Consider the following 60,948-nt stretch of genomic DNA (forward strand, 5'->3'; position numbering starts at 1 on the left):
AAAAACAAGTTTTCTCCCCACCGCACCATAAAGAGACAACATGCATCAACACTTCTCTCTCTCAATCACACACACACACACACACACACACACACACACACACACACCCCATTCACACTCACACATCAGGGCTTTCCAAACTTAATCTACATGATGGCAAACGTACGGACTCCATTTCCCATCATCCCCTGCCAGCATGGCCAACAATCAGGGATGATGGGAGGTGTAGTCCAAAATCGTTGAGCAGGCCACAGGTTCCCCTTGCTAAGATGTATAAGACTGAATCAGATAAGTGCTGGAGATGCAATGAGACTGAGGGTACATTCTATCATATGCTGCGGACCTGTAAAAGGGTAAAAGAGAATTGGGAAATAATTCACAATGAATTGAAAAAAGTACTTTCCCCCAAAAAACCAGAGAGGCATTTTTGTTGGGGATAATTCAGACAGAAATTCCCAGGTGTCAAAAACAGTTCCAGTGGTACCTCGGGTTAAGTACTTAATTCGTTCCGGAGGTCCGTTCTGAACCTGTAACTGTTCTTAACCTGAGGTACCACTTTAGCTAATGGGGCCTCCTGCTGCCGCCGCACTGCCGCTGCACAATTTCTGTTCTCATCCTGAAGCAAAGTTCTTAACCTGAGGAACTACTTCTGGGTTAGTGGAGTCTGTAACTTGAAGTGTTTGTAACCTGAAGCATCTGTAACCCGAGGTACCACTTGTGGGAATGTTCTGGGGTGCAGGAGAGGATATATTGACTAATTATATCCTTATCCAACTTGTGCTAACAAGTTCCCAAAATATCAGCAGAGTTTATAGACATTCCCCTTTAAGTTCGCAACGGTAACGCTTGCACAGGTTCGCTAGAACCTCTATAATAATTACTCTGGTAATTTCCCCTTTGTTCCCTCTTAAAATACAAGACACGACACAGTCTTTATAAAAGTATAAAAGAGTTTACTCACGTTCTGTTCACAATATGATCCCAGAAGGTAGGCAGGCTTAAAAAGGTTACATGCAGTTAGAATCTATCTTGTAGCAAGATAGTACTGTCCTCTCTTGGCTGGGAGCCAAGAGGGCATGTTGCTCCTTCAGAAGATGAAGATGGCAAGAGGCAAGAGGCAAGAGAGAGAGTGGCTGCCTGCCCTGTGCTTTTATCATTACCTGCACAGGTGAGGCCACACCCACCTCTGGTCACATGCGGAGGAAGTCCGTCCCCAGGAAGTTTACCTGCTTGCTGGACAGACATCCCTCCCCATGTTCTAACATGTACACTCTAGGAATGTTGTCATTGACTGCTCCTGTGTTTACATCCCACATACCCCTTCTCAGGCAATACAACATACACAAAACATAAACAACTTTATTCAACCACCGAGAGTCCCAGCTTGACACGTAGATTCTGGAAACTCTCTCTTGGTAGGGGTTTCGTCAGGATGTCAGCAGTCATCTCTTGGGTGCTGCAGTAGGATAGTTCCACAAGTCCATCCTGGATCATCTGGCGTATGTAGTGGTATTTAACCCCAATGTGTTTTGTTCTGGCCAGGAACTTCTCACTCTGCGTCAGCTTCAGGCAACTTTGATTGTCCTCTAGCAAGCTGACAGGCCCTTTTCTCACCAACCCAAAGTCCTTTATGAGTTGATCAAGCCAGGCGATCTCTCTGCAGGCTTCTGTTGCTGCAACGTATTCTGATTCTGTGGAAGATAATGCTACACAGCTCTGTTTATAACTGCCCCATGAAACAGGTCCATCACCAAACATGAAAACATGACCACTTGTTGATTTATAATCAGCATTATCCCCAGCCCAATCCGCATCAGTATACCCAACCAACTTAGGGTCTCTGACGGCTGGTAACCTTAATTTACAATTCATGGTACCCTTCAAATATCGCACCACCCTCTTTACACCTGCCCAATCATGCTCAGTGGGAGAATTCACTTTTCTGCTAAGAATCCCCACAGCATTAGCTAAGTCAGGTCTACATGTGGTAACTAAATACAAAAGTTTACCAATCGCCGACCTGTAGTCATTGTTGTCTGGCAACTGCTTCGAATCCTGCTGATTCTTCAGGAAGTCAGTAGCCATCGGTGTAGCAACTGGATGTGCGTCTTGCATCTGCATGTGCTCAATTAGCTCGTGGATCTTCTGTCTTTGGCTGAGAAGAAATGAGCCGTCCTCTTCTCTTTCCACCTGGATCCCGAGGTAGTACTGGACATCTCCTAGCTCCTTGACCTCCACCTCTTTGCTAAGGTGTTTTACTATCTGTGTATAGTCTTTCTCACTTGCTGTGGCAATAATCAGGTCATCGACAAAAGCTAAGATATATGAGAATTGTCCATTATTTGACTTACTGTACAAGCACTTGTCAGCGTCGCCTTGCTTGTACCCAAGTTGCGTCAGCATTTTATGCAACTTCTGGTTCCAGGCTCTAGCAGCCTGTTTAAGTCCATAAAGTCCTTTCTGCAGTTTGCACACTAAATGTGCCTCATGTGGTTTCACAAAACCTTTGGGCTGTTTCATATAGATTTCTTCAGAAATCTGCCCGTGTAGAAAAGCGGTAGCAATGTCTATGTGTTTCACTCTCATTTTCTTGGAGGCTGCAATGCTTAAAAGCATTCTTACGCTGCTGTACCTCACGGTTGGTGCAAAAACTTCATCATAATCTTCACCAAAATGCTGTGAAAATCCCTGTGCTACAAGTCTAGCTTTGTAGCGCTGCACTTCTCCTTCTGACCCCTTCTTAACCTTGAAAACCCATTTACTGCCAATGGCCTTCTTACCGGGAGGCAGCTCAGTGAGTGTCCAGGTCTTGTTCTGATGCAGTGCATCCATCTCCTCCTGCGCGGACTTCCTCCAGAGACTGGCTTCTGCAGCTGGCATCTCCTGTATCTCTTCCCAAGTGGAAGGTTCCTGTGGAAACGCCGACCCTGCAAAGTAGGACAACCGTAATGGTGGGACACCTTTGTTGGTTCTGGACGAGCGCCTGACCTCTGGTTCTGCGACCGCATCAGCTTCCTCATCCTCCTCCAACGTAGGCATGTCCCCATCTGAGTCCTCATCTTCGTCTCTGGTGCCGCCAGGGTTCTGGTCCTCTGCGTCTTCTGGTGCGTCGCCTGTAGGGGGCGCTGTAACACTTGAAGGCAGATTATTACTTTGTGGGGTCTCAAAAGGGAAATATACAAATTCTTGAGTCCTTTCTGACTCATCTGAAGAATCCACAACAGTGTTCCTAGTGTCTACTTTTCCATATTCATCAAAATAAACCGCATGGTATGCATTTGTCTTACCAGTTTGTAAGTCCATAATTCTGTATCCTTTGCCTCCAGAGGCGTATCCCACAAGGATACCTGCTTTTGCCCTGGAGTCAAGCTTGTGTCTGTGTTCCTTGGGCACGTGGAAGTAACATGGACTTCCAAACACACGTATGTGCGACAGATTGGGAGCTTTCCCATGCCAAAGTTCAAATGGTGTGCGCTCTGCACCTTTAGTTGGCAGTCTATTCTGCAAATAGACCGACGTGTACACTCCTTCGGCCCACAGCTTCTGTGGCAAACATGCATCCTTTAGCATGCACCTTGTCATGTCCATAATGGACCTAAACTTTCTCTCAGCTATGGCATTCTGCTGTGGTGTGTAAGGAATTGTGGTTACATGTGCAATTCCTTCCTTGGCCAGGAGAGCCTGCATTTCATTTGAGCAGTACTCACCTCCATTGTCGCTCATTAGCACAGCTGGAGCTCTTTGGAATTTATTCTTGACCATGGCAATGTATTCCTGGAGCTTGTCCACTGTCTCACTCTTCTCTTTGAGGAAATACACAACACAAAATCTTGAAAAGTCATCCAGAAATATTAAAATATATCTATTCTTTCCCAGTGAGGGAACATTCATGGGTCCACATATGTCAGTGTGCACTATGTCAAGCACTTTGTTGCTTCTTTGTTCTGCACAACGTGGAAATGAAGGTTTTACAGCCTTCTCAGTAATACAGCTTATGCACTTTGCTGGAGCTTTGTTGCTCTGCTTTACCTGCAAACCTCTTACAAGATCTCTTTTCTGTAGATCCAGAATGACGTTGGTGTCTCTATGTCCAAGCCTTCTGTGCCATAGGTCCAGATCTGCTTCATCCTTCTGGCTGGAATGTGCCACTTTTGCAGACTGATTCTCTGAAAGATCAAGCTCATATACACCATTGATTAGCTCTGCTTGAGCAAACACTTTGCCATTTCTAGTCACCTTGCATTCTCCATTTCCAAATGTGATCTGGAAACCTTTCTTGTCCAGTGTGGACACGCTGATTAAATTGCAGCTCAGCTCTGGTACATACAAAACTCTAGAGATTGTGTTCTCAATGCATTCATTGTTTATATTGCATTTCAGACTCATGGAACCTGCACCTTTTGCTTTAACAATGTTCCCATCTGCAATTTCAATTTCAGATCCTTCTTCATCATTTATCTCATTAAAATAGTCCCTTTTATATGAAAAATGTGAGCTGGCACCTGAATCAATTATCCATTTATTACGTCTATTCTCACGATTCTGGACAGTTAAATTCCTTTCTTGCAGTAGCCATGTGCATTCACATTTCCCCTTCTTTTCTCCTTTTGGCTGAAAGGGGTGGGGTTTCTTGGCTTTAGGAGCCCTGCAATTCTTTGCAATGTGTCCTTCTTTGTTACAGTTGAAACAAATCACTTTCTTAGGCATCTCTTTGGACTTTGTACATTGCCTAGATGCATAACTGCTGTCCTTGCTTCTAGCATTTCTCACTGGAGATTCAGCTCTATCTCTGCATTCTTCTTTTAAATAACCAATCAAGTCTTTAAAAGTCAGATCTTGTCTATGATCCATCAAACTTACAAATGCGCTAAAGCGTGGTCCAAGTGATGATAACAAAAATGCTATCTTTGTATCTTCATCAAAAGCTTTGGGAGTCAGATCAATTCTTTGAATAATCTCAGTAAACTTGTTGATGTGCTCTGTGAATTCCTCTTTTGAATTCATCCTCACTCTGGTTAATTTACACACCAGGTTTCTGAAGCAGTTTATGCTAGATTCTCCATACACGCGCTCAATATCTCTTAAGATTTGAGATGCATCATCTGTACTATTTATTAATGATAGCTGCTCATCACGAAGTCCACTCAAAATTATGTGTCTAGCTTCGCTGTTCATGCGTTTCCAAGCATTTATCTTGGCTAAATCCTCCTCAGACGATCCTGTAGGCTGAGGGTTTAAAGCTTCCAAAATGTGCTTATAATCTAAACATGCTATCAAGCGCTGCTTCCAGTGTATGAAATTGTGTTCATTCAGCACAGGCATTCCTAGCTTTGCATCACTATCAAAAGCTGCTCTAGCCATCTTAAAATCCAAAAATTTCAAAATTCTTCAAAATTTCAAAATCAAAATCTCAAAAATCTCAAAATTCAAAACAAATCTTCACTGCCTTGGGTCACTGTGAACTCTGAGGGAAGGGGGGGGGGTTGCTCAATCCCCACTGCACAATGGAACAAAGGACCATGTGCTTACCAGGAAGTTAACTCAGAAAAATACTACTCAATTCAAAATCACAATCCAATGCAATCCTTCAAAAATACGCAGAAATATGCAATACTGGGGCCAATAACCCTTTGTGGGAATGTTCTGGGGTGCAGGAGAGGATATATTGACTAATTATATCCTTATCCAACTTGTGCTAACAAGTTCCCAAAATATCAGCAGAGTTTATAGACATTCCCCTTTAAGTTCGCAACGGTAACGCTTGCACAGGTTCGCTAGAACCTCTATAATAATTACTCTGGTAATTTCCCCTTTGTTCCCTCTTAAAATACAAGACACGACACAGTCTTTATAAAAGTATAAAAGAGTTTACTCACGTTCTGTTCACAATATGATCCCAGAAGGTAGGCAGGCTTAAAAAGGTTACATGCAGTTAGAATCTATCTTGTAGCAAGATAGTACTGTCCTCTCTTGGCTGGGAGCCAAGAGGGCATGTTGCTCCTTCAGAAGATGAAGATGGCAAGAGGCAAGAGGCAAGAGAGAGAGTGGCTGCCTGCCCTGTGCTTTTATCATTACCTGCACAGGTGAGGCCACACCCACCTCTGGTCACATGCGGAGGAAGTCCGTCCCCAGGAAGTTTACCTGCTTGCTGGACAGACATCCCTCCCCATGTTCTAACATGTACACTCTAGGAATGTTGTCATTGACTGCTCCTGTGTTTACATCCCACACCACTGTATTTATGTATGCCACTACTGCAGCCCGTGTTTCGTTAGCCCAAAATGGAAAACAAGCGAGGTCCCAACCAAAGAAGAGTGGCAGTTTAAGTTGACAGAATATGCACAGTTTACAGATTTAGCATATAGAATAAGAGAACAAGAAGAACATACATTTAAAGAAGATTGAAAAATGTTTATTGAATATATGGGAGGAAATTGTGTGCACTTGAAAACGTGGGCAGCATAAAGATAAATTCAACAGTGTAAATAAGTTTTGATGGATGTAATAATGGAATACTGAATGGTTTGGTTTATATAAAATATGCATATGTTATGCAAAATGAACCATGGAAAGAGAAGAAGGGAAGTCAATGATATTTTAAGGTTGTTTAAATGAATATTCTAAAATGTAAAGCAGAAAATTAAATAAAAGTTATGGAGGAAGAAGGGGGGCACAGGTTCCCCACCCCCATCCACTTTTCCCCTGGGGAAAATAGCTACAAAAATGGAACTGGAGAACTGGGCCCAAACTAACAAATTGAATAGGGACAAATGTAAGGTTCTGCACTTAGGCCCGAAGAACCAGCTTCACAAATATAAGACGGTGGGGCACCTGGCTTACTAGTAGTACATGTGGAAAGGATCTAGGGGTCTGTGTGGATCACAAACTTAATGAGTTAACTGTGTGATACAGCAGCAAAAACAAAAAAGAGGAAATGCCAGTCTAGGCAGTGCAAGAATGCCATTTTGCGCAAGCGCACAGAGGGGAGAGGGAAGACAAGCCAGTGGTGTCCTGCTGTGTGCATGCCTACTCAATTTATTTATTTGCAGTTTAGAATGCACCAGCAGCCATGGGCATAGCCAAGGGGGACCAGCAGTGGCGTAGCTAGCCAGGGGGCAGGGCAAGCTGTCCATGGGGCACGGCGAACCAGGCAGGGCACGCTGAGCGGAGCCAAAGCCTGCTTGGCATCTGCTCTTCCTGCATCAGCTGCTGGGCGGCTGAGGGGGAGGCGGTGGGTGGACGCAAGCCCCAGGCCTCCTTTTCGGGTGGTGCAGTCCCTGCAGGCACCTGAGCCACTGTGTGACTCCGAAGAAAGATCCATGGCTCGGGAGCACTACAGGCCCCCCAGGGTAAGTGCCACTCATATTGTCAGTGGCCTCCCAGTGCCCCCCCCTGCAGCCCCCTAGCTATGCTAGTGAGGGGCAGGGGATGGCTACTTCCCAAATCAATAAAAATCAATACAGAGGTACCTCAGGTTAAGAACTTAATTCATTCTGGAGGTCCATTCTTCCCCGCCCCCCCCCCCCCGGGTTTAAATGAGTTTTTATTTTTATTTTAGACAGCCTACATGACAAGTTTTTAAAAACCAATGCCTCCACTCCAATTAATTCAGGGTCAAAATAAATCAAATTATGCTCAAGATGGCATCAGTCCAGTTTTCAAACAATGCTGAGTCATGATGTTTTGTTGATGAATAAAGAACAGCAGCCAATTATGATGACAGATGATCCAGAAGGGTTGGTCTCTTGTTAACATTTCTCCATTTCTAATCCATCCTTAAAGAAAATCATATAAGGAGTGATACCATCCTCACGGAAATCCAGCAACGCCACCATTCCATCTGGATTCATGTTCTCGCCTACAGAAAACTGGTAATTTGTTAAGTTTGCAAGGATATGTTTGACTTGTTCAGCTGCTCCAGTCATAAACGGCTTTACTCTCTCTGGCTTTGTTTCCTCAAGTCTTGCTTCGATTGCTTTCATGTAGTCCTTGATGTACTTCTTGTAGGACTCTTTAGTGAAGCTTGTTTCCTGAAGGTGGTGGTTCATTACAATGTCAACACCGATGACAACAGTAGCCTCTGCCACTTCACCATCTGGACCTTCAGCCAATGCATTTCCACCAATTAAAGCATCTACTTCACCTTCTTTCCTGCTCACCATCTTCCCTTCCACTTCCAGGCAGAGTCCGCTGGCCACTTCTTTGACCTTGTAGATGTCTGAGAACATCTCGTCTTGGCTCATGCAGTCCCGGTAGATGATCATGGCTGAGGCATCATTGGGTGGTGGTGGGTCTAGCGGGCGGGCAGGCAGGAGGCCTCGGGGAGTGGAGCGGCTGGGCAGCGACACCTGGTGAGAGCAAGGAGCGAGGCGGAGAAAAAGCTGGAGGCCCATTCTTAACCTGAAACTGTTCTTAACCTGAGGTACCACTTTAGCTAATGGGGCCTCCTGCTGCTGCCGCACCGCCGCCACACGATTTCTGTTCTCATCCTGAAGCAAAGTTCTTAACCCGAGGTACTATTTCTGGGTTAGCGGAGTCTGTAAGCTGAAGCATCTGTAACCCGAGGTACCACTGTACAAATCTGAGGTTCTGCCCCCTCTGACAAAAGCCTGCCCTCCTTAACAAAAATCCTGGCTACTCCCAAGTCAGCAGCTGCATTCACCCACCCATGGGGCCAGAGCTTGCTCTTCCATGAGGCAATGGGAGCCAGAGAGATAAGGTGTGCTGTTTGGTGAGACATTTTGTGGCAGCAGATTGCCTTTCCAGCAAGGGAAGTAAGCTAGGACCCTGATCTAGATCTGCTGGCCCTCTCATTCTGCCACTGATGCACCCTCCTCCTCTTGGCTCATTATAGCGCTGGCCCTGTTGACTTGGTAGCTCCAGGAAGTAATTAATGCCCCATTAAGAAAGGGAGAGGTTCCAATTACCTTCTGAAGCTAGTAGTGGTGCAGTTGCTCCTTAAAATGGCTGCCATGGACCCACACCATCTCAGATATACTCAGACATACTTAAGTGAGTGGTGGCTGCCCAATTCTGGACTCACTTGGTTGAGACAGATGATGTAAAAACAAATCATTGTGGTTATGGCAGAGATACAACCTCATGGGTGACCTACATTGGAGGAGGGCAGGGGAGTGTGACCTGGTCAATTCCCATTGGCTGTGGTATCTTTCTGGGCTCACTCTGTCAGCTGGGAGAACAGTCATATTGTGGTTTCCCTCACAGGGCTCTTTTCAGAAGGTGGTGCTAGGGGGCTTCTATTTGGCACCTTGCTGAGGTACTGAAAAGTTCCATCTTGTCCCTTACATGCAAACACATCCTGTCAAGCGCCACCTCCTTGTGTGGATGGGAAACACTGAGACAGGGTTCAGCTGAAAGCACTTGTGTGAATGCACATGGAAAAATGAGATCTGCACAACTCATGTACACATTAGCGTGTGCACAGCTGTTTGAATGTGCACCTCCCATGTTCCTATTTAAAGGGGAACATTCCCGCCAAATTACAATGTCTTCACAATGGGTGGGTGTGGTTTTATTGAGTGAATGTAATTTTGATTTAGATAAGCTACCTTGAATGATACAAAAGCATAAAAGGTAGGGTGATTCCACCCGCCCTGAAAATAAATAAGGGTGGAGAAATTGTTTGTGTCCAATTGTGCGAGACTTCAGCTTGAGCAATAATTTAAAATGCCTTTGGGTATGTGTAGAACAGGGGTCAGCAACCTTTTTTCAGCCGTGGGCCAGTCCACCGTCCCTCAGACCATGTGATGGGCCGGACTATATCTTTTTTTTGGGGGGGGAAATGAATGAATTCCTATGCCCCACAAATAACCCAGAGATGCATTTTAAATATAAGCACACATTCTACTCATGTAAAAACACCAGGCAGGCCCCACAAATAACCCAGAGGTGTATTTTAAATAAAAGGACACATTCTACTCATGTAAAAACACGCTGATTCCTGGACCGTCCATGGGCCGGATTGAGAAGGCGATTGGGCCGCATCCAGCCCCCAAGCCTTAGGTTGCCTACCCCTGGTGTAGAACGTCCATCTGAATAGCCACACAGTGGACCGCCATTTCAAAATGAGGATTGAAAAAGCTTATCTTCTTCCACCCTCCACTTTATGGAAATTAAGGCCCATTATGGTAGCTATAAGGATAAATCCCAAGTCCTACATTATCACAGGATGCGGCTAGGTGATAATAGGGAGAAATGGTTGTCCTCCTTTAGGTGGAAATGTGTATTACTTTGCTTACTTCAAAAGGTGGTTGTTCTTCAAAAGTCTTGCTGCATCTGGGGGGCACCTCTTCATCATTCTGTTAGCAGTGGAGGGTGAATGTAGCTCTGCAACACATACTTAAACTCAGTCCAAGGGATTGAGGGGGCACCTTCCTCCTGCTTAGTTTCCGTGTTGCCCTTGTAGACCTCAGCAAAGGAGAGGATGACTCCACTTACTGTTGGTCTCCCAATGGGCACCAGCCAACACTGCTGTTGTGTAGGACCTTGGACTCTACCCCCAAGTCCTGCCCTGATAGCACCAGTGGGTTTCATAACCTATTCAGTCCAGAGGGCTGAATGCAGAGGGCAAGTCTAATTTATAAAATGAGTGACACACACTGCTGAAAAGGCTGTGAAGCAGTTGGGATTTACTTTCTCTTATAGTGGGAGTGCCATATTTAATAAATGTAAAAAAACCAACTATTCGGAAGAACCCAAAAACAGCACTGTTATCAATTTCTGAAGGAGATAATGAAGACCTTGCACAAAGAAGATGCTGATTTACTTGTTGGTAGTAATTAAAGAAAGATTTTCATTCCATTCCACTTTTTTGTATCTCAAATTGTGGAGACTAGTATGAAATATAGGCATTCCTGAGAACCTGGTATTGAAAATTTCAAGAGGCTAAATGACAATAAAATGCAGTAGAGTTTGAAGGAAATTTATTGTTTTGTGAACAGGACAGGAAAAGGAACAACTGGACACATCTGGATTTATATGGATCGCTATGGCAAAATGCAAGACTATATGCAGGTGGTATATTGCTTACTAGCTGAAAAGAAAAAAGAAAGACCCAATTAATTTATATCACATTTGTTTGGGCTTTGTGCATGTTATTTGGATGTACTGTATGTTGTAGTTAAACTATAGAACATTGGCTTGAAAATTAATAAAGTATATTTTAAAACAAATCTATAAGAAAAAGCTAGATTTCCATATGTGTAGAATAATTTTATTTGCTGCCTCTGGAAAGAAGGTGTTCATTGGTGAACCGAAATGGCTTAGATTAAAAGACTGCAGGTATGTTTGTATTTCCAAACATTAACAGACAATTAAGAAAGCCCATGAAAAAATAATAGATGGGAATGTTTTGACAGTTTTGAAACTAGCTGTCTTTTGTTATTTTCTCTTGATCAAAATTTGCCACAATCATTAATGGAAAAGATGTTAGGATATTATAACTTATCATAGTGATTTGACAGGCAAATTCATTGGGGGAATGCATAGTTCTGGGCTTTTCCAGCTGACAGGAGCTATGTATGCTAAAATGAACATACATTTTTCTTTTCTTTTTTTAAGAAAAGGCATGCAGTACATTGACATGTGCTACATAAATACAGTTTCCTTTGAACTATTTAGGCAGCCTTTGTTACTTAGAGGCAAATATTTTTTGTTATATGCAGGAAAAGCAGGACATCTGGGGGCACCTAGCAGCTGCTGAGGTGAAAGAAAGATGCCCCCACAGTCCTATTCCATGCACAGAATCCAACCACGCTGGTGATGGGATAGCTTTCTCCAATGCACTTGGGGGCAGCAGTCTAGTTTGGCAAGGAAAGGGAAGGTTGTATACTATACACAATGTTATTGTCCAATACCAGTGCCGGTAGAAAAATAGGTGCCAGTATTTACCATGAAGTTGTTACAGTAAGTGTCTCTGTTTTTAACAAAAAAGGTGTGCTGGTACTGTGTACCCCTGAGTACCCCCTGAAAAAAGCACCTTGCTGCCTCTCCTTACCCCCAGTCATTTACCACCTGAAGTAGCTGCCTGTTTACCTCAACTTTGACCATCCAAACGTTGCCAAGCTAAAAATCCCATCACCCACTGACCACGCTTGCTAGTGTCGATCAGATGAGTTCAGCAACATCTGGAGGGCCAAAGGTTCCCCACACCTGCTCTCCCTAATGGTAGGGCTGGCCTTGCAAGTGAGGTAGAAAATCAGTGCAGAGAAAGGAAAGGGAACGCACACATTCCTCCCCAGTCTTGATCTACATTTGGGGGAGTGTGTGTGGGCTCCTGCAGCTGCTTTTGCTTAATAAACAACAACAGTGGCCAGCTGTAAGCAGGCACATCAAAGCATGCACTTAACATAATATGTAGTAAATGAATTATAATTATAATCATTTCAGGCAAACCTCACTGTCAGGGAAACCAGTTCCCTCAGCCTCACTTGTATAAACACAAGTTTAGGTATCTGTGCTTCTTTAATTTTCCGCTGCCACCAGTTTACTCAGAATCCTTTCAAAACCTCCTTATAGCTGGTACAGTAGGCTATGGTGTGAGATGGACACCAGGAAGAATTTACCGCATATTTCGCCCCATAGGGCGCACCGGCCCATAGGACACACCTAGTTTTTTTTGGGGGGGGGGAAATAAAGGGGAAAAAATTTATTTCCCTCCCAGGCACGGGGCTGGGGCGGGGGATGCCCGAGCTTCCTCCGACCCCAGCCCACAGAACAGGCTGCTATCCGCAAGCCTAGGGAGCCTGGTAGGAAGTCGCACCGGTCTCCCCAGGCTTGCGGCTATCTGTCCCCCGAGCTTGTGGGGCTCCAAACCAGCCTCCAAACCAGGTCGGGGAACAGCAGGAAGGCGGAGTGTAAATAAGGTAAATAAGATTGTTGGTTTATTAAAGGGATACTATTTATACAAGGAAATGCTGCTCTGTATATTGGGGTCTTAAAGGTGCTACAATTCCCATGTTAGAGATGGAATTTTATTTTTTATTTTTAAAAGATTTTTAAATTGAATTTTACAATTTAATCAGCATAATCCATTAACATAAGTCACGTAGGAAAATAAGCATACATCCCTTTCCCCCACCCCTCCCCCCACCCATAGACTTCCCTCAATGTTAGAGATGGAATTTTAGACAGGCACCCTATACAGGTGTTCTCTATTTAACCAACTGTAAATGCCTACTATTTAAGGAGTGATGATCACAAACAAAGAAGGCAAGATTACAGTTGTCTTATATTAGGAGGAAAGTATAAAACAAATGACCACACACATTCCTTGTTTTAATGAAGGATTGAGAGAAAGAGAAGTCTATGAAATGCTCAAAAGCATGCAAGAGTTTTTCTTGGCAGAGCAGAATGCGGAACACAAGAAGTTCCTTAAGTCCGGCATGTTACAAATTCTTTCTGGATTAAGGGATTCTACCCTCAATAATGAGTTGTATCATGTGGTCCTTCAGAGTAGCATCCAGCTGCACCCATCCATGGTTTTAGCAGTCATTAAGCTAGAAGGCCTGATTCTTTATAATGCTTTTATAATTATGGTTTGAAGAAGGGGCTATTTATCCCTTGCTTTCTCACTCTGTCCCTCCCCAATTCATTGTAAATAATGCATTTCCTATTGGTGTTAATCATATGATACTTGCAGACAAAAGGCCATAGAGGAAAAACTGATCATGAAATCCAAGCCACTGAAATGAAAAGGATAACATCATTATCAAACATCACTGAAGAACTGGCCCCTTCCACCTGAGAGAGGGCAGTTAGGCTGTGGATATTGTGTGACCATTGGTAACATCACAGATATGGTTTGATGCAGTAGCCAAAGGCATTGGTGGGAAAGATACCCATGGCATACTTTCGACAGTCAAACGGCTAAGGAAAGCACAGGCATGTCTTTGATTGGGAGTGAAAACACCACTTTATGTTTTCATTCTGCTTCTACATATGTTCACTCAAAAGTAAGTTCTACTGCATTCAGCTGGTCTTACTCCCAGGAAGTAAGCACCCACCTTGGCAGTCCCATTTTTACTCTGTAGTATGCTGTTGTGTGACTTGCTCTCCAACGAGTGTGCATAGCATTGTAGCTATGCAACCTGATTCTATGCACGTTTGCTTAGAAGTGAGCCCCAGTGTCAAATGTGGTTTTCTCTCCACCAAGTATGGTTTAGATAGCAGCCTTAAATGCCGTTTGACATTTGGTCCCATCCAGCTCAATGTTACTTGCTTCTGCACAAACCTGGTTAGGGAACTGGGATTACAGTGTATGGTTGCAAACCTAAACTAGCTAGCTACTCGGAAGTAAATCTTATCGACAGCAACTACATCTATAGCCATACTACCCTTAACATGCCCGATCTTAAGTTGACTATTTTTCTGTATAGTGGTACCTCGAGTTACATATGCTTCAGGTTACATACGCTTCAGGTTACAGATTCTGCTAACCCAGAAATATTACCTTGGGTTAAGAACTTTGCTTCAGGATGAGAAAAGAAATTGTGCAGCGGCGGCGCAGCGGCAGCAGGAGGCCCCATTAGCTAAAGTGGTGCTTCAGGTTAAGAACAGACCTCCGGAACGAATTAAGTACTTAATCCAAGGTACCACTGTATAAGATGAGCCCATGTATAAGACAACCCCTATTTTTGGGAACTAAGAATTAAGATATCAGTATTTCTAGAATTGTTGAGCTTTTTTCTGGGGGGTGGGGGTGGGGAGGGTTAGCCAAAGTTGTTGAGCTTTTTTCTCTCTTTCTCTGTATGCCAAGTCAGGGATCCTCTCCAAATGTATGTGTACAATAGGGCACGTGGAAGGTCATGTATTTAAGCTCTGGGTGACCAAGCACAGAGAATTCTACAAATTCATGTGTACATGTGCACACGTGTGACAAATTCCAGAGGGGCCGTCCTGTTAGGCTGCAACAGATTGTCATTGATTGCTCTGAAGTCACTTCAACAAGAGATTTTTTGGGGGGGAATCGCCGCCCCCCCAACCTCTTATTTTGCCTAAACAAAAGCAGCTACCCTAGAGACCCACCACATGAATGGGCTTCCAGCTGCAAAGCTAAGACTTTAACTTGCCAGCCAGCTCAGGGATATGTTTTATTTGTTGACCAATGAGAAGTTCCAACGAGTCCCCTGGGCCTCCTTTCCCCCTAGCACCCAAGGCTTCGCAGCCGAGGCCGACCACACAAAGAAGCCGACCGATCCGGCTTCAGGCGACGCCTCTGCCCCTCCCAAGATGGCACCCGGGAGGCCGACTTCCTCCCTCCAGCCAGCAGCTACCAGCCGCGCGGCCGCCGTTGGCCGCACCTCTATTCAAACAGCAGCGCGAGCGCGGCGCGTGCGCTTCGGGGGCCTCCGCGGCGGCCTCGCTGTCTCAGGCCGGCGTGCGTGCGTGCGCTCGCTCCCTCGCTCTCGCGCGTGCGTGCTCCTGCGAGAGCGCCGCGCGGCGAGGAAAGGGGCGGGGCTTGGCGCCCTCGGCTTCCCAGTCAGTGGCTGCCGCGGCGCCGGAGAGCGGATGTTGTTATTGTTGTTGTTCCTGTCCGTCTCTCTCTTCCCCCTCCCTGGGACCATGACGGGCGCTTCCTCCCGGCGGCCCTGAGAGGGAAAAGCTTCGGTGGCCGCTTCGCTCGGAGCTTCGGAGGAGGAGGCGGCGGCGGCGGCTGCTGCTGCTCTTGGCTCTCTCTCTCTCCCTCCTTCTCTCATTCCCGGCCTCTTCTTCTTCTTCTTCTTCTGCTTCTTCCTCTTCCTCGCGGCCCGGCCTGGCCCGGCCATGGCGGACTTCGACGAGATCTACGAAGAAGAGGAGGACGAGGAGCGGGCCTTGGAGGAGCAGCTGCTCAAGCACTCGCCGGACCCGGTGGTGGTGCGCGGCTCCGGCCATGTCACTGTGTAAGGAAGGGAGGGAGCAGGGAGACGTGGGAGCGAGGTGGGCCAAGAGGGATGGAGGGCGGCGGGAAGAGGAAACGAGGAGCTGCTTCGGCAGGGCCCAACTGGCACCTTCCTGTCGAGACACCTCTGACCTTCCGCGGGGGATTGCTGCAGTCCAGTTTCGTTGCAACCCTTCCGCCTTCAAAGCCTGCTGAAAGCACACATCCCGCTTAGGGTTGCAGCAACTCTGTGTGTGTGTGTGTGTGTGTGTGTGTGTGTATAATATAATATATAAAATCTGCTATGCCGTCTCTGCAAGCTTTTGTTGCAGCCCTGTAAGATAGGCCTGTTTTCTCCGTGTTGCAAATGGGGTGGGGTCTGAAGCTGGTTGTTTTTTTTAGGGCCCTTAGATAAGCCGAGGTAAGATTCGAATTCAGGCCTGTCTGTCTCACATTTCCTTAGCTGCTGTGCTACCACAGTGTAGTGGTGTGCATATATATATATTACTTCTTTTGCTCTTGCTTTAGCTTTGTGAGGTAGGTCATCATGAAGGAAGGAAGGATGAACTGAGAGGTAAAGGAATTGTGCTTCTGCAGTCCACTCAGTGGATCCAGATGTGAAGCAGGACTGATTTTGCTCCTCATTAGAATAGTTTTGGTGTATTGTCGAAGGTCGTGATAAAGTAATATAAAGTGTTATAGTACTTCTGAACAATATCCTTAGAATAAGGGTTTTCAGCTGTCTTGCTCTTTCCTCTACTCACCTTTCAGAGGTTTGTGTTTATTATCCAGGCTCTTTTCTCTTCACGTTGTTTAACAGTTAAAAACCCAAATAGTTCAGTTGGTTAGAGTGTGGTGCTGATAATGCCAAGGTTGCAGGGGGTTGGATCCTCAGGGTCCCTTCCAACTGCATGATTCTATGATCCAGTGTGCTCCATCTAGGATTTGCTAGGAGCTCCAGCTCTTCCTGCGCCCCTCCCCCATGTATTTAGATGCATAGAGTAGATAAATGAAATTGATTCAACCCATCATTTAAAATTTGGTCCATATTCTTATAGTCATTTGTTTATATACTTTCAGCCCTGTTCATCAAGCTGTGTGAATGTCAGGCAGCTTTAAGCTTTCCAAACTATTCATGCTTTTTGCTCTTCTGTCTCTCTGGACCTACAAGTACAGCTGGCAGGTCAGGTGCTCTGTTGTGGAATAGTCTGTTATGAAGAATTATGTATGTCTAGGGAAGTTTAATGTCATTTTGTGCTTGTCACAAGTTTGGACATAGACTTCCCTATTTTGGGAAATCCCAAAATGTCTGCATACTCACAGATGTAATTGTATCCCCTAGTGCTAAGGGATGTGATCTCAGGTCCATTATTGCTATGCTCGTATGTAGAGCATACTCCACTTTTTACTAGCATTCCATACAAACACAATTCGTCATTGGGTCAATAGGGAAACTAAGCTAATGAGATTCATTATGACTAATAGCAGAATGTAAAGTACTAAACCAAATAATTATGACATGTCAGGAAGTAGAACACTTGGGATTTGGATAAGTGTGTGTTTTTATACATGACCAGCTGTGCTATAGATGAATGTAAGTTGTTAATGCTTCTATTAGTCATAGTCTCAACCTACACGTATAATAACATGTTTCAGCTTTCCGCCAAGTAGTTATGATGTGAAAAACTCCCCTTAAAATACAGCAGTTAACAAAAATGACAGGCATGTCTAGAGCACTATGAGTGCATTTATAGTACAGTATATGATCTGGGTCACTTACTTTGCTGTTTTCTAAACTAGATCTCATTTCATATTATAAGGGTTGCAAATTCTATAGCTATCTGTGAATGAGCCCCATTGAGCTCAGTGAAGTTTACTTCTGATGAAACAAGTTTAGGATTACACTGAGTATGCAGTCCTGTGTTCCTGACATGGAGTATTTCCAGGATGTTGAGGGATATAGCCAGTAGTACAAACAAGTAATGCTATTTGAAATGGATTGATTTAAATCACCTTGAGAATGATTAATTTAAATTAATTATTTAAGTGAAGTTTCCTATGCTGTCATTCCTGAATGTGTGTGTATACTAGTTGGTTGCTTAATGATGATCAAAATACTTTGATCATGCAGCCCGCATAAATTTATACTACAGATTTTTCTTTTCAGCTATGGTTGGTGGTAGGTAGAATTGCAAAACTTAATGGCTTTCTGTTTGGCTTTCTGTATGTGTTCAGAGACATTAATGTATGTATTGATATCTCTCTCAGAGAATTTCTATCCTAACGATTAAATATCAAATTGAAAAGCAAAATGAAGACAGAACAGTGAAAAGGAAACAATCCATAAAAACAAGTAGGAATCTTTAATAAGTCAGGTGAATACCTGCTGGAATAAAAATGTATTAAGGTCAAGAAGGACACCAGAGCCATCAAGAAGGCTCACTCATGCATCTCTGTCAAACAAGTGTATCATAGATGGAGGCAGGCTGTGCAAAAGGGCCTCTTTCCTTTGATCTCAAAAGATTGGCAGGGCCAAACAAAATTAAAAAGGTTATTTAGGTATCCTGATCCTAAACCATTAGATAGATAGATAGATAGATAGATAGATAGATAGATAGATATCTTTATTGTCATTGCCCCCTCTCGGGGACAACGAAAATTACTTGGCTGCTCCATCCACCCAGGTAGGGCACTCCACACAAAATCAGAACAACTATAAAAACACTAATTAAAACAATACAGTATAATACAGCAAGGAAGATTAGATGACTTTCAAAGTCCAGGTTTCCCATTCAGGGCCGAGATCGCTCTGGAGAAGAAGCTGTTCTTGAGACGGCTCGTTCTTGTCTTCATCGTCCTGTATCTCCGTCCCGATGGCAGGAGCTCGAAGAGACAGTGACCAGGATGTGATGGATCTTTTACTATGTCCAGTGCCTTCCTATGGCACCTTGTGGCATAAATCTGCTCTAAGGTGGAGAGTGGGCAGCCAACAATGCTCTCTGCTGCCTTAACAAACCATTCAAGATTTCTAATGTAATGACCAGCATTTTTAATTGATCCTGATATGAAATGGTAGGCAGTGCCTCTGGAGGAGCAAAAGGAACTAATTGCTTTAGAGTCAGAATCCTTGCTACAGTTTTTTGTATCAACAGAAGTTTCCAGGTGCTCTTCAAAGGCAGTCCCATGTAAAGTGCATCAACAGTAGTCCAGTTATGCGATAACTAAGGCATGTTTTATCATGTGTCTCTAGACTGGTGCACCAGTTGCACCTGTTTCATATGTTCAGCTGCCATCTCAACTTCCAATATCAAGGCTAGGCCAAGGAGGTCTCCCTAACTGTAGACTTGATAGCATAACCTCCATGCAAAACAAGCTGAACTGTCACTACTTGATCTGTGTTTTGTGTTGTCTGGATTAAGCTTCAATTTGTCTATCCACATCCAGTCACTGATTTTAGACACTGGTTTAGAACCTTTACAGTTTCCCTAGGGTAAGAAGGAAAGGATCAGGCAAATTGAATATCATCAAAATATTCATGGCATCAAACTTCTGGTGTCTGGTTTATCTTCCCTCATGACAGTCTTCTGGTTTGGTTGGAGAACCTGAGAACCTGAACACACTGTAGAATTTGGGTAGTTATTGAGAAATTCAAGATCACCAAGCTTAAGTGGATGATTGTGGTGAGATACAGGATACCTGAATACTATCTCTTTTAAAAGCTTGTCAGTTCTTTGGTTCAAGAGGGATATGGCCTATTTTATATTTATAATATCTGACCTCAGGTGTCAGATTCTCCCCCTCATCCCAGTTTATTGCTCTTACGTAAACATTTTTTTTCTTTTTTAATGCCTATTAAAAGGATATTAGTTTCAGTTTGAAATGTGTATGTTTTAACACATTGGTATTAAATTTTGATTTCATAGTAAACCAGTTACTGTTAGAGAGACTTTCTACAATGAAAATTAAATTAATCAGTTATCCATCATGTTGCTATTGAGCCTATTATTTATCATTTCTATACCATGTTTAATTAAGTGTGATATTGTGCTCACCCTTACAACTTTTAATGTTATGGTTCACATTGTACAGATGAGGAATTGAGGTTGCACAATGAATTAAAGGCTAGAATGGCCCTTGAAGTTAGACCTCCTGGATTTATTGCATTCCACTGGCCCTGCTAGCTAGTACTGGTCTAGATACCCTAAAAAGACTGTCTAGTGGTTTGAGAATTATTTCTAATAAGAACGTAAGAGCCAAGACTTATCTAGTCCAGTATCCTGTTTTCTCAGTGTCTGAGCAGATGCTTGTGGGAAGCCAAGCAGGATTTGAGCACAAGAGCATTCTCTCTTCTTGTGAGTTCCAGCAGCTGGTTATTCAGAAGCCTTGCTTCTTCCACCTGTGGAGGCAGAGCCTAGCCGTCATGGCTAATAGCCAGTGATAGCTCTCTCCTCCATGAAATTGTCTAATCCTCTTTTAATAGAATTCTAGTCAGAAGTATAGTCCCCTTCGGGGTCATCTGTCTAATTAAAGGTCTTTTTGATCATTATAGGTCTATTCCATAGTTTGCAATTGAGGTCACGTGCAGGCACATTTGCTTACAGCAGCCTTTGCCAACTTGGTGACCTCCAGATTTTTGGACTACAACTCTCATCAGCTCTAACCAACATGGCCATTCCAGCTGGAGCTGATGGGAATTGTAGTTCAAAACAGCTAGAGAATATCAGGTTAGTGAAGGCTGGCTTACAGACTAAGCTTGTGCTTGCCATTTGGATTTGCTTTAGGGAAGTTGTGTAGTGTGGTATGATAATGCTAGGTTAGCAGTATCTATGGCTATATCAGTTCAGTGATCAAATATATGTCTGCAAATTTACCTTCAAGGATTTGCATAGCTTAGTGTCTATTTGTGTCCGCATAACTGAACTGATATAATAGCAAAGTGAAGAATGCTGATCACTTGATTTTAATTGTATCTGTATATCTTTGGTTTGCATTTTATGATCCTACTGTACATTGCCTTGAAACGTCTGCATAACAGATCGTATATCAAAACCTTAATGATAAGTAATAGCAACCTAAATAAATATACTCCTTTGTCTTTTTTTTTTAAAAAAATCCCTACCATAAAATGACAAAGACATGTTAAATGTTAATATTAACATTTATGTTGTCTCAGAACTGTGCTTGGCCGTCTTTAAAACATAGAAATGATCTGATCCCTAGCAGAGAGTTTACAAAGTGCATTGAGAACAAAAATAATAAACAACCCATTGCTGTATTGTTTGAATTTCTCTAAGGTGGCTTGTTTTGGAGGTTGCTGTTGTTACAGAAAATAGCTTTTGTCTCAGGAGGGATTCTGGCCTTCGGGAATATATTCCTGCATGATCTACACCAGCTGATAACCATCAGAGTATCTTCTGGAGCTGTACTGCTGATTCTGTTTTAGCTTCCGTATACAGTGCCCAATAATCTGCATGCCTAGGAGACCCAGTATAAAAGTGCACTGTTTTAGGAAATTCCAGAGAAGTAACTATGCTAGTCTCTTCCTAATTACAGCAAACATGCACAAAAGTCTTTTAGCACTGAAAACTTGTAGGGGGGGTGAGGAACACCGTATTCCCTTGAGGGTAATCTGTCAGCTGCTTGCTGCTAGTAGGCAGGGCTTCTCATTTCCTCTCTCTGCTTCTGCCACACCTTCTATGCTCTTGCACGGCCTGGAAAATGTGTGTCCTGGGTTTTGCACTGGGACATGTTGCAGGGTATGGTGGCACCATTCACATAACACAAACTACCACAGAGGTATCGTGGCTTGGCTTTTGAAAAACAGGGTATCTGCAGTACTTAGCTGATTCGGAACCACTGGCTTAGTGGATTGTGGGGTGTGGGCAGATGACTCTTCTCAGATGTCCAAAGAGGTAGCTTGCAGAGAGCTTTTGAATTCGGCCAGGAGGTGCAGATTGTACATGCCTGGCCTAAAGTATTAGCAGATTGTGGCATAGAAGTTTCATAGACGAGAGCCTCCTACATCAGATAAATGGAGTCGTCAAGTTGCCAGAGAGATTTATTTCATGAAATTTGTACACTGCTTGATTGTAAAACAACAACCACCTCAAAGCGCTTTACAAAAAGATATGTGAATTTAGAGGACCATTTAATGGACATTTGACCCCACTGTTCAAAGTGACTATGCAAAACAGCAGTAATAGCAATAACCCCAACCTGCTAATTTAACAGCTATAGTGGAAGGGGAAAGCTTGATCAGTAAGCAGAACACTTTCTCTTCCAGCACAGGTGTGAAAATAGCATAGGCAAGCAAAGAAGATTGTGTTATTTCCTCTGATGTTCACTTCATCGATGATGTGGACTCTAATCCACAAAAGTTTATGCCACAAAAAATCTGTTAGCTTTCAACAATACAATACTCTTTGTTTTTCCTAGCCATTCCAGTAGAGCAATTTGATTAGATTAGAAAATGGTTAATTAAGGTATGGAATGTTGCTCAGTTGACCTAATTGACAAACATAATAAGTGTTAGGTAATTATACAATTTAAAAGGAATAACTAGCATATTTTATTTTAAATCAGGCTGAATGTTTTTTGCAAAACATGCATTTAATATTTATATAACATTCATTTACAGCCTGAATTTTTATCTTTATTGTATCATAACTTTGAATCTGTTTAATATTTCTATACTTAGAACAGGATAGTTTTCTCTTTTAGAGCATATGTCTTTCATATAAAATAAAGATTTTGTAACAACAACACTTTAATATGGAGGGAAGAGCAGGACTTGGCCAGTGGGTCAGCTCCTTATCTCTTTCCCTCTCTGCAGGTGAACTTTGACAGGTTGATGGGACCAACTGTCTGTCATTCGCCTCATGTCACAATGACATCAGGCAACCCGTTTTTCTTTGCCTCATGGTTTGAAATCTTTGGCAGCATTGATGATTAGCTGGTCGCGATACCTGGAAGCACTACCATGAGGCTTGCTGTAGACTGATCAGCACTGTCAGAAACACCCACCCCCACCTGCACTAATAGTTTCATTTCGAAGCATCAATATTTTATAATATAGTACATTTTATGACTTAGTTTTAGATCACAGTTCTTTTCAGACATGAGTTTATCGAACACATCTGTCATATCATTTAAAACACTGATAACTCGCAGTATCATGCATTGTTTCAGGATACATAGTTAATTCCAGTGTTAAATCAGCATTGACACTTGGCTCTTCTATCAACTTGTCTAAAATTGAGTATGTTTCAACACTGTTTTCAAACAGACTTTTGTTTGTAGGACCACTTCCACAAGACATTCAGTGAGAATTGCAACATGGATAAGTTTGTAACATGAATAAGCATCAACAGAAGTATAGTGGCCAGATCAAGGGAAGTAATAGTACCACTTTTTTCTGCCTTAGTCAGACCCTGCCCTGGAGTACTGTGCCCATTTCTGGGCACCACAATTTAAGAAGGATATTGACAGGCTGGAACATGTGCAGAGGAAGTCGACCAAAATGATCACGGGTCTAGAAAACAAGGCTTATGAGCAATGGTTGAGGAAGTTGTGTAAGTTAAGCCTGGAAAAGTGGAGTCTGAGAGGAGATAGGATAACCACCTTCAAATATCTCAAGGGTTGTCACATGGAAGATGGCGCAAACTTGTTTTCTCCTCCGGGGGTAAGACCCAAACCAATGACTTCAAGATACAAGGAAGGAGATTCCGACTAAATATCAGAAGGAACCTTCTGACAGAGCTGTTTGACTGTGGAAGGGAAGGTGGTAGAATATCCTTCCTTGGAGGTTTTTAAGCAGAGGTTGGATTTGCCATGGATACTTTTGTTGAAATTCCTGCATTGCATGGGCTTGATGGCCCTTGCAGTTCCTTCCAACTACTGCAGTTGTATGATCTAGGATGCTGTCTTTGGGCAGCAGGACCCCTTTGTGCCTGCCAAGGGCTTCCCACCCCTCCCAATTTTAATTGCTTGTTGAGTGGCATGCTTTCTTTTTTTGCTGGTATTCTGTTTGAGGATGGGGTGGGATAGTTGTTTTGCCTTTTTGTCAAGAGATTAGCTTGCATAGGTATTGCTGCTAACAGCTGTATTGTCGGAAGCAGCCATTATAGTTCATTTACCTGACTTTCTTCCCAACACTATCATGCTTGAAATCTTTCTGGAGGAATGTCTTCTGAAGAGACTCAACTTGGTTCCAGTGATCACATGAACGCTATTTATGAGGACTGGTGTTGGCTCAGGAGCCAAATACAGATGGTTTTTCAATACAGAATTCCTTTTGTTAATCTTAGAGGGTTTGCAAGGGTAACCTCCATGGGACTCTTCCAGGCTACATCACCTCTGTCCAGGCAACAGCTTTCAACAGCCTTGTTCCATGCTTTCCTCAAGGGCTTATGCCTGGCTGGAATATTTCCTTGAATTGTGCTCATATTTCTTGCTTGCTCAGATGGAAGATAGAGAAAAGTGTGTGGAGTTTGGGTATAGAAACCTCTTATTTTTGTGAAGGTGGAGCATAGCTTGCCGTACAAAGGTAAAAGTCACACCTGTTGCTTCAGTCACCACAGACATATGACTTTCACCTCTGCTTTGAAAAAACCTGAAATTTTCTTTCTACTAGAAGTGATTCTAGGGTGGTCCAGCGCATAGCCCGAGGGCCACATGTGTCCTTCAAAGCCTTTTTGGACAGCCCTTGGAAACATTTGACACCCCTACCATTTATTGTGCTGTCTTACCCAAGCTGGGTAAGTGTACTACTGGGCTTTAGGAAGGAGGCATGAGGGCTCTGACAGGGTCTCCCACCTCCTTCCCAAAGCATAGTTAGTGCTTTCCCAGCTTTAGGAAGGGGGTGGGAGGGCTCTAGGACCCTGACAGCGCCTTTTGCCTCCTTTCCAAAGCCCGGTGCCTTGCTTAGCCAGTTTTGGGAGGGCAGTGTGAGGGCTGGACTGGGTTGCGTCAAATTTTGGCCTCCCTCCCATTCCCTCTGCATGACAAGGTGGCGTGTGGTTTACGGGTTCCATGTCTAAGTACTCTTGTGGCCCTTTTTGTAGTTGGATCCCCCTATTCTAGAGGGTTTGTGTGGGAAGGAGGAGAAATTTGCCCTTAGGGAAGTTTTTAATGACTGATGTTTTTAAATATATTTTTAACCTTCTTTTGGAAGCCGCCCAGAGTGGCTGGGGAAACCTAGCCAGATGGGTGGGGTAGAAATAATAAATTATTATTATTGCTATTGTTATTGTTATTGTTATTCTTATTATAAAATGTAGTAGAGTGGACTCATTTCCTGGAATGTGTGATTATTCTTTTTTACAGAACAACTCTAGTAAAGTTAGTTGTACTAGGGAAATCAATGAGTGAAATCAGCAGGACTTGAATTTTTCACATTGATTTCTATATGACCTAAGTGTAACTAACTTATAAGGCAATATAGGCATGTCTTTTCAGAAGCAAATCCCATTGAGTTCAGTGGGGCTTACTCTCAGTTAGGCAGGTATAGGTTTACAGCCTTATTACAGCTCCCTTCCTGTGGAATGCCCCCCCTCAGATGTCAAGGAGATAAAGAACTACCGTATTTTTCGCCCTATAGGGCGCACCGGCCCATAGGACGCACCTCGGTTTTTTGGGGGAAAATGAATTAAAAAAAATTATTTTCCCCCCAGCCGCTGGGCTGGGGCCGGGGGAACCCCAGAACAGGCTGCTATCCGCAAGCCTTCTGGAGGGCGCCCCATGCTTTGGGCTTCAGGCTGCTGCCTGCGAGCCTGGCAGCAACTCCCGCCGGGCGCACAAGGCTTGCGGACACCTGCGCGAAGCACGGGGCGCCCTCCGGAGGGCGTCCCGTGCTTCGGGCTGCAGGCTGCTGCCCGCAAGCCTTGGGTGCCCGGCGGGAGTTGCCGCCAGGCTCTCAGGCAGCAGCCCACCGGGCGCGCAAGGCTTGCTGATAGCTTCCTGAAGCCTGGAGAGCGAGAGGGGTCGGTGCGCACCGACGCCTCTCACTCTCTCTCTCTCTCTTTTTTTAATAAATAATATTTATTAAAGTTTTGAATAAACACACATAAACACATATAAACACAAAAGACAATAAAAACATAAACAATCAAACAAACAAATCAAAAACAAGTATAAGTTCAAACCATATTTTCTGAACCTAATTTCACCGACCTCCTCACACCTCCCCCTTCTGTATTCTAATCTCATTTATCTTATCAGTAAATCCATTCCCACATTTCCCATAGTTTTTATTAATTCTATTCTTTTTCCTTAATCAGTGCCCCTGCAATCCACTAATTTTTAAACCCATATCTTTTTAACCTTCATTAATTTTGTAATGTTTATTAAGATAGTCTTTAAACTTCTTCCAATCTTCTTCCACTGTCTCTTTGTCCTGGTCTCGGATTCTGCCGGTCATCTCTGCCAGTCCCATGTATTCTGTCATCTTCATCTGCCATTCTTCCAGAGTGGGTAGATCTGGTGTCTTCCAATACTTTGCGATGAGAATCCTTGCTGCTGTAGTAGCATACATAAAAAAAGTTCTGTCCTTCTTTAACACCACATGGCTTACCATACCCAGGAGAAAGGCCTCTGGTTTCTTCAAGAAAGTATATTTAAATACCTTTTTCATTTCATTATATATCATTTCCCAGAAAGCCTCAATCCTTGGGCATGTCCACCAGAGGTGAAAAAATGTACCTTCATTTTCTTTACATTTCCAACATTTGATATCTGGTAAGTGGTAAATTTTTGCAAGCTTGACTGGGGTCATGTACCACCTATAGATCATTTTCATAATATTCTCTCTCAAGGCATTACATGCCGTGAATTTCATACCGGTGGTCCACAACTTTTCCCAGTCAGCAAACATAATGTTATGACCAATATCTTGAGCCCACTTAATCATAGCTGATTTAACTGTTTCGTCCTGTGTATTCCATTTCAACAGCAAGTTATACATTTTTGACAAATTCTTGGTATTGGATTCTAACAGCTCTGTTTCCAGTTTTGATTTTTCCACCTGAAAGCCAATTTTCCTCGACGCCTCTCACTCTCCAGGCTTCAGTGAAAGCCTGCATTCGCCCCATAGGACGCACACACATTTCCCCTTCATTTTTGGAGGGGAAAAAGTGCGTCCTGTAGAGCGAAAAATACGGTATGTAACTTTTAGAAGACATCTGAAGGCAGCCCTGTATCGGAAAGTTTTAAATGTTTGATATTTTACTATGTTTTACATATGCTGTAAGCTGCCCAACGTGGCTGGGCAAACCCAGCCAGATGGGCGAAGTATAAATAATAAAATTATATTGTTAGTATTATTATTCTGGACCCATCCCCTTATTTTTCTGCCTCAAGGCATGAATAATTCACATGAGGCAATAACTATGAATTCTTCAAATGGTGGTAATATAGCACTTGTGTGTACTGAGTGATAATAGCTATTAAGGTTTCACCTTGACAAGTTTGTTGTTGAAATGGCAGCACATATAGAAGTGTGGACCTCTCAGTCATGCATCCTTGATTTTCCTTCAAAGGGAACTTTGTGTTGATCCTCTAAGCTGCTCTGGTAGAGAATAAATGTTTTTAAAATAGGGCAGCCTCAGATGCGACACTAGAGGGGTAGCATGTATTGTGTGCTGTCACTGCCCTCAGTTGTAGCATTTTTTTTTAAGTTGCTGGATAAATGCAACTTGTCTATGCAAGAGAGCTTTGGAATGCTGGACATAATAGAAAAGACCTTGGAGTGAAAAGGAAGGGTACTTTGTGTATGTGAGTGAGCATTCTGCAAGCATAGATACTTCTTGGCTGCTGGCAAATGTGCCTCTTTCTACAAATGGAAATTTGTTAAAGTATGAGAACAGGAAACTTGCTTCTTATCTGTCTTTACTTGTTCTTGTTGGAGTTCTAGCTGTGATGATGGATTGATTTAAATCAGATTTCCTGTCTTGTAAATTGGGCATTTGCTGAATAAATGTGCCTCATTGGTTGCTGTCATAATTAAAACACACTGATATGCAGCTAAGGAATGCTTATATGCAGAATACCTAGGAGCATAAAGGACTTAGTGAAAGAGATACAACTATCAAATTGTTTGGGTTTCTGCATGTCAGGACACTATTCAATACAGTGGTACCTCTGGTTAGGATCTTAATATGTTCCGGAGGTCCGTTCTTAACCTGAAACTGTTCTTAATCTGAGTATCACTTTAGCTAATGGGGCCTCCCGCTGCTGCCGTGCGATTTCTGTTCTCATCCTGAAGCAAAGTTCTTAACCCAAGGTACCACTGTATCACTTATTTGAACAAATAGACCATAGAGAGTTAAGTGTGTTGTTTTTTTGGCACAAACATACCAAACCTCCTAGAAGCAAAAGTGGTAATTAATTGGGCAAAAGCAGTATTTTTCCATCCATAACATGTAAATAAATTTCCATGCTAATCATAAATTTCATAATTTGCCAAAACAGCAAATGTGATACACGGCCTACTGCATTGTATTTGTAATGATCAGAAATCTCTCTCATAAAAATAGAAAAAAATCAGTTGGTTTTATTCATTCAGCTGGGTAGACCTTTGTTCTAAATTTCAAGAAAGAAAAGTAAACATTCTGTTTTTAAGGCTTTTGTAGTGTTCGGAATGTATTTGGCTTCAGGTTTCTGTGTGTTGTGGAAGTTTTTGATATCCCTGTCAGCGAGAGAGCGAGGCCCAGGTTCCTATGGATAAAGTATACAAAACTTTGAACCTCGCTTCTCCCAGCGTGAAATTGATTTTGGTCCCCAGTACGTCTGGACCACTAGTTATTCCAGTGACTTTAGGGGGGAAATTAGATGTGGTAGGACAACCACAGGACCAATTCCTGAAGTCTTGCACATATTTTAACACTTGTAGAGTACTTATCCCAGTTCCTATGTTCTTATTCTCTGCATGGGAGTTATTAGTGGCTAATTATCAGGCCATCATGGTTCATTATGATTCTTTTTTTATGGTGTAATCTCTTCTCCACAGTTAATTGTGTTCTTGGGAGCAAAAGGTCAGACTTTTTTGACTACTAGAAAGAAAGAGGTCAAGATGAGAGAATAACACATGCCCTAAGAGCTTAAGATATTTCAAATGCAGCCGCTTGACCTTGCAGAGTCACTTATGGTTAAGGATGACATGATTACTTCCAGAGATTCTGCCGAAGTTCCTTGGCTTACACTTAGATCTTCTCTTCATAAATCTGATTAATAACTAGAATGTGATTGAAGTGTATAGCTTATTTGATGTAACTTTGCATCAGTCAAACATTCATACACATACAGTAGCTGCCTTTCTTTTCTTTTTTTCCATTTCTTAAAAAAGTGTCCTAAGAATTGGTCCATTTTGTATACTCGTTCAATACTTTCAAAAGTGTCTAAATTATTATGGGAGAGTTCCAGTGGCTCTCTTTCCTCTGTACACCTTTTTGAGGTACACATATACTAAAGAACTTGCAAACTGCTTTCTAACCCAGCTGTAAATTTACACTGTTATGACATTCTGGCTTGGAACCGAGGGTTGCAAGATTCTCAATATACCTGCAAGTTGAGATCCCAGTTTCTTGCCCTTTATTACACTACATATTCCACAGTAGGTCACTTCACAGTTTATGTGGTAGACATGTTTGCACTCTGTGGCACCATGTCTGGCAATAGACACCATTATTTATACTTACCGTAAATACATTGCCAGTCCTTTATTATTTTTTCAAAGTGGCTGCAATAAAATATCAAATATAGCAGTCAACAATAAAAACAATGCAAAGTACAATAACTAAAATACAAATACAGTGGTGCTTCAGGTTACATACGCTTCAGGTTACAGACTCCGCTAACCCAGAAATATTACCTCGGGTTAAGTACTTTGCTTCAGGAGGAGAACAGAAATTGTGCAGCGGCAGTGCGGCGGCAGCAGGAGGCCCCATTAGCTAAAGTGGTGCTTCAGGTTAAGAACAGTTTCCAGAACGAATTAAGTACTTAACCTGAGGTACCACTGTATAGCAATAGAAATGGTAAAAAAAGTGGCTCGGTTGCTTAATCAGAACTATAGCGCTTTAACTTTCCCCTAAAACTGAAGACAAGTAGTGTTTCTTGGGAAAAAGTGTTGAAAAGACTTTGAATGTTCATGGAAAAGTTGCCACTTAATGTAGTTCCTCAACAGGTAGATCAAATAGGACCTGCAACACAATGCTGCAGTGCATCCTCACCCCCTAACAAGAGTGCTCAGGGTGTCAGCCATAGTTCTGCATTACTAAGCCTTCAAGATACTGTAATCTGTAAGGGGCTTACGTGGGCCAATTCTCTCACTATCACTGTTTCACTCAAATTTGTGTACACATGCACACACTTTCCCAGTTTTATTTTCTGACGCTTAACATTCTGGAAGCCATAGCATACCTGCTGGTCTGTTGGTGGTTTTCGTTTTGGATTTTTATTTGTTTTTTTGTTTGCTGATGTATCCCTCTTATTTTGCAGGGGCACCAATTTGACTTAAGCCTTTTGTCACTGAATCGCCTGAGTTTGCTATTGATGTTACGTAGCAGGCCTTCCCTGCCTAGGTTGGCCGGTGTGGGGGGAAGCATTCTTGCAGGTGTAGTGTTCCAGACTTTTCAAGGCTTTAAAGGTGGTGGTCTGCACCTTGAATTGAGCTAGAAAATAATGGGCAGCTAGTGCAACTTGGAGTGGTCCAGGGATTCCCTGTTCGAAGCAAAGCCTGTCCATAAAAACCCAGGAGGTAGTGGGCACATATTGGGGAATTTCAGTTGTCTGTAGTTCCCTGGCAGATGCTAGCCATATGCATGCCAAACTAGTTTTCCCTAACAATGTTGCATGGCCATTCTCACATAGTATGGCACTGAGAATGGCCATGCATTAATAATCTCATCTTTCCCACCAGTTTTGTAGAGGACTGCATATTGCTTGAGGTTCCCCACGTAGATGTGTTTGGGTTGTGCACAACCATGTATGTGTGCAGTGATGGGAAGTAAACTGATTTAAATTGCAAAAATGGCTCAAAAAGAGCAGAAAAAAAGGCCTGAAAAGAGCAGGAAAACAACTAGCAGTTCCAGGAGCCTTTGCAACTGTGATCCCATGAGTCTTTGAACCGACCTTTTAAGGCCTGTGGAGAGTTGGAGTTTGAGAAAGGAGGATTGGCGAGAGTGATTGTGGTGGAGTTTAGTGGAATTTTGGTGGTGCTTGGTGAAGTTTAGAAAGTGTTTACAGACTTTTTAGATGGTGTTCCCCATGATGTACGATTTCAAGTATACTAGCGGTACCAGAAATGTAACCCCCGTGTAAGTGGGGAGATGCCTATACAGACAAATCCAACAGCAGAAAGATGCAGTCAGCTGAATAATGGGATTGCAAGCGGTTGTCTCTTCTACTCGCCTAATATGGGGTTATTCCTGAATGTCAGAATGCATGCGGGTATCCCTTCAGTTGCACTTGCTTTTAGTAGATAAATTTTATTTTAAATGAATGAGGAAAAGTGTTAAACCCAATCAACAAACTAAGATGAGGCCGGAAGACTGTGCAGGATAAAAAGTCAATAATGCTGTGGATTGTGTAGTAGATCCATAGCAATTTGGAAACGCACAAGAACGTGTTCATGGTCCCTAACTTTTGTCCTTTCTTCTGGAATCTTTGCTCTCAGTTTTTTACCTATATTTATGCCACGCAAACATAGCTTTTTAAAGCATAAGCTACTTTGAGTTGGTAGTGCACTTTCCAAATAGATTATTGACATTTCAGTGAGACTTGCTTCACAACTTTATGCATCAATAGTGTTTGGTGTAGCTGTTACAGCACTTGCCACATTAAATACATAACATTAAAGGAGACAAAATATATTCCCTCCAACACTTGTGAGCTTATGGTTATGCAATGTAGTTCCCTGACTTTATTTTTCTTACCAAAGCAAATAAAATTACCCTCTAAAGCATGCCATACCATGTAGAGTTAAAGAATATGTTCATTTTCTGTCTGCAGGTTTGGACTGAGCAACAAATTTGAAGCAGAATTTCCTTCGTCCTTAACAGGAAAAGTAAGTATCTGTGAATGAAATTCATAAGGAGATCTGACAGAGATTTTAATTTTGTGAGTTTAATGTTGCTTTTAAAACAGAGAAACAGATTTGTTAATGTAAATCAGACATTAGATTTATCACAATGCTTCATGGTTCTTTCTTGTAGGTTGCACCTGAGGAGTTTAAAGCCAGCATCAGCAGAGTGAATAGCTGTCTTAAGAAGAATCTTCCAGTCAATGTCCGATGGCTGCTTTGTGGCTGCCTTTGTTGCTGCTGCACTTTAGGTTGTAGTATGTGGCCAGTGATTTGCCTCAGTAAAAGAGTAAGTTTGATCATACTCATTGCCACATAACCTTAGCTTCCAAGTTCAAGACTTCTAACACTAGCCTCTGTGGAAAATTCAACTGTTAAATATGAATATAAAGATTTTATATTTATTTTGTGTTAGTGCATCTTCATGTAACTGTTGAACTGAGGGAATGGTACTGTAATTTCCAGCAGAGGCTTTTGTTATTTTTTTAAAAGTTGCTTAGACATATCGTTGCCCACTTGGGGATCTACCATGACTGTAATTTAATTGATTTGAATATTTTATAATTTCCGTAACTTGCCCTGGGATTTATGGTGAAGGGTGGGTAGGAATTCTAACAAGTGAATGAACATGGAAAAGTTTCATATATAACTAGCCACCAAACAAGCTCTCTAAATTCTGTTGACACCCTGCCACTCAACATTGACATGATGTCCACAGATTTTCCTCATGCACAAACCTGGGATGAAGGCTTTTCACAGTTCCTAGTACAGTGGTACCTTAGTTTACGAACTTAATCCGTTCTGGAAGTCCGTTCTTAAACCACAGCATTCTTAAACCAAGGCATGTTTTCCCATAGCAGCGGGGGACTCAATTTACAAATGGAACACACTCAACAGGAAGCGAAACATGTTCTTATTCCAAGGCAAAGTTCACAAACCAAAACACCTACTTCTGGGTTTGCATCATTCTTAATCCAAGTTGTTCATAATCTAAGCTGTTCTTAAACCAAGGTACCACTGTATTTAAATCCTAGCAGCTAGTCTCATCTATATGCAATTACAAAATAAAGCTGGAACAATTTTAAAAAAAAGTTTTTGGCGCACTCTAAAGTTTCATTACACATTGTTCTTAAAGACTAATGTATTATGTGTTTGAGCTCTTTAGCAATTGAATTGCTTAAGTTAATGCCGACTTTGTGCTTTAGAATGGGTTGCACCAAATCTGAAAATGGTCGTTTTGCATTTACTAGCAGGGGGACATAGGATTTTCATATAATGCAGGTGACTGCTGAAGGAAAAGTGTTACATTTAGTATAAGGATTACATATAATCTGGAATTTTAAATGATTTAATTTAAATTTAAATTTTTTAATCTAGCGAGGGAAAAGACTCCTTCATTGTTACATTAGGCTTGTTTAGCTTTTTACTCAATAGAAAATAGGTAGAAAAGGCTGCAAATCTGTGCATTCATGCTTAGGAGTTAGTTTCACTGAACTCAGTAAGACTCCTTTAGCAAACATGCATAGGATAAATCCACAAGTGTATCATGTACAAGTGTATCATATCTCTCTGTAGTTCCTGTATCAAACCCTGTTTGATGCAGCTTACATAAATAATTGTGTATAGTTTCACAACAAGAGTGGTTTTTAACTAAAAAATAAATTTCATGGTTAACTATGATGTTGAAAGGAGAAACAACCGCCACGTTTAGTTTTTAAATTTTCCTAGTAAACTTTCTTCCACTTAACTTTTGCATCGTTGTTGTTAGCAAATAATGTGCTCTCTAGTATGCCACTGATGGAAAATCTACAGGGTTGTCATCTCCGTCAGCTGGGAAAGTTACTCAAATCAAGAGTCCCTTTTGGGTTTTGAATGTCCTCACCTGCTCCTCACTGTAAATCATTGAGATGTCAAGTGCGGTGATTAATTAAGCTGCACGTGCAAGTCTTTCCCCCCCTTCACCTGTCAAGTAGGGAAAAGGAAGCTTGGTGTCGAGAATTGTGCGACGCTCTTTAATTCACTTTTTCTTCCCCCGGCTGAGAGGTACTTGCTAATGTTTCATTTAAACTTTCATTCACCTTTTGTATGGCTGACGGGGTTGGGTATTGTTGAGTGGTTTTATAAATGTTGCAAGCCGTTTGTACATTCAACGACTTACAAATAATAATTTACAAAATTAGTATTTGTAGGGAAAAAAAATCTTACATGCTTGAGGTATACAACAGTTTTACCTACACTTAGGCTTTGGCAATAGAGTGTGTTAAAACTGAAATACGAGTGATGCACAATTTGTCTTCTACATGTGTGTTGCCTGCTTAATACTAACTGCTAATAATTTGTTTTAAGCTGACTAATATGTTTCCTTCAAGTTCAGTGCCCTTTCTAACTTCATAGTTAAGTCCTTCCTTCCCTCAATAAGAGTAACAATAGTTGAATGTTAAAATTTGTTTCATTAAAAGATGTCTCTTCGTAGTGTTGCATTAAGTTTCTCTATTCACTTTCCTTTCTAGGGTGCAAAGTGTTTTAACTCCCCTAGTATTTGGGAAGCTGGTTTCTTTTCTGTCTTTTCTCCTTCCCCTCCGTGCAGGCAGTGAAATTTAAATTGTACAGCAGTCTTAATCTATTATTTAAAAGGTTCTAGCAAGGAAGATTACAAGGTAGCTTCACATTTTTGAATCGGTTTTGCCATTGGTTTAGCAGCGGGTGGGCAGGCAGATGCCTGCTCGGAGTAGAACCTATTGCCATTTTTCACCATTGATAGAGTAGCCTTTCAGAGTCAATGAGCTCTGTCAATGTGAGCTTGTCAAGGCTACAACTTCATAGACCTGAGAGGCGGTTTGAGAGGTCAGCCCTTTTCAGGTTTGCTGTGATGCAAATGAGCTTTAATGCTTAAACAACTATTGGAATTTTTATGTCTGCTCCTTGTTCTTTTTTCTTCACAAAGTCATTGACGAGACATTCAGTGCTTTTTAAATTGGAAGTTGCATTGTGCTAAAGACCTAGTACAGATTTACGGAGGGCTGAAAGCAGTTAGATCATGTTCTTTTCATGGTGCGATTAGAATCAAATCGATTTCCCTACAGCCTTCAGCATTCAGATGGCAATTTTAACAAAGCTTAGGGGGCTAGACAAGGGACAAAACGACTGAACTGAATGTTAATTACACTCTGCAGCCTTATTTTCTTTTGATTTGGAGCTGACTGGCAACTAAATTAACAAAAGTGTGACCATAACTGCTGCCCTATTTTCATTTAAAAGGAGAGCAGACTCTAAAAGGCTATCTTGACAAAGAAACAAGTGAGGTCTGCTGATCATTGTTAGAGGGCAGGCACTGTCTTTAATAAAAATAAAATAAAAAGTATTGGCCAAAAGGAACAGAACTTTAAAAAACAATGTAATGACTTTGTCCTTGCTATTAAAATGTGCCCCAGGGTTCTTGGGAATCCCTTCTATTTTCGAAATATAATGAAAGGTAAAAAAAAAATCCTAATAATTATTCATGCCTAACAAAGTTGATTCTTTCAAGTAGCTAGAGTTCAGGTTTATGCTCTTGTGATTGTTATAAATGAAACCACTATATGTATTTTTTGCCTTTCGTGTATATTCAGTAGGTTTGATGATGAATGCTTTTAAGTAGTTCTTAAAAAAAACATGCTTGTTCACTTGCTGCACCAGTGTGCATTTTGTAGCACCTCTTGTTTAGCAGTAGTTGAAGTGCAAGATGCTTCTCAGCTCCCCCTTTCCCCCTCCCCAACTTCTCTTTGCCTTGTAAGGAAGCTGCAGCTGTATGAAGTTGAATTTGCCACAAGGCTCAGTGATCCATGCCTCTGCACCTGCAACTCTGGTCTCATCTCAACACCTGGTGTTGTGATTTATCCTCCCTATTCATAAGGACTAGTAAATCCCATTTTACTACTGAGCAGTCGATGATACGCCAGTCAAGTGACCATAAACAGCAGCAGGACGTATTTCTAAATCAGAATACCAACTGCATCTTCAGAGTAGCAGATTTAGTGCAAGGGGATTTAAATAGTCCTCTTAAAGCTGGATAACTTAAATTCAAGGGACTTATCAATGTGCAGATTTCCAAATATTCTGGAACAATTTGTGCATTAATGAGAAACCGTAGATTAACATTTTAGAGCTCCAGTATGTGAAATTAGTCAACAGCACGGCATTTTGTATGAATGATAGTTATCATAACGTCTACGCACAGTATGTGGAAACTATCCCATGCTTGATCTGCAGTCTGTTTGTTTCAAGTTACTTGAATTATGAGGTAGCTTGGTTCCATTAACTTCAATGGATCTAAATTGACTCACTTAACAGTGTTAGTGAATAAAGCACTTTTGGGTTTTTTAAAAACCTTTTATTAATGTACAGCTTTGTAGATAAATAAATTTTCCAGCCATTTAAATATTTCCTAGTGGTTTTTTTTTTATTTGGTCGCTGAAACCATTTTTTGAAAAACACACCTCTTTATCCTAGCTATAATTAATACCAGAAAATTTTCAGTACGGCAGACCACCCTGTACTGAAGTTGCTGTCCTTTACCACGTTTCTCTTCCACCCCAGCCACCTTTTCCACACAAAGGCAGCTGCAAAACAAACTTTTTTCCAAAGCTGCTCAAGAGTAAAATTCTTTCTCATTTGTCTTCCAGACACGAAGATCGATTGAGAAGTTATTAGAATGGGAAAACAATAGGTTATACCACAAGGTGAGTGCCGCAGGGAGCAGCTTCGTACTGCTGGGGCCTGAATTGCACAGTATGGAAACAGATGCTTTTGTTGAACGCGAAATATGAAAGCTGGACAAATGGACTAGTCTCTGTGCCGGCGATAAAACACAGCTCATTTTTCTTCCCCATTTTTCTCCCTGTTGTCTAGCTGTGCTTGCATTGGAGGCTAAGCAAAAGGAAATGTGAATCGAATAACATGATGGAATATGTAAGTTAAAGGGCTGTTTTGTGCATTTCTCTATTAAATGATCATTTATTTTGCTTCTGATCTTATTCTTTCCACGATTATTAATCAGCAAAGGTGTCAGGAGCTTAATCGCCTGAGTGGCAAGGATTTTCTACGGTTCACAGATGTATGGTTTCATGCGCAGGGCTGATTTATAAAGTTATGAATGACTTGAAAACAAGGCTTCACTGTGTTCCGGGGGAAAAATAATAAATTAATTGCCAAGATAAAATAGCTTGAACGTGCGTTGATGGGGTGTGAAATTTTCAGATGCTGTATAAAAAGAATAACTGCAACTTTGGTTACGCAGCGAGTTAGTTGTGGACTGTTTTATATAATGCTAATCGAGTCTCAGTGTATGGAAGGAGACCTTTCAACTAAGCTGTTGGAGCTTAGGAAACCTTTAGACTTTGTCAATTTTAACTGCCCCCATACCTCAGCAGTCTTGAAAGTAGCTTGAGCTTTTACTAGCTTCATTCAAATGTTTTAAAAGTCAGGCCTGATAATAAGAGTGTGATGTGTCGGTTTTGGCTCTCATTCTCTAGCTCTAAAGATTATACAGAAGATGAGGATTTCTTGAAAGACTTTTCATGGGGTGCATTTGTTTCTGTCCCCCACACCCCACCCAGCAATCAGTCCTTGTAGTTTTTCTTATTTCATTTCACTTTGTTGCTCCTTTAAATTTTTCAGTTGTGTCTATGGAAGGTGGCATGTGATAAGATACTTCTGCTTTAAAACAAATAAGCCCTTGCAAAATATGCTAGTATTATAATTTAAAAAAACACACAAGCAGGGGTTAACGATTAAATTAAGAGTAACCCCCAGTGGCATCTAGCTTTAGCTATTTCTAACACATCCATGCCTTTTAATTATATATCTTGTCTATTCTCTAACACAATACATGCATTATAGACAGTATGTTAAAAGATTGATTTAAAACAGTGCTTAAATAGTTAGAAATTATCTTAAAATCATCTTTTCTGTTAGCACTGAAGAAAAGGGGAAGTACTAAGGCCTATATCGAGCCTAAAACATAAAAGACTTCCTAAAATGCCTTTTTTCCAGAGTAGTTCTATTCAACTAACTATTTCTTTTTAACATCTATTATACTTAACATGTTAATTTATGATCATCTATTATAGTGAACATGTTAATTTATGATCATAGACTCATGATAACTTCACAGTAATTGGAGGCAAGAAAGAAAATTTGACACAGGTTTTTGAGGTTGGCCTGTGTAAAGAATTCAGTTTTGTATTTTCATTACTGAATGCTTCTGGTCTCTTAAAAATCCACTCACATTCAAGGGCCACAGTCCTGAGCACATTTATGTTGAGAAGGTGTCTAATTAAAATTAGTGTTTTTCAACAAGGTGTTCAGGCATTGATGAAAGTTGTTATTGTAATTTCCAAGCCCAATGTAGAATTGTTTTTAAAAATTAGTTTAAATTCAGGTACCCCTTTAGGCAACATTTATTATTGGTGGGAATGCGATAGAGCAGTGGTTCCCAATTTTCTAAGTACTGTGGACCTCCTGTTTTTCAAAAGCCAAGCCATGGACCTCCTACTTTTGAAAATTTGGATATCTCTATGGTAGTTTTTGTTATGTGAATGGTGCCACAGACCCCTGAATGGGTTACACGCGTGGTTCCCAATGTGGAGCACACACCCCGCAGCGGGGAAGTTTGATTATTAAGGGGGGCAATTTGAGAATGAGTTATTAACAGTTAATGGCCTTTTAGGCTTCCTAAAGAACTTCCTAAAGAAGTTCACTTTTTGAATAATAAGAATTATATGTCATGGGGGGCATCGAGATTTTCGACATGCTTAGGTGGGGCATGGCCAGAAAAAAAGCTTGGGAACCACTGGGTTACACAGACCACCACTTAGGAACCACTGTGATAGACCAACAGCACAGTATTTAAACTTTTTACAACTAAACTGCACACTTGCTTGGTGAAAAGGGCAATGTTTTTGTTCCAAAACAGACACTTGCCATTCATGGAAGGGGAACCTTTGGGTCCATGCTATTGTCTTCAGTGGAACATCCCCCCCCCCCCCATGAAAATAGGCAATATGTAGTTGAACACTACTTCTGGATCAATCTAGGAGGCCAACAGACTTGGGTCACTTTCTGTGTTGTTCATTATAGTACAATAAGTTATTCTCAAATAGAAACACATGTGCCCTCAGAACTAGCTGAATATTAACCTTTCACAATTCCGCAAAAGGTAGTAAGCATTTGAGTAAAATGAGAGACTTGCTGCTGTACAACATGGTAAGCATCTCAGTGTTGCCACAGTTAGGAAGGTAGATAAATTGGGAAATGGAATAAACAGATTCTCCTGCCTTACCTGTTTGTTTTCATCAGGGAGATCATCTCTTGTCCTGCTAAAGCGTCATTTTAATTGTTGAAACAATCACATGTGTAACTAGGGGCCAAATGTGGTAGTCCAAAAGAGAGACCATCTACATCTGAGGAAACATGTTTTTAGTAATCTAGCTACTTTCCTACTATTCCCCCAAGACTGTAAACCAAAATTAATTAACAGAATAGGATGTAACCTCCCTGCTCCTGCTTGAAACAAAACAATACATGAAGTGATCATTCTCTGTATTCATGGATATATTCGGAACAGTTTTTAAAGTAAGAAATGTTTGTAGGTGAAGACAGTAACGCCGAAAGAAAAGGGAATGGTGGGGTTGGGGATGAAAATGTTGAAATTGTAAGCTTAACTTAATTTTAACTGAGTTACACAACTGATGTAGTCTTAGTGCTGCTTTTACATTTAACAAAGCTTCCTTTTAAAGGGTCACACTTAAATGGTTGTTAGCTTTTTGAATGCTGCTGTAATTGTTTAGGTGCACAGAAAGTCTTGCTCACTGGCATGTTTCCTTTGAAACTCTTGTAAAAATTATCTTCAGTTTCACAAGATTTTTACCCTATGGCATTGTGGCTCTGTTAGGCAAGCACAGGCCAAAGTTGCCCTCATTATGCAGGACTAGTTGCCTGTGTTGATATTTTTGTATTAATAACTGTGTTTACTTTACTTGGCTAAAACCTTATGAACCAAGCAACTGGTTCTTTCAGAAATTCACGAATGAGTCTTGTGCATGTATCTGTAAGCCGTCGTGCAAATAGTTAAGACAACTAGTTCTGTGTGCACAAGGAGGGCTTTGAACTTGTGTTTTTTCACACATCAAACCAATCTTTGTGTGCCTCGTCTGTGAGGGGCCCGGAGGGAAGCAACACAAAAACGGGCTTTTTAGGAATGGCTCCCCACTTGTGCAGTGCTCTCTCCAGGGAGGATCACCCGGTGCCTTCATTTAGGTGCCAGCCAAAACCATCCTCCTTCTCCCTTGCCCTTTGGCTTATTAAGCAATCTATGTCCTTTTAAACTGTGCTAGGTGGTGGTGGGGTTATTATTTTTGTTTGTTACTATGCTGGGCATTTTTGTATCTTCATATTGTAATTTGCTCTGTGGTCCTCAGATGAAGGGCGGGATAGAAAATTAATTAATTGATGATGATGATGATAAATAATAATGATAGCAGCATCACAACCTCTTACAAGAGCAAAAACATTGCATTGTGTAAAAAGGGACCACTTTGGCTCTAGGTGGTTACATGCTACATCTGCAACCCAGCCAGATGGGTGGGGTATTATTATTATTCTTACTATTATTATTATTATTACTACTACTACTACTACTACAGTAGTCATACCTTGGTTGTTGAACACCCTGGAACTCAGACGTTTTGGCTCCTGAACGCCGCAAACCCGGAAGTGATTGTTCTGGTTTGCAAACGTTCTTTTGGAACCTGAACATCCAATGGGGCTTCCGTGGCTTCTGATTGGCTGCAGGAGCTTCCTGCAGCCAATCAGAAGCCATGATTTGATTTTAGAATGTTTTGGTATCCGAACAAACTTCCGGAACAGATTCCATTTGACCAAAGGTACGTCTGTACTACTACTAGTACTACTAGTACTACTAGTACTAGTACTACTACTAGTACTACTAGTACTACTAGTAGTTGCTGGGAATTGCAAGTTGGGAGAGTGCTGAAAAAATGCCTGTGGGTACATGTGCCTCACATAACTGTTTGGATCCCATCCATAGTTTTTCCCTTAGCACAGTAAAAGCTTTAACATTGCTGAGATGTTTAAAAATGGACAGTGCCATTAATTACTCACTAAATGTATATATTTTTTTCTTTCTCTCTTTTACACAGGTCATTCTTATAGAATTTTTACCAAAGACACCAATTTTCCGACCAGATTAGCATTTGCTTTACTTTAGAGACTTACCCAAGTATATTGTCCTTTTTCCCAATGGTGCCTTGCTTGGTGCTCTCCTGGTGATGATATAGCATTGGTTCTACATAATATTGTGGTTTCTTCATTCTTTTCTTTTGTAACGGCATGTTCAAAGTGCATTTTGTCAAATTTTGCGGAAGTCATTTCACGCAGACGTCAGTGTAATTTATTTCCTGTCCCTTTTCCGTTGTTGATGTATCCTGATTTTTCCAGAGACTTTATATATACATATATCTATGTATGTGTGTGTTTCTGTGCGTGTATATATACATATATAGCTATAAACATAAAACCAAAAATAGCTATAAGTGAGAAGTTATTTTTAACCCCATATAAATTGTGAAAATTGGCAATCACTTTAATCTATGCACTTGCATCTTCTCTGAATCTCTGCATATTTTGCCAGCGACATACTTGTATATATCAGAGTTTTTCCTTCTCCTTTCTGGAACGTAAATCAGCCACCTGTGAGGCGACAAGCAGCATTTCTTGATACCCAAACATTGGTTCACCTTTGCGCATTTCTCTATTCCATGAAGAAGTACCATCTACTCTGAAGATGTTCTTCTCAAGAAACTTGAAATTGGATTGCTAGTATTCCACTAGAATAATTTGTGATAGATTTGCATGTGTTCAGTGGTTAATACTGCTCAGGATCATAAAAATAATTAGTATTTCATGGGGGACTGGTACACACGAAACACTGGTCAATCCTGCTGGGAATAAGAGAACTGGGATTGAGGGGGAAGTGGAATTTGTGATCTCCAAACCCACTCCCAATCTCTTAATCCTGGTTCAGAATAGACCAGTTTTTTGTATGTGTGCACCTACTCTGTGTGTGTGTGTGTGTGTGTGTGTGTGAGAGAGTGAGAGAGAGAGAGAGAGAGAAATTATGTATGTACATACTGTGTGGCTAATGCCATGTAACAGCTTTACTGTTTTTATTGTTTACTAGATCTAATAGTACACAAGGATGCAAGCTTGTCAGAAAAATATTTGTTAAATACTTCAGTAGTTTGAGTTTTTAAATGTTGCAGTGTTTGGCTCCAGGTCAGAGAAATGCAGTCTCAATTCCTATTGAAATTGATGGGTTACGTTAGTTGTGACTAACTTTTAAAATCCCATTCATTTCAGCGGGATTTGAGCACAGTTAAGTTTCTATAATTATTTCAGGTGGGGTCTTTGTATGTAAAACATTTACAACATTGTACCAGAAGCTACAGATGTGTTGATGATTTTTACATCTGTTTATCAGATGTGCAAATCAAAAATTAGTGATTTGGCTGAATAGCTTACTGAATGTACTGGATAAATACTTACTGCATCCCAGCTTTTTTTCTCTTTTCTATGTTTACATGGTTAGCTTTCTGTTTATTGTTTGCACAAGAAAGCATTAAAAGAAATGGATATGTGATAGTATGCTTTGGTCAGGGCAGTTTTTAGTTTTTTGGCTGTGCATATCTTCATATATTGTGTTAAAGCCTACTTAATACAACTATTTCTGAAAAGCTTGGGGTTGTTGTTTTTTTAGCTTAACGTACATGAACTGTAACATATGTTAAGGGCCCATTCTTCATGTAGCAGAGCAATAATGTGAATAGCCAACAAATGCATTCTGCTTACTATTTGTACTATGAAAAGTTTACCCCACTGCAAGGATTCCATTTTCCTTCATTTAAATACAGTTTCACTTTATTGTCATTATACAGATATGTTTATTGTGTATTTTTCAATGCTTGCTGTTCATAGCAGATCTTCATTAGGAGAAGCATCTTTTGTAAAGGAAAGAATTTCCAGGAAAGTATTTCAAATCACCTTTTGTCTGGGCTCTATTTTTGCATATCACAATATACAGTTCTTCCAAAATGTTCTTTTAATCTGGTAATAATTGGGCATGATCTGGCCAAAGTTAGGCATTTCTATATCACATTGATTTCAGTGGGACTCTTTCCCACTGAAAACCATGCAGTTGGCTTTGCCTGGCTCATGTGCAGACAGTATCTGCCTATATGCTTTTTAAAATATAAGGGCTTTAAAAATGTGTAGTCTTAAAACAAGTATCCAAAAACGATCATTTGCTGTCCATGATCTGCTTTTCCTTGAAGAAAGAATTATAAAGCATTTCCCCTTATCGATGAGCATTCTATTGTATGTGTTAAAACATTTGCATGCTTTGGAAACACCTTCATAATACAGACTTGGGCCATAATCTAACACAGTTTGCTGAAGTTGGTTTATCTGAGGAGGCTTAATTGTGGCTAGATCTGTGTTGGATTGTGGCCTTGATTAAGACGGAAAATCCATTGGTATTGCTCAACTGACCAGAGCCTTTGTAAAAACTGGCTCCTTTCCAGAACTCTGGGGCTTTAGGCTTCTCCATTCACTTTCATAAAGGTAGGAATTCTTCTCCATCTCTTTGCATGTGCTGAGTTTCCATGTCTATCGAAGCAAATGGAGAATCCCTTGCATGTGCAAGAACTCTTATCTGCATGTTGGAGTTCCTCTGTGTATGTAAGTTGCTGGTGTGCAGAGACTAGATTTTAGAGTCACTGGTGCATTATTCAGTAGAACTCCTTGTCCTATTTGTTACTTCATTCAGCAGACTTTTCGTCAAACTAATCTTCCCAAGGGCAGTTGTATACTGCCTGCTTGCAATAGGACTTGTATTTTCTGTTTTCTGTAAAGGGTACGTCTTGCATGTAAAGTTAGTTTGGACTAGATAGACCCCAAGGAGGGTGAGAACCACTTCAATATCTCACTAACCTTCACGTCTAAGTGGGTTGAGACCATCTGTTGGGTGGCTTAACATGCAAAAGAATGACTCACACGGGTGGTCTCCTTGTACGAGCAGCAGAACCTGAAATGAGGGGTCTTGCATGTCATCACGGAGGAGAGGAATTGTGAACGTAAATCACATGCAACTTTCCTGGTCACAGATCTCATGGAAGACATCTCATGTTATGTAACTCAGGCAGTCCAACCCTGTGGATAAGCGTTACTTGCATGAGTCAGCAGGAGGAGATTGCTTCAACCTGCTCTAAATCCACATTTGACCACCCTCTTGGCTTCTTCTGTAACTGCTAATTTGGCAGTCTGTTTGAATGATATGGATTGCTGCTTGTTATTTCTTGTTTTGTATGCATTTCACTTACCATGTTGTTGTTTTTATCTGCTTGGCTTTTTGAAGCGTGGGTGGGGAGGGGAAGTTGGACCCTCCAGCATTTACAAGCACAAAAATGAGTAGTAGCTGAATTCTTCCAGTATGCATATTTTGATATGTAGCTGCTAATGGGGGGGTACTATATGGCTGACTTTTTAAAAAATCAACCATTTTTTATCCCATGTAGTGGTAGCAATATATTTGAAAACATGATAGTGAAAAACGCTACAAAGACACAAACACGGAGGCAAATAAAAAATCCCAATTATTTCCCCTCAATTCCATGTAAAGATATTTCAGAGGCATGTTCAGATTTATTCAAGTGAGAGTGTTGTGGGATGTCATCTAAAGTGGCTGATACCTTTTGTTCATTTTAAAGGAGCAGCTGGGTACATGCCCATAAGTATTCAAACATGGGCATTTCACCCCAGCTTTGTAACAGTTTTTAGGTGTTGCATGATGTCACAGTACAAGTTGCCCCATCTTCATCTGAAGTGTGTTTGGTTCAGAACTGTGGATGACGCAGGAAACTGAAAACAGCCCATCAGGTGCCTCACAGACTTCCTGCTTTTACGGGCAGGTAGCAAAAATTGATATATCAAATCCCTGATAGGTTACTATATGTCTGACTTGTTCCCCTGCCCTCCAGTAAAGCAAGCATTTTCGTAGTACAGGCTTTAAGAACATGTGCCCTATTATTCATTTCACAGTTACCTGGAGAGCTTAAGGCTACACACTTAACTAGAGAGCAAGTCCCATTCAACTCAAGAAGACATGCTTCTCTGAGTAACTGGCGTAGAATTGCACTGTAAACCTTTTGACAGCAAAAAAACAAAATGAAAGAACCCTCTTGTAAGGATTAAGTAAGAATTAACAGCTCTCTGCCAGTTCAAATAACCTTTTTCCTTCTGTATATGTAGCACTGAAAGATGAAAGTTGCATCAAAATGTATTACTTCTACTTAGGTAAGCAGGAGTTTGAATTCCTCCCTATATTTTGGTTCTTCAGCACATTTAGCAGTTACCTATGATTCTGTCCGAAGGCTATGCATTAGAAATTTGGTCAATTATTCTGTAACATAACACTTCAGTTAAAAAAATGTTTTGAGTGCAGTATAAGCACACGGGCAACTATAAATTGCATATTACATTTCAATTGTTTTTTGTTTTGTGCCAATTATTCCTGTCAGATGAATGGCCCAATTGAAATATTCAGTGAAAATGTGCTAGTTTGGTTAGAGAATGTAACTTACCTTCAGTAGAGGGAATAACAAAGTGTTTCCTTAATGTTTCTGTGCACTGCATTTTTCACAGTTTGGGTTTCATGTCAGCCAGCTGTAACTGCTAGCATTAAATTTAGAAATAAACATGCTCCAACTGTACCATTTTCCTGAAAATTAAAATCTCAGTCTAGCAGCCTATATAAAACTTCTTAACACAAAACAAAACAAACGTATTGTACAGTATCATCTTTAGAAAGTTGAATATGGGTTTGTATTTAAATAAGCTGCCTGTTTTGATTGAATTGTAGTTTTTTTGTTGAAAATTTAATTCCTGCTTTGTTAACATAGTTAAACATCATGCACTATGTATGTTTCAGTGAAATACATGTTTTTCAGTGTGTGACTTCTGGCTTGACACTCAAGGTTTTTGGAAAACTAACACAGGGCAATTTAGAGTAGGTTATACCAATAGGACAATGCGACAAAGCATGTCATTTTGGTAGTTTGGCAGAGATATTGCAGTGGTATTGTGAGCAGCTAATATTTAGCATGGAGTGACAGGTTTGATATAGGGCCAATTATTTCTAGTCCTTTCCTTCAGTCCTAAAGACAGCAAGTCTAGATGTTACATAGGTCTAGATGTTACGTTTGTCATACAGACCAGCATTCCCATAGCGAATATTTTATCTCCTAGCTATTTCTCTCAGTGCAACTTACTGTACAAATTGAAGCCATCATGCAGTGAGCTCTTCTGCTGACAGCCCTCACTGGTGTGAACTGAATCAGGGAAATTTGCTTCACGAATTCCCGGCTCCTGCAGTGGATTGCAATATATTGATAAGAAAATCCCAAGGAGACTGTTCCCATTCGCGGACTCAAGTCACCTTGCATAGCGAGCCCTCAGATAACCTGCATCCAGAAAGGAGATGAACCTTCCTGTGTCAGCATGGAAAGCTTTTCTATTATGCATACCCAATTTTGCCTTCCCAATCTGCTCCTTTCCCATTCTACGCACACGAGGAGATCTCTCAACACTGCATATCGTTCCTCCATTGACACCAGTTTCCGGTGGCATTTGCCTCACTAAAGTTGGATGAGCTGAAACAACCAAGAGCCTTGTAGTGAGCTGCTAACGAAAGGCAAAAGTTAGTTACAAGGCTGCTAGGAGCTTGTATAGTCATGTATACCATCCAAAGGTAGAAGCTACAAACACTGATAGCAAGGATTAATTAGAATGTTTGATATTTTCCCAGTATACCCTACTGCAAAATGAGTCTGTCATGTTAGATATCCTTCTCAACAGACTAATATTGGAAGTAAGCTAAAGAGAGAATGCCAACAGCCCAGTCACATTGTTTGTTCAGAAGTAAACCCCATGGAATTGTAGACTGCAATCCAGTGTACACTTACTTCTGAGTAAACAAGCAAAGGTTTAGCTGTTAATTACTCAAGCATTCCTACATTTCTCTAGATAGCACCTGTTGGCTGTAATACAGAATATATGAATATATATATATATATATATATGTATGTATGTATGTATGTATGTAGTATTGCAAAGAGCACCTGGTTTCTTTGCGGTAATGATCCAAATGATTCTGTGACTATTTCCATGCATCCAAAGTGTTTCCAAAAGAGCAGCTTCCCTCCCTGCTGTAACCCATAGATGGCAAACCATTTTTGAAACAGAGGAAGTTTCGAAACCTGCTTGTCATATAGCATGGTAGTCTGCTGTTCAAAGCGAACTTCTTAAAAAAGAAAATATCTGCAACGAGCATGCCGAAGCCCTTGGGCGTGCTTTAAGTAGTTTTTCTGGATCCTGGCCATGGTTTTTAGCCTTTTCATACCTAGCCAATGGGAGCCCTGTGCACTTTCGGCCTTCTGGATTGTTGTCATTGTGTGTAGCTCAGTTGATTCTTCTACATGACTGACACATAGGATGCATTTGACTGTATCTTTGGAAATCCTGTTAATCTCTTGGTAGTATATCAGAAAATAGATATGAAATGACATTGTCTTAATCATAGATAATCTTTCATTTTGCCAGTATATGAAAACATAGTTAAAAGACCAAGCTAGAGATCATTTAATAAAAGTATCATTTTTTTCATAAAAAGTGCATCAGATCCAAAATCTGCAGTTGGATGCTATAATTTGGGTATGAAGTGCATAGGTAGACAGGAAAGATGGATGGGTTTTAAAATATATATGTGCATATTTAACCACATTTGTTACGGTTGCTTTAAGTTAATCCATTTAGCCAAATTCCACAATTTTTTTTCTAAATATCAACCATTTTTTTCCTGACCTGACCCAAATTTAGAATGTATTCCACTTGGAAGTCTTGCTAGAAAATTTCCTAAATTGTATGTTACAAACTAATAAAATTGTGAAGCTATCTTATCAAGACTTGTTTTCCTTTCTAACCTCAATATGGTGCATTCTTTTTCATTTGTTTGTGGTATGCACAATCATTTTGCTTCATTTCACCAGAATGTTTTTAATTATCCCAATCCTTAGAAAGTTTACTCAGAAGTAAATCCCAGTTTTGTGAGACTTCGTTTCCTAGTGAGCGTGATTAGAGTTTCAGCTAACTCTCTCTTAGATAGAAAAGAAAAAACTTATTTTGAAAACATTGCTAGTAACAAATTCCTAAAAAAGCAAAGGAAATTCAAACTTGGTGGCACAATTAACACTGGACTCTCTTTAAACAAGCAGGTTTAATGCTCATTGATGAGCTTGGCTTCCTATTCTTCAAATACATTTTTCAAAAGATGCTCAAAAATCTCTTTGGAAGTTTTGAGCATGGAATAGGTCTACATTTTATGAAATCCCTTTGCAAAGGAGAGAGAATGGATGTTGCTGAAAATCTTTTAACTTGTTTCTACAAGTTGGGCTGCTCTTAAAAATCCTAAAGTGTTTTTGTCTAACAAAGTTTGAATTCACTAAGTCAGAAATCAGGAATGATCAGACATTTTGCAAAATTCTGTTTAACAGCAATGCTCTATAAAGATTTATTTCCCCCATTTAATTTTAAAATGGTTTTTTTTTTTCATATTTCTCACTTGTAAAGGGGCTTCAGAGTATGTCAGGTTCTGTCTTTTCACTTGTGTAGGAGATTGTCAGAAGTATTGTATCCTCAAAGTAAGCTCCAGCTACATATAGAGAATACAACATTAGCAGCAAAACCTCCAGTTAATATTATATCTGTGAATACTTCCTAGCGTGTTCAGTACTATTTTTAAACACATGCTTTTTTATTACATCCTCAGTAATAACCCTGGGCCATATTGTACAATACCCAAGTGTTGCCCAGCGCTATAAGCAAAGATCTTAAATTTAAACAACATACTCTATCTTTGTGTGATGCTTTCCCCCTTAGGAGTCCTTTTAGTTACTTTCTTAAAAAAAAAAAATCCCTAACAGCCTCTTTTTATGTATAATTAAAAAAACACCCCGGAGCTACTCTGAAGCATGCAGGGTGTTGTAATTTCACTTTGCAAAGAGGTATGATACAATGTTGCTGAGCAGAAAAGCCCATGATAGATTTAATGTAGCCAATTGTTCACATCTGAAAAAAAAGAGTAACTGTTCAGTGTGAGTTAATTTTGGATTTTTTCAGCATCCCTCTTTTAGGCTTTGTACTGCATTCTTCCAGACAAATGCGTATTCCATGCGGACCACTGTTCTGCTAAATGCTCTCAGTTCTCCCTTTGCAATCAAGATTATGTTGCTAAGGAGATCTTGCTTTTATTGGTGCCATTGATTTGTGTTAATACGTTTTGAATACCTCTCGGTATTCTTTCGTAGACAAGGCCAAAAGAAAAACTTCCCTGAGTTTCCCGATTTGCATGACAAATGGAGCGGTGGTGTAATGAAGCCGATATAAAGTGGGCAGTTGAAAAGCAACTAAAGAAGAGCACTCAAGTGAGAAATGAAGAAATGTGCCGGGACAGTCTGCGGCCTGCCTTCCCTCCAGCTGCAGGAACTGGCTTGGGCCAAAGGGAGATTCGGAGAGGGTGAAGGGAGAGAGCACCTCCATCGGCAAAGACCACCCACTTTCTGCAGACCCAGCTCTCCGTGGATTACCTCATTGATTTAATATGGGCAATCACAAAGCAGTGGTCTTAACTGTGAGTGAAGACTCTTCCTCCTTGGGAAAGATGGCGAGAAGCTGTCACTTTCTCTCTGTGTCCCACACTCTCTTCCTCAAAGCCCTTTCCAGTATTGAACTCCAAGCCTAGGTGTTGATGTGGAAGTTCAGAGATACAAATTGGCTTCGGTGGGGTGTGCCACAGAGGGCACAGGTGGAGCTAGGTGGAGCTTTACTTCCCGACGGGAAATGGAGCTAATCCTCAGCTACCCCATAGCACATAGTTGATTGCCAAGGTAGATCCTAACTTTCTTGGGGAGTTGGGCCACTAAGAAGATGAGAATCCTTTCTGTTACAGTGGTACCTCGGGTTAAGTACTTAATTCATTCTGGAGGTCTGTTCTTAACCTGAAACTGTTCTTAACCTGAAGCACCACTTTAGCTAATGGGGCCTCCTGCTGCCGCTGTGCCGTTGGAGCACGATTTTTGTTCTCACCCTGAAGCAAAGTTCTTAACCCGGGGTACTATTTCTGGGTTAACGGAGTCTGTAACCTGAAGCGTATGTAATATTGTGCGTACATTTTTTATGCACAGTGGTACCTCTGGTTACGCTTAAGAACGGACCTCCGGAATGAATTAAGTACTTAACCCGAGGTACCGCTGTAGTGTGGTGTTGGCTACACAGTAGCCTGAGTTTGTAAATTGCTCAGCTTTCGCTTACCCTCGCCAGGTACACAACCTCATACAGGGTTTAGGTGGGCTACCCAGACACACTTCTCACATACAGTGGTACCTTGGTTAGTCAAATGCCTTAGTTGTCAAACAGATTGGCTCCCGAATGTCGCAAATCCGGAAGTGAGTGTTCTGGTTTGTGAACGTTTTTTGGAAGCTGAACGTCCGATGTGGCTTCCGATTGAGTGCAGGAAGCTCCTGCCACCAATTGGAAGCCATGCCTTGGTTTCTGAACTGTTCTGGGAGTTGAACAGACTCCCGGAATGGATTAAATTTGAGAACGAAGGTACCACTGTAATTCATCCCTCTCGTGAAAAAAAGGTGATAATGCCAATAGGGCGTTTCTGCCATGCGTGATGGGAAGGATCGCCCCACTATGAAAAGCCTGGTAAGTATGAACTCATATGCAGTGCTATTTTTCTAGAGAAAGAGAGGCTGGAACTCGCCAAAAACACCTCCCTTGTTCTCTTTTAATGGGAATGGTGCCCATCTGAGAGGTGCTGGAACTGAGTTCCTGTGAAAAAACAGCCCCGGGCACATGCCTAAAATGATGAAACAAAGTCAAGTTTAGCGGTGGCCAACAACGTTGCTAGGATGGTAAGTACCTGTAAGAACCATTCAGCTAATGTTAAGAAAGAAGCACAGATTTCTTTCCCCCCTTCCATTGGAGTTTATGTAGAAAAGCATTCCAAGGAGGCAGAGAAAATTACCTTGTAGTGTTTGGGGCTTTCCGTTGTTTCATGTAGGAGACAGGACATTGCATCAAACTTCATCATCTCTGGGTGTAAGGCACCAAGGCAGGTACATATCACCTAAGGTTCTCTCTTTGGCCTACAGCAGGGTTGAAGAACACGGAGCTCTCTTGACTTTATTCTTTAAGAGCTGTCTAGCACCTAACCTAACATGGTGATTGAGCTGTAGAGCCAGTCTCCACGTTAGAAGAATATGGTACATTGCTTTAGAAGCGGTAGTGTTTCAGGTCTCATCTTAAGGAGGTGGATGGGTCAATGTGAGCAAAGCATTTGGTTGGGATATCCCTTGAATCCCTCAAGTTGTATATTATTATTATTATTATTAATTCAATTTATATACTGCCCTATACCCCAGGGTCTCAGTGCAGTTCACAGAATATATGTGTAAATATATATCATAAAGGGATGCGGGTGGCACTGTGGGTTAAACCACAGAGCCTAGGACTTGCTGATCAGACGGTTGGCGGTTCGAATCCCCACGACGGGGTGAGCTCCCGTTGCTCGATCCCTGCTCCTGCCAACCTAGCAGTTCAAAAGCACGTCAAAGTTCAAGTAGATAAATAGGTACCGCTCTGGCGGGAAGGTAAACGACGTTTCCGTGTGCTGCTCTGGTTCACCAGAAGCAGCTTAGTCATGCTGGCCACATGACCCGGAAGCTGTACACCGGCTCCCTCGGCCAATAAAGCGAGATGAGCGCCGCAACCCCAGAGTCGGCCACGACTGGACCTAATGGTCAGGGGCCCCTTTACCTTTACCTTTATTTCTAACTTGTTATCATTAAATAACATCATAAAATAGCATGACATCATTTATTTGCTCCCCGTCAACCATATACCTTAGAAATGTAAGTTGTTTACTTGGAAATGTATGAAATTACAAGTGGATTAAATCTCATACAAAACATTCAAGAAACTGAAATGATCTTAGTGCTATTGTTACGTTAAAATTCTTTGCAACTTGCTCTGTAAGGAAAATGTTAGGTACCTCAAGGAAAAGGTTCAGCAGAGACTCTAAAGAACGACCTTTAAAAGTTGCATGGGGTATATTAGAATTATATGAGCCCCCTGGTAAAAAATAAGTGTTAAAAAGGACATGAGATATTCAACATATTCACACTATTGCATGGCAGCATCTATTGCCAATATGTGGTTTGCACCCAGTTCTGTTTTCTCCAGCTCATCAGAGTCAGGTGACACCATGCAATTTCTGAGCTGTTGCCTAATTGTTGTGATAAGCTGAATGAGGATAAAGAAATTGAACTTCTCCTGATAAGGTGAAGACGCTGTGATTAGAGGGTCCAGGTCTTGGAATTTGGGGAATGCCCTCTTCTTGATGCGTTCCTCTCCTGATGAAGGAGCAAGTGTATATTCTGGAGGATTCCCCTTGGTACCCTTTTGTCACTGAAGTCACTTCAGTGGCATAAAGCGTCTGCCCAGCATCTACAGCTGGTGCACCAGCTGTGACCATTCTTCCACAGGAATAGCCTGGCATGGTGATTAACTAATGACCTCCCACTTCGACTTCTGTAATGTATTCTACATTGAACTGACCTTGAAGAACCAAAGACTGGGGAAATATGATCCCCAGCCTGACCCATGCCCTATAGTGTAGGAATGTTATGGATAGTAGGAGACGATATATTGATTAAATATTATCCTTCCTCACGCTAGTGAGCTTGCAGCAGAGCACATTCCCTTGTACATAGCACGAAGCTAGCTGGTAGATTCGTTAGAACCATTTGAGTTAAGCAATCCAGTCTGGCTTGTCCAGATTGGATTGTTTCTGGTAAATCCCCTTTTGCTCTCTCTTAAAAACAATAAGGAAACAACAGTCTTTGTTTTAAAAGTAATAAGGTTTAAGGTTTACTTACATTCAGTTCACAGGCAGGCTTTAGCTTGTAGTTACAGAGAAGTGTGACCTCATCCTTTGTGAGGGGTGAGCCCATGTGCTGCTGGCTGAGAGCTGGCACACAGCAAAAGCATCACAATGGGATAAGGTGAAAAAGGGTCAAGAGAGGAAGATGGCTGCATGACTAGCCTCTTTATAGGATCTGCTAGGGTCACGCCCATCTACCTGGTCACACACAGGGGGAGGATGCTTCAGACCAGGTGTGACAGGGAGTCCTCCTGGCTTGAGCAAAATTCCCCTGTGTGTCCACTCTGGGCAAACGAGAAATGTTGTATTTTACTGCTTATGTTACATCCCACATATAGATCTTGGTTTACTATGACTTGCTTGCTCCCACCCACTTCATGGCTAATAGAGGAGAAGAAAGCTCACCCAAAAAAATCTGTTTTGCAACAGTTCTTCTAGGCAGACTCGTGCATCTTCACCATCATTTGAGTTGCAAAGGACTTGGGGGTGAGCCCAGAGTAACTAACAAAGCTAATAGTTCAATCCAATCCATACTGCTTATGGACTTGAGACCAGCTTTCAAGTTGAGAGTAACACCAGTAACACATCTAAGCATGCTGCATATAGTTCTGAGAAGAGAATGAGCTAAACTCCACCAAAATGGAATGTAAGGTAGGGGTAACCAGTGCAGTGCCATCCAGATGTTGGATTCAAGTTATCACCATCCCTGACCACTGCTCATTTTGGCGGGGACCAACAACATCTGGAAGACACTGCTTTTGTCACCCTTGTTTTAAAGCATTAAAACTATAGGTGTTCCAAAGAGAAACCTTTTGGCTTAGAAAACTCTGAATAGCATTAATGAAGAGAGGGGAGATGAACTATCATTCTTACACTTTGCTCCATTTTACCCTTTTCCAGTTTTCCTGGAATTAATAATAGTGTCAATAGTAAAACTTTCATGCAGACTGAAACTTGCTCTTCAAGATATCCTACTGTTCCGATTTCTTGGATGTCACTCAACTTTGAAGTCATACAGTGAGATTGCAATACAATTTGTGTTTACCCGTAATAAAGATCTGGTCAAGAGATCACTTTTCTAGGTGATAAGATGTATAATGAACCTTCCTGTAGTACATTTGCAATGCAATTTCTGTGCCCAGTTGTTGAAGAAGAAAGAGGAGGAAGAAGAAGAGGAACAACAACAACAACAACAATGGAAGCATCTCATTTTAGTATTTTGTACCAAGCAGAATCATTTTCTGAGTTGTTCTTAACTTGCTCTCATGTTCTGCTACAACCTTTCTCCTCCTAAAGTGTTTATGACACAAATATCTGTGCTCAAATGGGATCACTCATAACAGTGAGAGGTACACTTCTTGAATTAGGAGCAGAGTCTGTAATGCCAATAGATCAACCGTATACATATACATATATTTAATTTCTGAAAGTAGTTGTTTTAAATGACTCATCTGCCGTGAACAAAAGGCAAGGAGGTAAATGTTCCATTAAAAACCACTGCCAACATAATTTTACCATTAGCTTTTATTCGCCGCCTTTATTTCACCACTTTCCATTAGCACGATGATTGCCTTAATTAAAGTCCTTCCATATGCAGAGATAATCTTTCTGAATGGCTTTCAGAGAATGTGAAATGAAGCCTCTAGTGCACTTTGAAGATAAAACTAGTTCAGCTCTCTCCCAGATAAGGCCAGATACTGCAATCACAACATTGTTTTCAAGTGATCTAAGTGGCTTCAGTTAGGGCTACTCAATAGAGATTGGGTGCGTGGGTGTTGGAATGGCTTTCAGCTGAGATTTTGATAGTGTTACTTTCTTCTTCTTCGAGGTGTCTTGATTTTGGAAGTCAATTGAGAATAGGGAGCAGCCATTGGAGAACCTAGGGCCAAATCCAGACCTCTCAGATGTACCATCGTTGCATGTTCGTTGCCAACTTGGAGGCAAAAGTAATGTGGAAAGGAAGCAGTAGGAATGGGGTTATCTGGCATTACATTTTGGGGTGGCATCCATAACTCACTCATAAATCTGATTTCTTACTAAGGTTTAAAACATTGAGCATTTGGCTTTTATCGCTAGGGTTTTTGTGGGACTTCTCTTTCCCACTGAGGAATGTCTCTGGGCGGTAACACTGTACCAAGGATTGCCAAAGTGAACATATCCAATTCACACTTTTCCAGCAGCATCAAAAAAAAAAAAAACCATCGAAACACCCCCTCACCAAATACAAGGAGTGGCATTCAACTACGTTTTGTTCATAGTGTTGTTGTTGTTTAAGTCATTTAGTCATGTCCGACTCTTCGTGACCCCATGGACCAGAGCACGCCAGGCACTCCTGTCTTCCACTGCCTACCGCAGTTTGGTCAAACTCATGCTGGTAGCTTCGAGAACACTATCCAACCATCTAGTCCTCTGTTGTCCCCTTCTCCTTGTGCCCTCCATCTTTCCCAACATCAGGGTCTTTTCCAGGGAGTCTTCTCTTCGCATGAGGTGGCCAAAATATTGGAGCCTCAGCTTCAGGATGTGTCCTTCCAGTGAGCACTCAGGGCTGATTTCCTTAAGAATAAACAAAAAAAATTCCTTCCAGTAGCACCTTAAAGACCAACTAAGTCAGTTCTTGGTATGAGCTTTCGTGTGCATGCACACTTCTTCAGATGCACACGAAAGCTCATACCAAGAACTGATAGTTGGTCTTTAAGGTGCTACTGGAAGGAATTTTTTTTGTTTTGACTATGGCAGACCAACACGGCTACCTATCTGTTCCTTAAGAATGGATAGGTTTGTTCTTCTTGCAGTCCATGGGACTCTCAAGAGTCTCCTCCAGCACTAGAATTCAAAAGCATCAATTCTTCGGCGATCAGCCTTCTTTATGGTCCAGCTCTCACTTCCATACATCACTACTGGGAAAACCAGTAGTGTTCATAGTAGACCCATCCAAACTAGTAAACATGACTAAGTTAGATCCATTCATTTCAACAGGGCTACTCTTAAGTACAATTTAGTTGAATACCACCCAATATGTCAAGGAGGAGAATTCTAGTTTAATTTTCTTTCCAGCATCCTGTGTCCTATGCATCAGAAATTGTGTGGATTCATGTGACACACACACACACCTGGTAATACAGTACAGATAATACTTAAGCCTTGAGATAGGGCTATTAAAATAAAAGTTAAGATTTGGGTGGTGTTGGTTAAAATGATTACTCCTAGCTCCTTAGTAAAGTGGAATACAAATTACCTTCCTCATGGGGAAATTGTGTAGGGAAACAGTGAAGTCTGCAAAGAAAATCAAATAGTGTACAAAATATAATTTTATTTCATTTTAAAATACACGCAAAAATTCATATTGAGAACAGTGCTTACAAAAAATGCATACTGAGGTAAAATGCATATCAATAATGCACATTTTGTAGAAAATGTTCAATTTTTCATGATGTATTTTTTAAATTAAAAAAAAAATCAGATTGATGTGGCAATGGGAGGGCAAATTTAAATAGAGACAGAGTGGAAATGAACTCTCCCTCTCTATTTGTTGGTGGGTCACTTTAAGGGAGGGAGAATCAAGTACTGACTCCCCCAACCCCCTTTCTCCCTTTTCAAAGAGATTCTCTGAGGAAACTAGTGACTGAGTGCAGTCTTTGTTATAATAATAATAATAATAATAATAATAATAATAATAATAATAATAATAATTTATTATTTGTACCCCGCCCATCTGACTGGGTTTCCCCAGCCACTCTGGGCGGCTTCCAACAAAGATGAAAAGTACACTAAAATGTCACATATTAAAAACTTCCCTGAACAGGGCTGCCTTCAGATGTCTTCTGAATGTCAGGTAGTTGTTTATCGCTTTGACATCTGATGGGAGGGCGTTCCACAGGGCGGGTGCCGCTACCAAGAAGGCCCTCTGCCTGGTTCCCTGTAACTTGGCCTCTCGCAGTGAGGGAACCGCCAGAAGGCCCTCAGCGCTGGACCTCAGCATCCGGGCAGAATGATGGGGGTGGAGACGCTCCTTCAGATATACTGGACCGAGGCCGTTTAGGGCTTTAAAGGTCAGCACCAACACTTTGAATTGTGCTTGGAAACGTACTGGGAGCCAATGTAGGTCTTTCAAGACTGGTGTTATATGGTCTCGGCGGCCGCTCCCAGTCACCAGTCTAGCTGCCGCGTTCTGGATTAGTTGTAGTTTCTGGATCACCTTCAAAGGTAGCCCCACGTAGAGCGCATTGCAGTAGTCCAAGCGGGAGATAACCAAAGCATGCACCACTCTGGCGAGACAGTCTGCAGGCAGATAGGGTCTCAGCCAACGTACCAGATGGAGCTGGTAAACAGCTGCCCTGGATACAGATTTGACCTGTGCCTCCATGGACAGCTGTGAGTCCAAAATGACTCCCAGGCTGCGCACCTGGTCCTTCAGGGGCACAGTTACCCCATTCAGGACCAGGGAATCCTCCACACCTGCCCGCCTCCTGTCCCCCAAAAACAGTACTTCTGTCTTGTCAGGATTCAACCTCAATCTGTTAGCCGCCATCCATCCTCCAACCACCTCCAGACACTCACACAGGACCTTCACCGCCTTCACTGGTTCTGTTAAATATTATTTTCCTTTTTCACAGAGATTGTGTGGTGGTTGCACTCCAAATCCCTTGCACCCAAGTCGGAACTTTTGCCACTGGACTACACAGGCTGTCCTTAGATGTTTAGCTTTTGAGCCTCCTAGTTTGATAACGTAGCTTGGATAAGTTGTGGTGGTCTATAGCAGGCTCAGTGCCACTCGCTTGACATTACTGTCACACTTCATCAATGGGGAGACATTTGGCATATATGGTGCACTGAGGCAGGGGAGGGAGGCCAAAGTAAACCTTGAAAACAATTGGATCCAAGCCCTTCTCCTGATCCTACAAGACAAGTTCTTGATTACTTAGTAGTTTAATTAATGTCAACCTTCCCCAGCAAAGCTCGTGGGAGCAATCATTATGCTGACACAAAACCATTTTAAATGCTTGGCATTCTACCAATCACAGAGCTAAGCATTCCCATGGCAGATTGCACGATCCCAGAGCCAGATCTGTGTAAGATTTTTACAAGAGGCTCTTTAGCAGCATCAATTCAAAAGCTTTGCATTTTTATCCTAAACATTACGAGGCAATTTGGAAGTTTTCTCTTTTGAAATGTTTACTGCGGCAATGCATGTTGTTTGGTTTTAATTCTTCTCAAATCTTTTTTTAAAAAGTTTGATTGCCTCTGTCCTTTTGAACAATAGCCATTTTCATTTTACATGAATAGTCTCTATGAGCAATGAGACACCACCCACTGTGCGCAGTGCCTAACACAGTGTTTCCCAAATTTCTGAGAATTGAAGGACCAGCCCTACCAGTAGGCAGAGGGAAGCAGCTGCCTCAGGCAACTGATTCCAGCATTCATTGGGAGAAGTCATGTCCTCTAAATGTATATGGTATGTACACATGCAAGAGCAGCAAACTGTTGCCAACGTCTTGGACCAGCCTTGCCTGATGAACACCTGGATTTCTTAGAAGCGTAGAATAGTAGAGTTGGAAAGGATTGCAAGGGTTTACTTGTCCAGCCCTCTGCAATGCAGGAATCTCATCTAAAGCATCCATGACAGATGTCCATCTAACCTCTGCTTAAAAGCCTCCAAGGAAGTAGAATCCACCACCTTCCAAGGGAGTCCATTCCACTGTCAAACAGCTCATACTGTCAGAAAGTTCTTTCTGATGTTTAGTTGGAATCTCCTATCTTGTAACTTGAAGCCATTGGTTAAGAGTCCTGCCCTCCATGGCAAGAGAAGCTCCATCTTCCATGTGACAGCCATTTAGATATTTGAAGATGGCTCCCATCTCATCACATCACATATCATACAGTATATCATATTATATCATATATCAGTCTCCTCTTTCTCAGGCTAAACATACCCAGCTTCCTCAACCGTTCCTCATAAGGCATGGTTTCTAGACCCTTGATCTTCTTGGTCACCCTTCTCTGCATATGTTCCAGCTTGTCAATATCCTTAAATTGTGGCACCCAGCTCTTCTGAATTTAAATGAGAGGTAGACTTACAATTGCATGCAAAAAGGTTTACAGTACTTTGAAAATGTGTAATATAATTGTAAGAGGAAAATGTGTAAGAGGAAGAATTGCCTTCCTTCAGGAATGCCAGTCCCTTATGCCATGTTTCAATTTTTTTGGGGGGTGGGGGTGGGGAACACTTTAAGCTGCCTCTTTGCCTTGTCTAGGCAGATTTCTGTTCAGTAAAAAATGGAGAGGAAAGAAGACAGGATCCTGTGTAATGTGTATTTTTTATGCCCCAAACAGGAGGCTTATCAAACTTCTGGTGGGCCAGAATACATGGGATGCATTCAGCTTGGTTGGTTATGGGATGAGTGCAGAGGTAAGGTGGCCATGTGTCCTACTTTACAGGGGAAAGATTGAAGGACTCTGATTCAAGTCTGTTTTACAGAAAAAGAACCATAAGAACAGGAGAGTAAAGGTTTTAAAGATGGCCATCAAGAGTCGTGCTGTGTTTCCATTTGAAATTATAGTAACAATGTCTGATTTGGCATTTATGCACACAATTTAACATATGCAAATACCACACAAATCTTCACCCTCTTTTTTGTCAATGCATTGGGAAGGGGAGAGGTAGCAGGTGGAGGGAAGGGATGAGGAAACATTCCTTTCATGGACAACTTCACTTTACTTACCTTAGGAGCCAAGCCCTGTTTTAGATTTTTTTTGAAAATGGCAACAGCAGTCCAATGTTCCATCCTGCGTGGTGGGGGTGGGGGTGGGGTGGGAGTGCAAGGCAGGGCAAAGGGGGAGGTGGAAAACTTTTCTACTGCAAACTTCCTTCAGTTAGCTTCTCTTAGGATCAAAGTCATTGTCTTGTGTGCACAATGTGCTTGTGAGCATCAAAAAGCCCATGCCCGAGCTGTGTCGGCCATAGCTGACTTTGCTCTGCATCCCAGGCACAGAGCCAAGTTCCTACTTCCCGGTGCTGCATGCCAGGCTGCTCCCTAGGATCAGGGCTCCAGCTAAAATTGTCAGTATGTCTTCTTTTCCGGCTCGCTCAACCCAAAAGTGATTCAGCTATCTCTGGGAACAAAGCATTTCGATGAGACATTCGCTCTGAAAATGTCTATCCCTGTCTGAGAGAGCTCCTGGCAACCAGAGATAGGATAGGAGCCCTTTGAAGACAACTTTCTGAATGCCATCTGAGGGAGAGAAACAGAAGGCAATAGGAAAATAAGATTCAGGGGTTTCTTAGCGATGCTACCACTTCAAGAAACATGGGCCTAATTCCTAGAATAGGTCTCGTTCCTTAGATAAAAGATGCTACCCGAAAGCTCAGAAGGACAGCCACTTCCTAGAGAGATAATGTCTGGTATTTGTCTCTCTCATGCACAAACACACCCACACCAAAATGTTTGTTTTGACAAATAGGTTCTTTTCCTTTATCTCTCTTTAAACAAGAGACTTTTTTTTAAGGGCTTACAGATCTGAGCCCTCTGAGAATTCAAAACTTCAGTTGTTTGAGCTTGTGCTAAGTATATTTACTCAAGATTTACGACAAATCCCACAGAACAACAGAGAATGCTAAATACCTTTCAAATAGGCTGGAACTTAGCTAAATACCTACAAACTTGCAGTCTGCGGCTTCCTAGGAATAGGCACCGCTGTTCTCAACGTAAAAACAAAACAAAGGAGGACTTGAGGTCAATAGAAAATTTGAAAATCCTGTTCTATTCACGAGACACTAGACAGTCCTTTTAAAGTGACATTTCAAACAACTTAGACCGCTTGTGACAAAGGCCTTTCTCCTACCCCTCCTCCTGATTTGTAGCAACTTTATTCATTGCTATGTTC

The 60,948-nt window shown here is 41.5% G+C and overlaps 1 protein-coding gene, 2 long non-coding RNA genes and 1 pseudogene across 4 annotated transcripts; 1 reads left to right on the forward strand and 3 right to left on the reverse strand.

Annotated features, from left to right (window-relative positions):
• Nucleotides 1-7,527: 7,527 nt before the first annotated feature.
• Nucleotides 7,528-8,408, reverse strand: LOC309349670 (translationally-controlled tumor protein homolog pseudogene; annotated as a pseudogene). Its single transcript has one exon. The product of its transcript is annotated as a translationally-controlled tumor protein homolog pseudogene (transcript).
• Nucleotides 8,409-9,795: 1,387 nt separating this feature from the next.
• On the reverse strand, nucleotides 9,796-15,414 carry LOC309349711. The gene is made up of 3 exons (XR_014160122.1): nucleotides 15,046-15,414; nucleotides 12,450-12,550; nucleotides 9,796-11,053 (listed from the first exon to the last, which is right to left on the reverse strand). It is a non-coding gene; the product is annotated as an uncharacterized lncRNA (long non-coding RNA).
• A 140-nt stretch (nucleotides 15,415-15,554) lies between these two features.
• Nucleotides 15,555-42,940, forward strand: CHIC2 (cysteine rich hydrophobic domain 2). The gene is made up of 6 exons (XM_081876032.1): nucleotides 15,555-15,902; nucleotides 31,883-31,937; nucleotides 32,086-32,241; nucleotides 36,614-36,670; nucleotides 36,840-36,899; nucleotides 41,150-42,940. Exons 1-6 carry the CDS (start codon nucleotides 15,784-15,786, stop codon nucleotides 41,198-41,200), a joined length of 498 nt encoding a protein of 165 aa, XP_081732158.1. The 5' UTR covers nucleotides 15,555-15,783; the 3' UTR covers nucleotides 41,201-42,940.
• Nucleotides 27,156-41,143, reverse strand: LOC309349700. Its single transcript, XR_014160106.1, has 3 exons — nucleotides 39,271-41,143; nucleotides 29,572-29,612; nucleotides 27,156-27,441 (listed from the first exon to the last, which is right to left on the reverse strand). It is a non-coding gene; the product is annotated as an uncharacterized lncRNA (long non-coding RNA).
• Nucleotides 42,941-60,948: the final 18,008 nt, after the last annotated feature.

The sequence above is a fragment of the Podarcis erhardii genome, assembly GCF_964252035.2.
Source record: "Podarcis erhardii genome assembly, chromosome: 9".
NCBI classification, from domain to species: Eukaryota; Metazoa; Chordata; class Lepidosauria; order Squamata; family Lacertidae; genus Podarcis; species Podarcis erhardii.

Excerpts from the sequence above, each read along its gene's own strand:
- CHIC2 (XM_081876032.1), top strand. The coding sequence starts at position 15,784 with ATGGCGGACTTCGACGAGATCTACGAAGAAGAGGAGGACGAGGAGCGG. Across the intron at positions 15,903-31,882 it reads GGCTCCGGCCATGTCACTGT|GTTTGGACTGAGCAACAAAT; the intron begins GTAAGGAAGGGA and ends TTCTGTCTGCAG. Across the intron at positions 36,671-36,839 it reads ACAATAGGTTATACCACAAG|CTGTGCTTGCATTGGAGGCT; the intron begins GTGAGTGCCGCA and ends CCTGTTGTCTAG.